The sequence below is a fragment of the Panulirus ornatus genome, chromosome 52 (genome assembly GCF_036320965.1).
Source record: "Panulirus ornatus isolate Po-2019 chromosome 52, ASM3632096v1, whole genome shotgun sequence".
NCBI lineage: Eukaryota > Metazoa > Arthropoda > Malacostraca > Decapoda > Palinuridae > Panulirus > Panulirus ornatus.
In genome coordinates, this window is record NC_092275.1 from 14,589,466 (window position 1) to 14,650,413 (window position 60,948).

Below are 60,948 nucleotides of genomic sequence, written 5' to 3' on the forward strand. Positions count from 1 at the left end.
CAACATTCTTCACATGTAATTTCTCACTCCACTCTAAGTGACGTCTCACCTGCCTAGTCATCCACCATGGCAGAAGCAGATATAACAAATCTGCAAACCTCATCAAGCAGAGCACTCGGAACAATCACTGGCTCCACGGCAACCACGAACACTCATCCTCTGCACAATGAGACAAACATCCTTCCAATACAATCCCTCCTCAGTATACTCGATGCTCAGTTCTATACATCACCAGACCCCCATAACCAACCACTAACCCTCTTGAGCATGAGGGATCATGTCACATGTTGAATGTTTACTTCGTTGACAAGATGGATGGAGTCAGGACGAGAAAGCGTGACTTGCCTGGGAAGTGCACCTCCCGATAGACGTATGGTTGGCTGTTAGAGTGGAGCTCAGGTTGGGCTTGGGTGATTGATATTCGTTCTTAGATCCAGATCCATATCACCATACCTAAACGTCGTAACAAAGTCTTCAAGGTCTATTTCGTTGTATTCAATGGTCTTAACGTCGTGTACAAGGGTCGTATTGTCGTGCTCAAGGGTCGCACCGTCGTACTCAGTAGGGTAAGATGATCTTACAAATATGTCATATGTTAACGTAACGCAGGAGGGACGTCTTGGAGAGGCATATCGTCTGGATCTGCCTCGTGATGTTGTGGATGCAACAGGAAGATGGCAGTGCATGACGTGGGTACACTACTGATGGCTCTGGGAACCTGACCAGGTAAGATAAAATTCAACAGTGGTCAGGTCAGCCGCCATAACTCAAATCTGATTCATGAATAGGAGAAATGTAAATAAATGAATGAAATATAGTCTGTACCCCAGATATATGAGCACGTGAGACACAACATATTGGCTGCTCCTCCGCCCTCCAGACTGTGAACTGGAACAACTCTTCAATGGTTTCTTATGGGCGAAAATTATATACTTTCTCGACCCTACCAGAGCTCACTCCCTCCCTCCCAGACACCTGCTCCTCTGTGAGTCGATGCCTAATATATATATATATATATATATATATATATATATATATATATATATATATATATATATATATATATAATGGTACTTTGCTGGTTGTTTGGAGGTTGCAGGTCAAGTCTTTAAAGCTGTTTTACTTACGAATCATTAGAAACGTTGCAAATTATGATTGCTGGAGAGTTCGCCTCGTGTGGAGGTGTGGAGGTAGCACTGGTGTGGCCTGTGTGGCTAGGTCACTCGTCCCCTCAAATGATGAGCAGTTGGGCAGGCGACGCCCAGCTGGGGTTACTCATGCCACACTACACAACACTCGCATATATTTTCTTTTTTCCTTATTCGCGTTGTTTTATATTCTCATCAAGTGATATCCATGATAGCAACAGACAGCAGAATACCTGGATACATACAAGTGTTTATGACTGAATAACTTAGTTAAGTTATTCAGACTGTACTAGAATAAAACTTGAATGTTTTTTCGACTAACTGGTAACCTTGCAATGTAAACAAACCCGGGAAGGCAGGATCTGCTGCAAGTGTTAGATTTTAGTGGGAATGATAGTGTTGTGGTGCGACCCTGGCGTTGTATCCATCCTTCTGTCCAAGATGGCTGGCCACCACTTGACTCCCATCTGGACATCAACGTTTTTCTTTTCTTTCTTTTATCACCCGTTGTTCTATAAACTGATTCTCTTGTTCGACCACGAAGTTATGGTTGATGGAATACATCGAAAAATTTCAAATATCTATTACCGGGAACTTTGGGTGGAACTTTCTTATAATGAACACATCGTTTATAAATGTAATTAATATTTTCAACTTTCAAACTCTCTCGTCTCGTCATTTATATTTCCATATAGTTTCAAGAACAAACCATATTAGTGTATAAAAGTTAAAGTATTCGGTTCAGTAAAATGTTATACAACAGAATTCAAACAACAGCAGACCACTGGGTCGTTTTGAGGTTGTATGTGGTGCTGGAGGACATGAGAAACTCACACATTTGTGTAGTCAAGTTAGATGGTATGTAGATTATTCAAAAAATGTAACCTGCAAAATTATCACTGTGACTTAGAGAGGAGTTCATGATGTTTCTTATTCGGAACAAATAACAGAAAAAAGAACAGAAGGAACAGTTAGAGTAAGGTGATGAGTGTGAGGTTATCCATTGCATCAGATGTAAGGTGTCTTGACCGAGTCTTGTCATCGGTATAATGAAGTTAAGTTACAGTGAGAAATACGTATGAATGATGATGGTGTCGGTAGTAGACAGGAGCCGCCCAGGGAAGCACTATCCTCCTGACCCAGGAATGTTCCTCACGTGATGACTGGGTGGAAGTGTCTGACGCTCGCCATAACATGATTGCTGGTTTTATCATCTCTCTCACCAACACTACCTCACCAGGCGAGACTTAATGCATCTCCCTAACGTATATGATCCTCCCATCCTCATTACGTATATGATACTCCTCATTACATATATGATTTTCTTATCCTCATTCGTTTACCTCGAGTACTTTCACTTGTTTTTTCATCTTCACTTTCCAGTTTTCTCTGCCTCCCTGGAGTCCACACGTCCCTTCCCTTCTTTCATTCAAGGTCTGCCTTCAGGAATGACTGACCTCTGCCTCTGATTGTAACCTTGGACGGGGAACAAGGAGAATGCCAGACTGTTTCTTTCAAAATTGTGTTAACGATATGATTACAATTTCCCGTAGCACTTTAATTGTCCGAGATCTACACAGCGGTAAAGAGAAAGCTTGAGCCACATGGAGACATAAAGATAACTCTCTCTCTCTCTCTCTCTCTCTCTCTCTCTCTCTCTCTCTCTCTCTCTCTCTCTCTCTCTCTCTCTCTCTCCATTTTTATATCATCTTTATCACCGAGGCGAAGACCTGGCCTGGGGCAGGAGGGAGTTGCTGTATAAACAAGACCTGTTGCCCCGACGCTGAGGTAAGGCTCGGTGTTGGTCAATATATCACAGCGGATGACAGTACAAAGGTTTTATGGGGTAGAACCCCGACCTGCATCTTGTTGGGTGAGTTCCAAGAGACCAGGGGGAGAGTGCAGAGACCCGTCAGGGTTTCTGAGGGCCACAATGGAAACCAAATTGCATCTAGAGACCGTAAAGATTTCGAAGGACTCAGAGGAGACCATAGTGAGGGTTGGGATGGTACAGAGGGAACGAGGGTAACATGAAGACGACTCTCGTGATCAGGGAGGACATCTGGCAGGAATGTGAGGAGACCAGAGCCAGGGTTGGGTGACACTAGTGATGACCTTAGGAAACATCTGGATGTTTCCACCAGAGCAAAATTACCTTCGAATCAAAGTGACGTGAAAACAAAATATATATCAAGAAGAAAGTGGATTCAGAGTTCAAAGTGGACATAAACATAAGGGCTATACCTGGAGCATGAATTTGACCTTAAAACACAACAAAGTCTGGGGTCAAAGCAGGAAAATCAGAGTGAACAAAATTAGCAAAGATGTCGGAATATCAAAGTAAACATACAGACCAAAGTGGAGTTAATGACTGACGTGATGAGATTATTGTGGATACAGGAACCAAAGTGGACACAGAAACGTGCGTGGAGACATTGTGGACAAAGACACCAGAGTAAACCTATAAACCAGACAGACCAGGTCACCCTAAACCAGATTCCTTTACAAGAACAAAACTTTCAAGAGACATAATAAAGTATTTTGTGTTTGTATTTTTTATTACAAACCTCTCGTCTTTAGTCTTGCTAAGTCCGTAAGTGAATTATGAATAGATTCCCTTTTTATACATATTTTTCCTGTGTATCTAATCGTGTTTCATTCATTTATTGTTGACGGAGTTCCCGGCGGATTGATTGTAAAATGCATAAAGGGTTTTCTTAGAATCTATGATAACTCATCTACAGTAGATTAAAATGGTAAGATTTTTTTTAGAGAATTTTCTTCCGATAATCTGTTGATTACCATCGTACGAGATGTTCCATCAAGGCCAGTAACTGACCAGCATTCAGAAAGCTATTTTGTCATATGTAGTAATAAAGGAGGTCATTCCACAGTGCAGGAGCCCCACTATGTAAGAGGCAGGCAGGTGCCTGTGTCAGAACAAGTCTCTCTGAACATAACATTCAAGTGTTCAGTAATGTTGTTCTTCAGTCATTCTTACTTCGAGGTTTGGAAACGTAATGACTGAGTTCCCTGCAATTATCTTTACACTCTTAATCCTGGGATATCTAACATGTTAATCCTGGGATATCTAACATGTTAATCCTGGGATATCTAACATGTTAATCCTGGGATATCTAACATGTTAATCCTGGGATATCTAACATGTTAATCCTGGGATATCTAACATGTTAATCCTGGGATATCTAACATGTTAATCCTGGGATATCTAACATGTTAATCCTGGGATATCTAACATGTTAATCCTGGGATATCTAACATGTTAATCCTGGGATATCTAACATGTTAATCCTGGAATATCTAACATGTTAATCCTGGGATATCTAACATGTTAATCCTGGGATATCTAACATGTTAATCCTGGGATATTCAACATGTTAATCCTGGTATATTCAACATGTTAATCCTGGTATATTCAACATGTTAATCCTGCTATATTCAACATGTTAATCCTGGGATATTCAACATGTTAATCCTGGGATATTCAACATGTTAATCCTGGGATATTCAACATGTTAATCCTGGGATATTCAACATGTTAATCCTGGGATATTCAACATGTTAATCCTTGGTTTATGTGTTGTAAACAGTCGTAAAGTAATTCGAAATTTGTTGATAAAGTGAAATCTATTTTTAAGAAATGCGTCAACAGACTCAGTTCTCCAAAATGTTAGTCTTATCCTTGTTTATCTTGCTTTCTTACTTATTTGTGTCAATGTATTTTTTCACTTTTAATCATACATCATACATTAGATGTTTCCTGAAGGGGATGTTTGTATCATGTGTTCCGTCATTCATCATCTCATCATACGTTATCCTTGAAGTCATCACATGACATTTTATTGTTATTGTCTCAAATGACCTTGACATTAACAGTAAAATCTCGTGACATTATCATTAAAAACACGCCTAAATGACAAGAGCTAACTCACTGCAGAAATAGACAACCTGGTAACCATCCACCACCGTGACTCGACAACATATAAATAAGAGCAAAACTGGCCACAACCAGAGCCACTTGAGGCACACGTGTGGGTGGAGGAACCACGCTGGCTGCCTCCCTCTCTGTGCTTACGAACACACGGTTAATGATAAGAGGCAAGTGTTTACGTGTACAGCACTATATATATATATATATATATATATATATATATATATATATATATATATATATATATATATATATATAGTGTGTGTGTGTGTGTGTGTGGGTGGATGGGTGGATGTGCGTGCGTATGTACGTTTATATGTATCTATTATGTACCCTTGCATTACATTCTTCATGCTTCACTGTTGCCTCAAGACCTGCAGGAGAGACCGTTGAGGCTTGGGGTAGCCCCCACACAAGGCTGGTCGCGTGAACGCCTCCCAGTAACCAGTTTGCAGATGAGGTTGCTGAACCCGTGTTGGATGTGAACCTAAACATTTAAGTATCGTGCAGGATTGCCCGAGAGCCTTATAGAAAAGTTCAGTTTCCTCTTCGCTTTATTATGTATTCATTATATTTCTTTATCGACTTTTCCACACAATATATAGATATTGTTGGCCAGATTTTGGTTCTTCGTTGTAAGATACATTACCGCTGTCAGGAATGGTTTGTTCTCTTATTGATAAAGTTAACAATTATTGTTGAAATTGAGTTATAGAGAAACCTGCTCAATCTTTTTGTATCCCAGACAAGAAATCAAACTGAACGAAAAGTTGACCAGTGATCATATGATTAATGCAGACCTCCGACATGTGATCACAGTCAAATAATCATTGTGAGCAAAATGACATGATTATTATGATGATAATGATGATGTCACAACTGTGGTCACTTTATGTTAAGATAACACAACAGCGCAGGACACTCGCTCTTAAAAACACACTCACAACAAGATTTTTAGATGTTTAGATCAATTTCGGTTTTGAGGTTTTGAGTTTTGTATGTAGATCAATCATGGTTGTACGGTTAGGTATTCTCCAATGAGGGAAACGCTTCACGAGTTCTTACTGTGGATGTGGTCCTGCAGTACACATGTTACTGGTAATAACTCGTTGCAATCTGCGTCCTACAATCATCATGAGTCGTACGATAGTTTTCTTTTTCTTGTAAACAAGTTTCTCTGGGACATGACGATGCTTGCCACGATCTGTTGACAATTTATTTCTCTGTCTATCTAGCTTTTTCAATTTGTTTACCTCTGTATTGGTCCGCTTATGTACCTCAGTCTGTTATTGGAGAACTGTTGCTGAGACAAGTTGAGGAGGATCATCGCTGACTAACTTTCCCAGCATCGAGTACGACACTTTCCACGAGACCATTGGCAGAAGGAGCTTACCAGAGATGGCCAGTAGCTGCCCTGCCAGCCATACGATATAGTGAATATTTTTATCGTTTTCTTTACGGGAAAAAGTGTGGTGATTTGGGTATAGTTATCACTGCCAGAACCATCATATCACTGGTCAGTTATCACTGCTAGAACCACCACTCTCACTGGTCAGTTATCACTATCATATACTCTCTCTCTCTCTCTCTCTCTCTCTCTCTCTCTCTCTCTCTCTCTCTCTCTCTCTCTCTCTCTCTAACGACCCATATATCTAACTCTCCCACAACCATTCTAACTGCTATTTCCATCCTCAGTATAGGTTTCTGTCGTCTCATCTTATAAAACTTTTTTCTACCAACGTAACCAGGGTAAAGCTGTATATCCACAATCATCATTATGACCCAAGTATTACTAATTACTTTAATCACATAATGATTAATCTTACTTTTTACAAGTTTTGTGTGTGTGTGTGTGTGTGTGTGTGTGTGTGTGTGTGTAGTATTCATCTTCTGGTTTATTGACCCCATATTCTACGCTTCACAAGTCTCCTTTTTGATACAACATACTGGCTTCGAGCGTTGACATATGCAAATGACTTGCATTCCTCCCAAAACTGTTTTGCATTAAATCTCAAACGATTTTATTGCCCTGACCGCCCAAAGCTAAGCCGGCCGAGCGAACCGTTACCAACAATATGATAGCTTTGAAAATGAAGCTAAATAGAAAGATCTGTATATCGCAAGTGAGGGAGGTGTGTGTGTGTGTGTGGTGTATTAGTGTGTGTGTGTGTGTGTGTGTGTGTGTGTGTGTGTAGGTATGACAACATTTTGTATAATGGTCTCGACTTTTAAATCTTTATGGCTTTCTTGACCTTATGATTATATCTTCTTTTTCTTAAGTTTACAAAAAGTTTTATTTTGATGTTTCTTAACCCCATCAAACCAGCACGACGGGGCGACTCCTGCACGACATGGCTCAACCTCTGACCCTTAAGTGTCATACCCGAGGGTCGTACCGTCGTACTCAGCGGTCGTACCGTCGTGCTCAGCGGTCGTACCGTCGTGCTCAAGGATCGTACCGTCGTACTCAAGGATCTCGTCCCAGATGTAGTTCTCATGAGCCAGTCATACATCAGTCAGGCCATGCACAGTGGACACATGAGTCAGGAAGTTCCACTAATTTACCCACACGAGAGTCTTGTCAGTAACCCTCACCCTCTCATCTCACACATTACGAAAGAGAAATGAAGAATTTCGTTTATCTAGAGTTTTGTTTTTTGTTCAAGATGTCAGTGCACTAGTTTAATCACAGATGGAGGAGGTTGGTTCTCCTGGCGCATTTCATGAAGTTTTTACCATTTTCATATTTACTTCATTGTTATGGACGCTCGTGTTCACCTGTGTTGCAGTGGATGTCTAGTGCATTCTCTATTCCCCATCTCATTCTCCCCTTTTAAACGTCTTATTCCGTGTGTTCGTCGTCCCCATGTACTCTCTCTCTCTCTCTCTCTCTCTCTCTCTCTCTCTCTCTCTCTCTCTCTCTCTCTCTCTCTCTCTCTCTCTCTCTCTCTCTCATGCCTTTACGGTCATCCGTCACACACTTGTGTGCATGTGTGCATGCGTCTCTGTCACGCGTTCGTAATGTTGTTAATTTACCACATCTGTGCCTCATGTCTGTACACCCATCCATCACTCAATGCTCACTGTGTCTGTGTCACACTCAGTTCTCGTGTATTGCGTCTGTGTACAATTACCTTCTTGTGCTCTACAGGGTAGGAGGAGTTGTACTCTTGAGGCGCTCCATCTCTTGAACTTTCTCTGTTGGCAAACAAGTTTTTACACTTCTCTGTCAACATTCACAGTTTCATTCCACAGTTCATCTTATTCATTCACAACTCTCATACTGTCTCGCAAAACTGTTGTGATCGTCAACACGATCACAACAGTTCTAACACCTGAACGTTATGCACAAATCACCGTTATTCTTCTTTCTTCCATAGTGGGTACCGTCTTTATTGCCCCAGCTTTTTTCGTGCAGTTTTCGAGCCAACCTTGAGCTGGTATTCTTATCCTTGATCATGATGGTACGACCTTTGATCATGATGGTACGACCCTTGATCATGATGGTACGACCCTTGATCATGATGGTACGACCCTTGATCATGATGGTACGACCCTTGATCATGATGGTACGACCTTTGATCATGATGGTACGACCCTTGATCATGATGGTACGACCCTTGATCATGATGGTACGACCCTTGATCATGATGGTACGACCTTTGATCAAGATAGTACGACCCTAGAACACGACGGTTCGACCCTTGAGCACGACGGTACGACCCTTGAGCACGGCGGTTCGACCCTTGAGCACGACGGTACGACCCTTGAGTACGACGGTACGACCCTTGATCATGATGGTACGACCCTTGAGCACGACGGTACGACGTATTTCCCTTGAGCACTACAATACGACCTTTAGGCCTAACCTTTCACCTTATCCTTAATGGTCGTGCTCAAGGGTCGTATCGTCATGTTCAAGAGTTTAAAAGCCAAGAAAGATCATCATACATAGGTGACCCAGCAGGTCATGAGTCATTACGAACCGTAGAAGTTATAACCCTAATGTAATGTCTGCATCTTTCACCCCAAGTAGAATCTTGGTTCCCTGTCTGTCTTCACCGAGCGCTTCCAGTGTGTCCGCTGACCCACCTTCACTACCTCCCTCCTCGCCAGTCTGTCATGTCCAGCAGTCGCTGATTGGTTGTTTGAGCTTTTGACCTATCAATTGCCGTCAAGTTACAGCCACCAATTGTGTCACACTTTAATCAGGTGCTAAAGATAATTCTAAGACTATATGCAACCTTGTTGTGTATGTGGCCTATGGTGTGAGGTCAACTTGCTGTGGTCAAGGGTCGTTACGCTGTCCCAAGGACGTTCAGCATAAGTGCACTACGATGACTGATATCCACAAGAACTTCAGTAAGTTGGCTACACCGCAATATTACATCTGGATCAGATACCTTTACCCTCATCAGTATAACCCGCTCCTGCCGGTGTTCACAGCAAGGACTGCTTGCCTCAAGCACCAGAGGACGGGCGGGAGTCAGCAAGCACGTCAGTATGCACCTTCCTGTTGGTCATTTGTTTCACATCCCAACACAAACATGAGCCTCTGACGACATCCTGGCCTCGTCTCTGGACTATCTCGGAGCCAGTCTTCACATATGTCGGTTTCAAGTAACGTTTTCATCCCGACACAACACATAATGTGGGCTTAATAGCAGTAATCAGATGCATAAATAAAGTGTAATTACCTGGAGTACCTGGGCAGACCTGGTTGTCGCAAAGTCAGCAGTGACGTCATGTGTAAACAGTGCCTGGGGCGGGTAGACACCTTTTAAGGTACTCCAGTATCGCACCAGAAAACCCTCCGTGTCTTGGCCTCGACTTCTGCTTCGTTTATACACTCTTTTGTTACCATCAAAGTCTGGTAATCAAGTGTCAGTGATACAGGTTAACTCTTCTGTATTCAGTTTCTTTATCTCGATAGAGAATAATATGAAAATTATGTAGATATCTTACGTGTATGCAAATTAGCCTTGATCCGTTATAGCCAGGAGAGAGTGTGGGCAGGTGCCGGGACGCGGTTGGGGGACCGCCGTACACACAGTCGTAACAGGTGGAAATAAGTTGGTTCATTTCGGAAACTTGAATTGCTCTGATGGTCGGACACCTTTGCCAGGCCTGACGTCCTCAACGAAAAGCTGCTGTTGAGGGTTGAGTGGTGGGAGAGAGTGACCACAGTAGATAGAAAACGTCTTGTGCATTGCGAGTCTTACGTTGCTCCGGGATTTGTCACCCAACTCTGCTACCGTTGCCAAAATGTTTCACGTCGCGTTTCGTTTTTCTTTACGGGTATTTATTGTTCTCCGACACTACCTCTGCCACTGGAGGAGAGCTCAGCCATCTTCCCTGCCTGGCACCTACACTTACAAGACTCTTAACCTATATTTTCCCTGCGAGGAAGGTGACTTTAATCCCCGTGTGGCAGCGGCCGGGTTGCATATCGCCACCCGATCAGTCAAGACCTTTTAAAGTACGAGGCTGCGCAGGGGTCCCGTCCCTGCACACCACCACCTCCTCCCTGGATGTTTATCACCAGGTCGCTATCGCAGTTCAATTTCATCCTGGGTCTCGCTGAGCCGGTATCTTCATTAGTTAATTAGTGTTTTGAAGGTATAACTCAGGGAGCACGGCGGGGGGAACCTATTAAGATCGGTTAAGAAATCATCCCGGGATTGTGAGCTGCTCCGTGCAGGACGTCCCTGCTCTCGTCTCTCTCCTACAGTGTCATAATATTTACACATAACATACAAACCATCTGGCAATGTTGCAGAAAGTCCTGGGAAGATAAGCTGACGGTGTTTACACACTTGTTTCGTAACGTTGAAGAGAATGACGGTACTGCTGTAGACTGTAGCATCCAGACGCAGGTTCGTCTCGTCCTCAAGGTTCCTGTCTTTATAAAGAACATAAACACAGCCTCAACCAAGACTCTACCAGTGGCCAGACCTCGACAAGGATAAGCATTGCGACGCTCACTGGATGAAGTCCTATTGTGTAATGCGACCAACCGCGACATGCGAATGTTCCAATAAACTGTTGCTGTCCACAGTTTCCATGTGAAGACCAGTCACACGAGGATTAACCGTTAAGGTTACCTCCTTATATCGAACATGGAAGATGTGGAATTATTTTCCTCCTGTTATGTACCTCTCGTCCTACAGCCTTCCGACCATTAAAAACCAAGTTTACAAACACCTCAAGACCTCTGCTTAGTTTCTTCCTTTTTGTCTAATCTTATGTTCCGTTCACCCGAGGTGGCCGTGACTCGGGTATGTTTTGCTTGTGCTACGTCGGTCGACCATCAGAAGTAGATCGTCTTATCTGCACCACAGATTAACCTTCCCTGTCGTTGCCTGCAGCAGACGAAGACAAGCATCTTGGCTCAACCAGCCAGCCAACACGACGGGGCGGGCGGGCGGGTACCACCAGCACTACCGACAATGATCCTGTTGTTTCCTAACACGGCAAAAATTCATTCGTCTTCCTCACTGTTGCAGGAAAGATATCAGTGTGAGGTGGAGCAGCAGCACCGACACCTTCCTCTGTATATCTGGCAAGATGATGAGAGTGACGTATGTCACGACCCTCATGTGTCACGACCCTCATCTCCTTCAGTCTGGATAGTTGTCGGTGTAAAGTTATAATAACACAGACGCCGAGTGTCCAGGTGTGAGGGTCGCTCCCATCATCCAGCCAAGATCATCCAGGGTACCCTAAATGATCCCTGCCAGCCCTCATTGACCACCACTCCTGTATAATCTTAACATCGTTAGCTGGTCTTCTCGGGTGCAGTCCACCTGCATAATACATGATTCGCGATCTCCTTACCGGGTCAGGCAGAGGGAAGAATGTCCATATTTGCAGGTGGTTGTGTGTTCATACAGACGCTACTGTCAGGAAGCCATTGTCCAACTTGTGGACCCAAGGCAGAGAGACCTTGACCAACCTGGCCCTCAGCTGAGCCTCATCCGCGGCACAACAGTAGTGTCCATAGTGAATGACAGGAGACCGAGGGAGAGGCATTGCTGTGGCGACAGAGCGAGAGGTTGGCGAGAGGTTGGCGGGTTATGAGCGAGAGGTTGGCGTGGCTGTACCTCTGTGGGTTACTAGAGATATCAGAGAGCTTAAAGATACAGCAAAAGAAAGACACACTAAGGCCACAGTCAGCGACTGACAGTGACACATAGCAACAACAACAACAACAACAACAACAACAACAAGTTTCTTTTCCTATGTTGAAGGTCTTAGTTACGGAGAAGAGTTCTCATATCGACCAGGCAGGCAGGGGTGAGGCATGGACACACCTCAGAGGTTTTGAAGAGAGTTGGAAAACCTGCCTTGTGAAACCAGACAAGTCCTACCTGTATAGAACAACATGACAATGATTATAAGATAAGATAAGATAACAATAAGTGTGAAGGCTAAGAAAAGAATGAAGATAGGTGTATGTCCGACACCAGACACTGAGGGTGTAGCAAGATGGTTCGAGGCATCACCTCGACACCCTAACGTCAGGAGGGAGTGCTTCCCCAAGCGGCTTCTGTTCACTATATGGAAGAAAAAATAGCTGATGATGAGAACAGAATGTTATCCATTAATGACACAAGTTCAAAAGAACAAACGTAGAAATAAAGTAGTAAGATTTCTGAACTCTTGAGCACGACGGTACGACCTTTGAGCATGACGGTACGACCTTTGAGCATGACGCTACGACCCTTGAGTACGACAGTGCGATGCGACCTTTCAGTACGACAGTACGAGCTATTGGGGTATGTTGGTCTGACCTTTAAGCTACACCTTATGGACCAGGTCAAAGCCCAGTATCGCATTCAAGTGTCGTATCATCTTTTATTAATGACTCCAGTCAAAACAGAGTTAACAAGACTCCTCACAATTAACAACATAGGTGCACATACCACATCCACCAACCAACACTGGTGTGAACTTCTCGGTCTACCACTGTATATATCCACTGGTATCACGTACCATCCACTGGTGTCACGTACCATCCACTGGTATCACGTACCATCCACTGGTATCACGTACCATCCACTGGTATCACGTACCATCCACTGGTATCACGTACCATCCACTGGTATCGCGTACCATCAACCTCCATCGACCGTTGTTTATTCCTTCCTTCCATCCTCAGTATCTTGTACACAGGCAGCCCCTGCCCTGCATCATATTACCCCCCGTCGCCCCTTATATCTCCTGGTGACCATATGCTGGGCCAACCATTGTGTCGTCTTGTCTGGTATTCACATCTCGTCCCTCAAGCAAGAGGTGGCCGCCTGTTAACTGATAGCCTAAAAGCTGCAAGCATAATGCAGCAGCGGCTGCTTGAGAAGTGGGTGGCTCTAGTCTCCAACACTGGTGGATGTGGAGGACACGAGTCTCCAACACTGGTGGGTGTGGAGGACACGAGTCTCCAACACTGGTGGGTGTGGAGGGCACGAGTCTCCAACACTGGTGGGTGTGGAGGGCACGAGTCTCCAACACTGGTGGGTGTGGAGGACACGAGTCTCCAACACTGGTGCGTGGAGGACACGAGTCTCCAACACTGGTGCGTGGAGGACACGAGTCTCAAACACTGTACATACAAGTTCCCCTCCCTGCTTGGAGACAACACTGAATCATATGTAAATGAAGCACGTATAGGTAATTAACATTCAGATTAACATATACATGTGAGCATATAAGTGTATATACTAAATGATTTTTCTTGAGAATATATATATGTGTGTGTGTGTGTGTGTGTATGTGTGCAGATGCGTACATATGCATCTATAGAACTCATGTGACCACACACACACACACACACACTCACACATCATTCAGGATGGAGTATTAACAAAAAGATACCAATTTCACCCCAGACCTCAGCACACATCTACCTGTATGTACACTGAAGACTTATTAAACAAATGAATTCAATATACATCAGGGGAGGGACGGGGCGGGGGCGGCCCACTGTTTCTTAAAGTGTGGTCAGGTTTGTGGAGTAAATAACTGGGATGTTTATAATGCTATTGTTACGCTTGTCCAAGTGTGTGTGTGTGTGTGTGTGTGTGTGTTCACGCACGTTTCAGCCTAGCAACCACCTTTGGAGGTCATATGTTTGCTACAAGAGATAAACCTCTTTACGAAATCATACTTTCTGAACTGCTCAGAGACGAGAGATTTGAACCCTGATGAACAGTATGTCGTTATATACAGTATGTCGTTATATACAGTATGTCGTTACAGTATGTCGTTATATCTCTCAAGTACTTTAGATCACTCTCATGCTCTGTTGCTTGAGGCGAGTCTAATGCATTAGACGCCAAGGCTAGCGAGTGAGCCCTCCCCCCCCTCCTCGGCCCAACATGGCAGCCATGCTTGCCTGTTTAGCCTAGCCAAGCACTGCTCTCTGGCTAGACATGATAACTTGACGACGTAGATTAATCCTACTTTTTCTCCTGCTCATGTGATCACGTCCTTGTACAGAACCCAGTGATAAATACGCCGGAGAGATGCTGATGCGTCAAGACATTTCAGGTGTGGCGCCGAGACTGGCGCATTTCGGCGAGAAATTGAAGGTAAGGTTGGGAGGGGGACAAGAACAGGGAGGGAGGGGGAGGGGGGAAGGCGCGGTGGATGGAACAGCCTGGGAGGGAGGGAGGGAGGGGGGGGGGAGTCAACAAGGTACCTATATAAAGCGTATCGTATGAATTTTCAACCCTTGTGACCAACAACAAGCGAGGGACGCTCGCCGCACCATCATGTCCTTGGCAACGGGGTCACTTGGAGTATCCATTCTTATTAACTCAACCATTTAGACCGATAAACGGGCTGACAGCGTAGTCTGTGGCCCGTTGCTGGGAACAGACCGCTCTATCATTATAGCTAGGGAACTCATCTTGCATGAATGTTGACCTTAAGACAAGGGAAACCCCCTGGAAGAGGTACTCTTGTGTCTACAACTGGAAGTAATTCTGGAAACTTACATAAAAGACAGATTCGGTGTTTCCAGAGGCAAGTTTGGATGAGACGAATACCAAGGTCCAAATATGAATGTGAATTGATCACTGTAGCTTGAATAATCTTGTGCACTGAAGTGTATAATCCCACTTTATATTACCTTCTGTTAATCTTTTCGGCACGACGGTACGACCTTTGAGCACAAAGATACGACTCTTGAGCACGACGGTACGACCCTTGAGCACAACGGTACGATTCCTGGAACAGGAAGAAACTAGCTTTGGGTATGAAGGTCAGGTCAAAAGCCATTACAACCAAGATGTCGTACTGTCGTGCTCAGGGGTCAAGCCGTCGTACTCAGGGATCGTGCCGTCGTGCTCCGGGACGTAAGACCGTGCGCACCAAACAACCAGTTGACCGAGACTGTAGCAGACGACACATCAGGCCGAGACTGTAGCAGACGACACATCAGGCCGAGACTGTAGCAGACGACACATCAGGCCGAGACTGTAGCAGACGACACATCAGGCCGAGACTGTAGCAGACGACACATCAGGTCGAGACTGTAGCAGACGACACATCAGGCCGAGACTGTAGCAGACGACACATGAGGTCACAAGTCGTCTGGAGGGCTGGTCAGCACTGCAGGAGATGTGTCGCGGGTTCCTGCTCCTCCCATTGTGGAGCAACAGGAGATAATCGATATATTCATGATAATGAAAAGATAAGTTATCTGGCCTGCACAGACGTTATCTTTGTTGTCAGTTCTTGCTTGTGCTCCTAAATTCGCCTTTGGCTGATATTTCAAGACATCACAGCCTCACACCAGACGATCGAGAGCTGGAGCACCGCGGGTTGCTGAAGACTTGGGCCAAGGAATATAGACTCTCATGTCCGGCCCAACATCTGCCAGGGAACGGCAACACACACGGAACATTACCAACAAAACCTGGAACTGTGGATGAGTTTTGATGGTCAGTCAAATAGCAGCCAATATTTCATAGTGCAAGACACTGCAGGGATGATTTTGTTTTCTTTTCAACGTTGGTCAGTCTGGTGAAGGAATGATTTCACCATCTCATGAAGAGCTCTGAAGATGACATGTGAGCCAGGCGCCGTCCGCCAGCACAGTACTGTGTGAGGGGAGTGTAAGGCTACAGGTGGTCGCCACACGTCCATCCATCACTGCCTCTGCGATCTGTTTAACAAAGACCGTACTGAACTGCTCACTATACAGCCTGGTGCTCCCTCACAGTTATGCTCCTGCTGATGATGTGTCCAGAGAGAGTAGTGGATCGGTCAAATCTTCCTGCTTTACTATCCTGCCTCCAACCATATGTGCCAGTAATTCAGTATAGTATTACACTCCTCCAGTAGATAACCTTATCATAGACCATCAAGGTCTCCTTTTATCTGCCAGCTCTCCAGAGTATCACACGTCCAGAGATAGTGTACGTATCTCTCAACACCAGTCAAGTGCCCCGTGGCCCAGGTTTTGGTGTGCTATAAATGGTTCCTCTCGCCCTCCAGAGCCAACCCTGGGAAGACCTCCCGCTGGTCTCCTCGAAGTGTGTGTGTATATGTGTGTGTGTGTGTGTGTGTGTGTGTGTGTGTGTGTGTGTGTGTGTGTGAGGGCACTTGCTCAGCGTAAGGTATAAAACCAGTTCAACTTGCGGAGGTTATGCAGACAAGTTCCTCAGGGGATCTTATCAGAATCTAAATCTGTAGCAGGAGTTGACATCTTAAGTGATCTTCACACTGGTGTTGTCGACCATAAAAGTTAAAGTTCTAGTTCCACGATACAGGATAGAAGTGTTTACACTCATGCATTAAACCCTGGGTCTCGGGGGCGAAGGATTAGGTTATTAGGTAAAGTGAGATTAGCATCGCCAGTCCAGGCCAGGACTCTCTCCTAATAAGTTTAATGTTATCTTTCCCCAGTGGGCGGAGAGATAGCAGCTCAGTATGTTATCATGCACCAGATATGACTAAATACCACTTGGTGAATATCATGATAGCAGGAAGACAGACGATGGCTCCTTGATCCTTTCACGTAGACCTGCGTTTCTTCGATGACTTCATGCTGGTCGTGGTAAACTGATCCTCTCTGTGTACACATGTACCACTCTCTCCCAGACTTACTGTACGAGGCTTTCCCCCAGCAAGAGCCCTAACCTCCCCCACCAAGAGCCCTAACCTCCCCAGGAAGGGCCCTAGCCTCCCCAGGAAGGGCCCTAACCTCCCCGAGAAGGGCCCTAACCGGCTCAAGGATGTTCCGTTAACCACACCCCTTGGCTAAGCACGCTATTTGGCAATTCAAGAATACATGAAGGAAACAGCCATACCAGACCTGCTGCTTTCCTCGCACAGCAGTTCTGTGGAATTCTCTTCCATCTTGCGTCTCTCGTACCTTCAAGCGTCGGGTGTACACACACAGGCGAGCTCACATCATCTCAATGTTTCATATTCTCGTATTCTCATATATGGTCACGAATATGATGACATAGCCTTGTGGTGTTGTTTCTCGTGCATTGAAAACGTCATTTACAATGATGACGGTAATTACACCATTTACCTTATTTACAGTGGTAGTTCTATCATTTACAAAGGTACCTCCAGTGGTGGTCTTTACCCACTGGATGCATCAGGTCCCGAAGTGCCACTCACACTGCCAGGAGTGGACATGAGGACTGACGGCTTTACATATGGAAGAACTGGACCGACACGTATAGGTACGTGGCCTCCAGGGTTGGCTCAGCCACGGTGCTCTCACAGGATGTAAACAACATCTTGGTGATGAACAGATGCGTCACCTTCCTTTCTTCCTAAGGGCTGGTCAAGGCATTATGTATGTATACGTAATACATGAATGAGAAGATACCCTGGACAAGAACCTTAAGAATATACACAGAAAGCTTCGCTAAGCCACCAGACCGGCATATGCCACAACTATATATATATATATATATATATATATATATATATATATATATATATGTGTGTGTGTGTGTGTGTGTGTGTGTGTGTGTGTGTGTGTGTGTGTATATAATAATTTTGTTTCCTTTATTCTTTCTGTAGTAATATATGACGTAATGTTATAAAAACTACATGAATTAGTGGTAAAAATCATTTCATGAATGATGTATAAACGGAAGTGCTTAAATGTAAACAAACAATAATAGATATGATGGTCCTATAGCAGGATCATCACTTGTTGTCAGTAAGGATGATACTCCCATAGAGGGATCATTCTTTTTTGACTTTTATGGTCAAAGAAAAATTGCTTATTGTATGAAAGGCATTTTGTGGTAGTTTACGTTGCAACTGCTTGGTTGTTAGAATGATGACAACGATGGTTGATATGTTGTGGCCAGACACGACCACGTGGTACCTCACACATGGTTTCTGCAACACTTCAACGTCTATAAAGTCTTACAGTTTGTGTTGCTGGAACACTTTGTTCTTGTGTGTTGGCGAGGGTCACGGTGGTCCACGTCGTGGTGGTGAGGCCCAACATGGCGAGGGGCGGAGGAGGCCAGGTTGGAGACGTGAACTCACCATGACACCTCCACTTCTGCCTGACTACTTCACCAACACCACGCTCACCCCCACCATTAACCCCCCACCAACTTATCCCACCCCACTACCACCACTGCCTCTCCCTCCATCACCAACACCATTACAACGCCGCCACTACCCCACCACCACCACCACCACCACTGCCTACCCCTCCATCACCACCACTACAACGCCGCCACTACCTGTACCACCGCCACCACCACTACTAAACCACTGCCATCACCACTACCACACCACTGTCACTATACCATTATTATCAATCGTTATTACCATGAATACAAAGATAGATAGACAGATTTATAGATGGATAGATATATAGATAGATAGATGGAGAGATAGATAGATAGATAGATGATAGATAGATAAACAGATAAATAGATAGATAGATAGAGTATCAACATTCAATTAACCTGGAAATCCAGGACAGCGGGTGGTGCTGGTCGGGTGCAGATGGGCGGGATGGATCACTTGCTGTGGTCGCGTTCAAATATTTCGACTAAGAATTTCCTTCTTTTATTTACCTTATGAATAAGTTTCCCTGGCGTTTCCTGCACTTGAGCTGACCCAGTTGTATCTATCGTAGATTCTTATCTCTTGTTTATAACAGTGAAAAGTTTTTGCAGTGATGTGACTGGCAGTGATACGAAAGCTTTCCTTTACTGTAGCATTGTATCTATAATGTTATATCTGATAACTCAGATTATCTTGATGCAGTGAAATTTCTATGATGACTTATTTTCTGATTCCGTTGGTGTAATGATAAGCTACAGATCAACCCAGGAGATACTTGTGGTGACCTTATGAGAAGGCTTTCATTTTTGTCCTGTTTTATCCACATTCTTTTCAGATATTCTTTGTTCCTCATGGCTCAGTTTTAGCTTTCAAATGCTGACTGGTTGTGGAGTCTCCGGCAATACCATAGACCCTGGTCTGGGACATTAGTGAGGTTATAACTAACTAGGGTTGTGGGTATTCTTTCTTTAAGTTGTACACAAGCAGGTAAAGGAAGCCATGTTCCCGGTGCATCATAATCATCACCACCAAACCCTTCATAACCCTGACCTTCATAACCCTGACCTTCATAACCCTGACCTTCATAACCCTGACCTACATCATGGACGTGGATAAGATGTGGTGATGATCATGTTGTACCTGACTCTTGTGTCTTCATTCATGTAATGATGCAAGAAATGTACGTGTCCCTCTCAGTCTCTGTCTCCATGAGAACCAAGATTCTCCCAGGTTATCTCTTTATAACTGAAATCCTCTATTATCAGAACCTTATATAACCCGCTCACTCTAAAGGAGTCTACAGTCCCCTGTTACTTCAAGCAGCGCAGTCTTGAACTGCAAGAGCCTTTAAAAAAAAACTTCTGGGCAACACCAGAACACTCTCAAAGAAGTTGGTTCTGGGGTTATTATAAGTAGAAATAAGAGAGAGAGAGAGAGAGAGAGAGAGAGAGAGAGAGAGAGAGAGAGAGAGAGAGAGAGAGAGAGAGAGAGAGAATGATGGACAGATAGTTCTAGATATCAAGTATTATAATAATTTCTTGACACATATGGGTTAGGAGTTAGAAATATGTAGGTTAAGGGTATATATATATATATATATATATATATATATATATATATATATATATATATATATATATATATATATATATATATAATTGGTTGATCCTTATCTTACTGTTTGTACGAAATGCTTCCTTAATTTTGGAAATAATGGTACAATTCTTTTCTTTCTCTTATTCAGTTTTTATGTCGAGAAATGTTTCTTTATGTTCCCCAGGGTTGGCCAGTACCTTGTTGTGTCTATGTCTTCTGTACAATATCCTGACGTGTCTTGTGTTATCATACGGTCTGTCTGTGTTCACTCAAGAGGTTGTAACATCACAACCAGATGTAAGTTTGTTATTGGTAAGTCTTAGTGTTTGCAATATAAATTCTCGTATATTTGTAGTTTTACCATATTCAGTTTTGTGTCATAAAGTATCGTAAAATTGTGAAGGGGTTAAAGGAAAAACATTGTATTTCAGCATAAAATTATATTAGTATTTTACACGTATATTATACACACTTTATAACATTTAAAATTTTTGGTAAATAAATAACATTTTCAATCAACAATATTCCACAAATTTAATAGTCAGACAACCTTTATATTCACGAAGGAACATTTATGACGTCACTCGTTCATTGACCAATAGTCAGACAACCTTTATATTCACGAAGGAACATTTATGACGTCACTCGTTCATTGACCAATAGGAGACCGCCATCTAATGACGTCACAGAGTACAAGACATGACAACTTGAATTCCACAGTGAACACACAATGGCAATGGTTGTATTTTCTAGGATCACATTAGCATTTTATCACCTTTTTATTTTTTTCATCCACAGACAAAATGACAGATTTCTACATAATTGAACATTGAACATTGATTGTCCAATTAACACTATTGCAAATTGTAAGTGAAGATTTAGAAAGAATGAACATGTGTATGGTGATGGAAGATTCATATGTTGTAGCTGCGAACAAATGCGTGAAATGTGGCAATGATTTATATATATATATATCTATATATAAATATATATATATATATATATATATATATATATATATATATATATATATATATATATATATATATAGATGCTCAATATTACAATCCTTCTTGGGATGAGAAGGGATGGAGGTCCATGTCTCCAAGATGTACAGATATAAAACCTAATTAATACATAGTCGTTTGAAACGTTGAAAAGTTAAATATACATATTGGAAACCCTTCCTCTCCAACATACACAACAACAACAACAATAATAAACAAGTTGACCAATTGCCAGATATCCCAATATAAAGTCCCACACTTCATATAACCTGGACACTATATATATATATATAGATTTTTCTCTCCGTTTTCTATACACTGACAGAAATTTGTACACAGAATCAAGAACTCACAGGCATATAGAGTCATAAGGCGATTTTGTACCGTTAAGTCCAAAGTCTGGCAACGAGCGGAGGATTTTTAGGCCTTTAAGGCAGTCACCATATAGCTTACACACACCGGGTTAATGCTTTACCTATTACATTGGTAAGTTAATTTACGATGATACAAAATTTTGCAAACTTCTGTCTTTCCGTCACAAAACTTTGGATTCTCTTTTTCCTGTCCCAGAAACTTTAGGATCGTATGAAACTACAGAATCCCAAAGAGGAACAGTACAAAAAATTATTATTAATCACATACATCCTATAGAAAATGGTTTGTGCGAAATCTGTAACTGATTGTGGGGGCAAAAGGAGGCTTTAAGAAATATGCTAAAGAGGCTATCTTTAAAAATAAAAATCTTATAACTCCTTTTCAAAATCTTGAAAGTTACAAAATCGGGAGTTACAGCGCTGCTTGAGATAGATAGAGAGAGAGAGAGAGAACGAGAGAGATACAGAAAGAGAGAGATAGATAGATAGAGAGGAGAAAGCCAGCAGCCGTCTAACTTCCCTGACGTATCTTAATGTATCAGTAATTAACAGATTGTGCCACGCCAGCCATGGTTCTCGACCAGCAACACGTCTCGCCCCCACCAGCTACCACGGCTCAGTCTGACATGCTCACACTGAACCAAAACTTCCGAATATCTTCAGCTGGAATCCGGTTAAGCTACGGATAACTTCGGCTGGAATCCGGTTAAGCTACGGATATGGATCCCGGCTGATGTGAGCCTGTCTCCCGGGAGATCAAATCAATTCGGTTCGTCGCCAAATTTGAGTTGGATTCCAGTTATGTGCGTTACTGGTTGACGCGTTACTTTCCTCTGGTTTCTGGCAACGTGTTGCTGGTCTCTGGCTAAGTGCAGCTAGACTCCGGCTCGTCGCCAACTTTGCGCCACCCTTGACCAGAGTGGTGTGGGGAGCAGCTACCCTTTGGGAGGGGAGGGGAGGGCTGGGGAGGGACTGGGGGGGCCTCATCCCTGGGGGCCAGACTGTGTACACCATGGGAGAATGTGTCTCTCCCCTGGGGTAGGTATGGTGGGGAGGGAGGGGGTGGAACGGGGGGGGGGGGGGGAGACGGGAGACGTTTTCGATTCGTGGGAAAGAAACCGTCTTCACTGTGGGTTTCAACACCCTGAGCGAGAGAGAGGCTCTCTGGGAGAGGGTAGGGGAGAGAGAGAGAGAGAGAGAGAGAGAGAGAGAGAGAGAGAGAGAGAGAGAGAGAGAGATGATGGACCTTAGACAGGTCGAGACAGTCTGCCCGGACAGAGAGAGATAGAGAGAGATAATCTATCTAGAGAGGAAGACAGAGTCTACCTAGGGGTGAGAGAGAGACGGTCGTCCCTACAAGGGAGAGACAGTGAGAGATAGAGAAAGAGACAGTCATTCAAGGACTCTTTGTTTTCAATAATTCACTTGCTTCCGGACGTAAAATTCACGTAGAAAAATATAAATAAAAGTTGACAGCTACAGATCACAATAATGACGAACACAAAGGACACTCTGACATCACATGGCATTCCAAATATTAGAAAACAACGAGTGAGGAGCACAGCCTGGTCAGTGACGTCACACACGGCTTGACCAATAACATTACAGACAGGTCAGTGACATCATAGGTCGTACCAGTGATATTACAGCCTTGTCAATGACGTCACACGTCCTGACCAGTGACATGGCGGCTTGATCAACGACGTCATACGTCCTGACTATTTTACACGAGAAACTAATTCAATGACATCACAAGGCATGACCCATGACCTCAGAGCCTGACCTATGACGTCACAGTGTGGCCCGTGACGTGGGCGTGTGTGGGGTGAGGTGGGTGGGTGGGGAGACCCGGCAGGCACAGGTCTATCGCTCCTGGACCATAGGAATGATGACACATGACATGACATGACACAGTTCAGGTTATGGCACGGCGAGACTGACACACGAGGCGCCCAGGGCCAGGCTGGGCCAAGACCACAGGAGGCCAGGCCGGGCCAAGGCTGCTAAGGCCAAGGCCGCGCCACTCAGTCAGTCGGGGAAGGCGGGACCTTCCCGTAACAACACACACGAGAGTTGACTTAGTAGCAGAGAGGTACTGCCGCAGGCGGCCGAGCACTGCCGCAGGCGGCCAAGCACTGCCGCAAGTGGCCAAGCACTGCCGCAGGTGGCCGGGCACTGCCGCAGGTGGCCGAGCTCCGCCGCACTTCAATATACAAAAATAGTGGGTTGGGGCGTGAGGACGCTAGGCCTCCCCGGTAGAGGGAGGTGCCCGGGCGGCCTGCAGGTTACCGGGTTACTGGTTAATGAGAGAGTTAATATGGGCGTGGTGATGAGGGGAGCCGCCCACGCCTGCCACGCCCACCGCCCGGCCCCGCCCATAAAGCTTAGTTAAAGCTTGTAAAAAAATGTCTTAATGGAGAGTTGAGGTGAGGTGAAGCCCTTACACAGTCGTGACCACGATCCCTCCCGCGCCAACCACCCCCGCAGTCACCAGCTGCTGTTGGTGCTGCGCTGACTGTTGCTGCTGCTGCTGCTGCTGCTGCTGGGACTGTGGCACGGGCTGCTGGTGCTGTGCCTGGGTCTGTTGGAGGTGTGGTGGTTGTTGCTGTGTGCTGGGTCCACCAGCTGTGAGAGGTCCACCAGCTGTGAGAGGTCCGCCTGCTGTGAGAGGTCCAGCGGCCGTAAGAGGGACGCTGCTGGTGCTGCTACTGCTGGTGGGGGGCGGCGGCGCACTCGGCGAACTTCCACTTACCTTCTTGACCTTCTGCTTCAAGTGGACTTTCGCGTGTCTTTTCTTTTCGTCTGATCGCGCGAACTTTCTGGAGCAGACATCGCAACAGAAAGGCTTCTCGCCCGTGTGAGTACGAATGTGAGTGGTGAGGTGGTCGGAGCGAGAGAAAGACCGCATGCAGATCCGACATTGGAAGGGTTTCTGTCCTGTGTGGATCCGGATGTGTCGCGTCAACTCATCGGATCGCGAAAACCTCCTGTCGCAGTTCTCGACGGGGCAAGCGTAGGGCCGCTCGTGCACTGGGGTCTTGCTCGGCCGGTTGGGATACTTGCGGGGTTTAACGGGCAGGAGTTTGAGGGGCAGCGGACTCTGCTGGTACACCTGCGACAGGATCTCGTGACCCTTGCTGGTAGACTGGTTGTACTCTGCCAGGGAGGCGCTGTCTTGGTACAGGGGCTCCTGCTTGGGCACAACGACTCCTGAGGGCCCTGGCACGGGTTCGGCCAGCCCACCACCCACACTGTACGACACTTGGGCAGTGAAGCTTCCCACTGGGTACTGGAACTTGCTGCCCACGCCACCAACCATACCTCGGCTGAAGTCTACCTGTGGCGCTCCAGCCTGACCCACGCCCGCCATCTGCTGTTGCTGCTGCTGTTGCTGCTGTGGTTGTGGTTGCTGTTGTGGTTGAGTCTGTGGCTGTGGTTGTTGTGGCTGCTGTGGCTGCTGCTGTTGTTGTTGCTGTGCTCCGGTCATGGGCAGCTGTGGGGGTTGCTGCAGCTGTGTGCTGGTTAGGGACGAAGTGGTAACAACGGAGGCAGACGAGCAAGACGAGTAGGTGGGAGGCTGCTTGAGAGCTCCGGGCTGCGTGTCGAAGGGCAGGAGGAGATCTGTGGTGGAGAGGGTGAGGGCCGGCAGCCGGTCATCGTAACCGGTACCAGGATAACCTCCGGACACGGAGACGGAAGGATCCGGCAGGACCTGCTGGCTACTGCCGGCAGGCTGCTGCAGGAAGCCAAGCAAGGGTGTAAACACCGACGACTTGTCGTGTGTACAGGTGGGCGGGAAGAGCCAGGCGTTGAGCGTGGTAGGCGAGGGCGTGGTGACCTGAGGACCGGTGAAGGCTGCGGCGGGCGTGGCCGTAGTGAAGGAACCACGGTACTGAACCTTCTGTCCCTCCGTCGTCTGCGTGCTGCTGCCCGCCGCTGCCGCTGCCGTCGCCGCCGCCGCCGCCGCCGCCTGGTGAGGGAACATGGTGGTGTCAGCTGCAACAGTCGCCCCCGGGGAGCCACAGGGGCTGACCAGCGCCCCGGGAGACGCCCCACGGGGGCTTCCTGTGGCCTCTTGCACCTCCTGCTTGACGGCCTCGTGCTGGACTGGAGTGGAGGCCGGGGTTGGCTGGAGGTGCTGCTGGGGTGGAAGGTCCTGCTGGTGGAGGGAGGCTGGCGACGTGGGGTCCGCCACGCTGGCCGGGCTGCGCTGCTCCTCCCCGCTCCCCACCGACGCTGTCAACAGAAACATCCATCGTTAGTCAACCTCACTACTGCCACAACAACAACAAAACAACAAAAACAACATAAAGACAGTAATCATAACTCTGGTGACATGTAAACATGACTACTATAACATTATCAACTTAGTGTACTTTGTTATAAAGTGGTAACGTACCACCTGCCTGTACCCTGGTATCAACAGTGGTAACGTACCACCTGCCTGTACCCTGGTATCAACAGTGGTTACGCACCACCTGCCTGTACCCTGGTATCAACAGTGGTTACACACCACCTGCCTGTACCCTGGTATCAACAGTGGTAACGTACCACCTGCCTGTACCCTGGTATCAACAGTGGTTACGCACCACCTGCCTGTACCCTGGTATCAACAGTGGTTACACACCACCTGCCTGTACCCTGGTATCAACAGTGGTTACGCACCACCTGCCTGTACCCTGGTATCAACAGTGGTAACGCACCACCTGCCTGTACCCTGGTATCAACAGTTCAGGTTAGTGAGGTGAGGTTTTGCCAGACTGAGGGTGACCTGTGGATGGTAATACATGGGGCTGTCTGGGGAGGAATACGTGATGACTGGAGACACAGTCAAGGTGAGGGGAGGGAAGGGAGAGGAAGGGAGCGTTGTGAGAGGAAGAGGACAGAGGACCATGAATGAGATGACTATGCCTGCCTGCTTGCCTGCTTGTCATGCCTGCCTGACTACCAACAGCTTGAGCCAAGGAGCAGCCCGCCCCCTGTCGCTTCTGATGAGCACTAACCACACACACGTTCGCCTCATTTCCTAAGGAAGTCCATGTACAGTGTTTACACTCCGACTCGCCCTGAAATTCGTTAATTCATACGATCAGCTGAGGCGTCCGCTGTTGGCGACGATGATCGTGGTGTGTGGTGGAGACGTGTGATTATCCTGTTGCGCACAACCATATTTTATTACCAGTTTCAATTGGATTAACTGGTCCACGTGTTGGGAGTCTAGCGCTCTCCGGCTCCAGCCTCATCCCCGACCTTACGCTTCGCATCCCACAGCCTCACTCACGTTTCCCAAAGACTTTCGTCCGATGTGGATGAATGTAATCTGAGCCCTGAGGTATGGGTTAATAAGGATGGATACGGCGTGCCTCACGAGCGAGCCAGTCGAACGAAGACAAGGCGATAACTAGAGGTAAAGACTATGAGAGTGTCATGTACACCATCGTCAGGCTCATCCTTCTTATTTTCAACATCATTAAACTTCGTATTCATGTCTAACGTCTGTCTAGTTTTGGGCTTAGGACAGAGTTAGGGAAGTTGGCAATGTAGAGTCGGGAGGGAGGGGGGGGGGTAGGAATGTAGAGTCAAGGACAACTGCTGATGAATTAGGCAGAAAATGACTGGTCTGGAAGTGTTCATGAGCGCCACAGCTGAAACACATACCACACAATATCCAGATCTTCCAAGACAAATAAGAATAACAGTAAGTAACGAGTGACGGGAGGTTTAGCCAGGGACTTGACCCACGTCATGACCCAAGTCATAGAACTAACCACCACACATGTTTTACACATTTCATGGTAAACATATGCAGAAACACCCATGAATCACGGCTTGATATATCCTCGTGTTATAGGGAGTTACACTTTGGTATGTTTCCCGAAATGTTGCCATAGCCATACACTCCATCCCATTTTTCTTGTACAGCATCGAATGCAAAGCTCCATCTGCGACAGGTAACGTACCAAAAGGGACCTCCTGGTCCAGGCTCTTTCGTCTACGGACGGATCTGAATGATGATTATCAGGTGAGGAAGACACAGGTACGTCCACAAGGCTGGTCTCTCAGAGGTCTGCTCCCAACGGACACACACAACTAGAAGCCAACAAACACACTCCCAGAAGGACCACTCATGACCTACACCTCCATCAAGGCCGTAAATCAGGACCCTTAAGGCCGCTGTCTTGGGCCTCCGAGGTCTTCAATGGACGCCACTCCAGAACAGTTTTACAATGAAACTAGTCATTCAGCTCCATTTTACACCAGCAGTTGTGGTGGGGCGGGAGTGCGGGCTCTGAGATCATGGTTGGGGAAGGTTGAAGGTGTGTGTGTGTGTGTTGCCTCCCTGGCTGACCTCCAGAAGTGCGGGGGTAACGGTGGTACACCGCCGCTGCTTGTGTTGATGTGATCCGCTTGGAATGTTGAGGGAGTCTGTTGACATTTATGGTGAACCCTCACTGAAACGGCGAATGAGAATTTCATGAGGATGATGGAGTGAGGAGAGTGAAGAAGTTTTGAGGTATTTGTGTAGAAAGAGTTTGTATAGATACGTGTGTGTGTGTGTGTGTGTGTGTGTGTGGATTCAAGACCCTCGTAGTGTGCGTTCACATGTGCACACCGGTTCTAACAACAGCATATCCAACACCACCAAAACAGTCAAGTGTGGGTCTGATTTACATACGTCCCTGTGAAGCCATTGTTGTGGGCTGACCAAACTACTGTCGCATCCCGCCAGTTATAGCGAGAAGAAAACGCGAACATATGTGCCTGTCAAAGATGCCAGACCTCTTGTTAAGCCGTGTCATAAGGTTAGGCTGGCTGGCCCAACCCTCCGACGGTCCTGCCCCATTTACCATGAACTTAACATTTGGGATAAAGGGTGAAGCAATTTAGCATGCACTTTTCTCGTCTGTTAATTCTCATGTTTCCGCCAAGGAGAAGGCCCGGTGTGCGACGAGTTCTCTGCTGCAAATATTCCGACATTCTCAACCATTTAGCTCATCACTATTTGTTAAGTTTGGCTCTAAGTGGGCAAGCACGTGGTGCTGCTTGCTTGCATGTCGTTCAGTAGTAACAATATGGCGTATGCAGTGAGACTCGTGAGTTCAGCGACGCTCTTGCAGGGGGCGTGTCGCACCTCCAGGACACGTCTGCAACGTGCTGGGTTACGACGTGTTCACCACGGTCGTGTACGTCCCTGCTCCACTCATCAAGCTCACGACGGTCGTGTACTGGCACGGACACGTCCCTGCTCCACTCATCAAGCTCAAGACGGTCGTGTACTGGCACGGACACGTCCCTGCTCCACTCATCAAGCTCAAGACGGTCGTGTACTGGCACGGACACGTCCCTGCTCCACTCATCAAGCTCACGACGGTCGTGTACTGGCACGGACACGTCCCTGCTCCACTCATCAAGCTCACGACGGTCGTGTACTGGCACGGACACGTCCCTGCTCCACTCATCAAGCTCAAGACGGTCGTGTACTGTCACGGACACGTCCCTGCTCCACTCATCAAGCTCAAGACGGTCGTGTACTGGCACGGACACGTCCCTGCTCCACTCATCAAGCTCACGGGTGAAAGCGACGGAGGAAGGTAAAGCTCCCTCAGCTTCCTTATTATTCCCACAACCTCCCTCCCTCTCCATGAAGCCCTCAGAGCTGTTCTCCCTTTCTCCATGCCTCTAGGGATTCCCCTCTCTGCTCTCCCTCCACAACTTATCTCTGAACAGTTCAAGTGAGACTTATGTGGGGCGTGCCCCAGGGTAACAGCCCTCCCAGTACCTCCTCGTATGTTTCTCGAGTCATTATGTGTGACGCTTACATAACGTCCTAATAATCATCACATGCTCAGGCTTAATATGCTGGTTACCAGCCTGTTATGGGTGTGACAGCCAACACGAACCGTCACAATGACGGAATATTTATGGATATTCATAATGTTTACGCAAGTATAGAGAGGATAAGGGAAGTAACAAGAAGACAAGAAGAGTAACGAGTGGCCAAGAGAAGTAACGGGTGGCAAAGGAAAGTCATCAGAGGTCATGACCTTAGTATCATCCACAAACGTATTCAAGTATGAGTCCTGTCCGTCTGGTAAGTCATTAACGAAGATAAATAACAACATCGGCGCCAGTACTGAGCCCTGCGGCACGCCGCCGCTTGGAACCCTGCGAGAGACGACCACTGGCGTGGTTTGTGTGTCCCCCACCCGTACCCCTCCCTCCCACCAAGACAACTTACGATCCAGTCAACCCGAGAGGAGGTGGTCAGGAGGAGGTGGTCAGGAGGGGGTGGTCGGGAAGGGTTGGTCAGGAGGGGGTGGTCGGGAGGGGGTGGTCAGGAGGGTGTGGTCGAGGGGAGACTTGAGCCTTGTGTATCTGGTATTGTTGGTAGTAACCATCTTGTTTATCCTCTCCCTCGTCTCCAGTGTCCTCTGCCCCGACGTCACTCCCGTCATGGTGTGATGGCTTCCTCCTCCACTCCAGAAACCTTGCTCCCCCTCGCTGACCCTCCACCAACTTCTGACAACTCTGTGTGACCTTAAGACGACCCTAGACGACTTTCTGCAACCACCGGTCCCTGTAACTCTCCCTTCTGACCCCTGTAACTCTCCCGGCACTCTCTCTCTCTCCTGACCCCTGTAACTCTCCCGGCACTCTCTCTCTCCTGACCCCTGTAACTCTCCCTCTCTAATTCCTACCACTCGACCCATTGACCTTCAGGAGTCCCCCTGCCCCCAGCTCCTCCCCCGGCGTCTGGCCGCGTCGTCTGTCCCTGGACGCGTTCTGCCTGCAGGAATTCGCGGAGAAATTAAGTGAAACGAGACCTCTTTAACCTTCGTTATCTAAAGGTTCTCTAGATCTGAGTGGGAGAAACACTTCCAGCAAATGAAAACTTACTTGAAACCTGCAACAATAACAGTTATGTCATACCTTGTTTTGGTAACCAAGGAAATTGATTTTCTCCAGGTTAGCTTATGTTATGAAGACGAAAACTACCAATGTTGTTGTTATGAAGATGACAACGACCAATATCATGGTGTAGTGAGGCTCTGTTTCCACCAGGTGGCACCACCTCACGCGTCACAGGTCAGACAATTTCGATCAAACGACGTCGAGCGATCGAGCTAAAAGGGGTCGAGTCAGGGATCCGTGTGAGGAATCATAGCAGCTTTAAGACTAAAAATAGACCAGAAGGAGACTCAGGAGGAGGCTGGGAGGGGATCAGGACGACTGGAGCAGCTGGGTCACCTTGAGTAGTGGGTCTTGGGTCGTGGAAGGTCGCCTTGGGTCGTGGAAGGTCGTGCTGAATCGTGGAAGGTCGTGTTTGGTAATGGATGGTCTAGCTAGGTTCATTTGGGTCATCTAAGGTCGTGATAAGTCATGTAAGATCATTTTAGCATGTATGTCATACATATTAGGATACCATTCCAATCTTCCACAAGTAACATTACTGAAAACCTTCACCATCGTGAGTGTATAAAATGTATGACAATGTTTGGTAGTTGGATACGATCTTGTAACTCAGTGAACGACAAGAGGTCAGGAGCATATTTCAATCCCACTTCAAGACTGCATGAAAGTATTCATGTCTATGATCGCTCCTCTTATGGAGTCTATATAAGATGTAGAGAGTCATATGATTTCCTAATGGTTGCAGTTGGTGGGTCATCTGGCCTTATTGCCAGGGTCAATAAGGCCGTCAACGTTAACTACATAAACTAAAGTTATATAGAGAATCAGTCAGTATATGACCGTAATGATGTACTGGACCACAACATAACACTAGTGTCTACTGTCCTCCTGGTGGTGGAGACAACACTGGAAGTTACGCGGAGAATATAAGCTTATCGTACATCATGGTCAACTGGTTGACGTAGTCCCCAGCTTCGTACACCGATCATACAAGTGAGAATTTTGAATTATTGTAGAAATGTTTCAACTAGACAGTTTACCTGGACGGTTCCATTGCCTTCGAAGCTATCCAGTACTTTGTTTTCCCAGTTAATTCTTGTTCACGTCTGGAGTGGTCGTGTGTCACAAGTATTGTACTGAGCCTCCCTGCACCAGAGCCAGCAGGGGTACCACCTAACAGGATCCATGTGTTAAGTGGCTGAACCATAATACCGTCCGTCCTTAAAGATCGCTCAGCTCTTGAATTTCAAGAGCAAGTTGAAGTAACCTTTGGATGTGAGCCGTGCATAACGGAGGGCTGTCTACCGCCCTTACTCAAGGAGGCCATTCAGATAATTAGCATGTGACATTTGAAATTCGTCCTGGGATAAACAAATGCCAAGATGACCCGGATGTGCGTGAGTTCATCCGAATATGCGTCCAACTCCCATCCCTCACCGACCTCCGTGACTCACACCTCCTCATGCAAGACTTCCGTATGGATTCAAGTCCTCTAATTCGAAGAACGAAGTGATTTCAAAGAATAGTGACGAGAGTTGAGAACACAGAGCCTCATTCTTCCTCATTCATATCCGCCGAGGCCAAGGTCGAAGGCACGGTGTCAGAGCGGGTTACTGGCTGTGGCGTCGGGTGACAGAATGACTAGGAGAGCAGAGGTCGTGACGTCATGCGCCCAGCTGACTAACTCATCACTGGCCGCCAGGGGGCTGAGAAAAACACTTGCCCGCTAGCTTCCTTGCGTCGGTAATGACGTTGTTAAATTGATCAACATCGTTCTCTTGAGTCTCCTCTGCCTCGTGACGTAACAAGCAGTATGCCATCTCATAAAATGGAGTTGAGTTCCAAACAGAATAGAGAGAAAAATTGCAACTTTCTAGTCTTTAGCAAGGCGGATTCTAACAGCTAGAGAACGACTCTGAATGCTACATGATCAGACAAAATAAATACGTACAAAAATTCAGAAATCGACACTATATCTTAAAGATAAGTCGATATGAATATCTAACAACATACTCCAGCAGATCATACACTTCATCATAATCCAGCTGGAGCTGAATAGCATTAAAAATCGCTTAATCTAAAAGAATGCAACACTGAGGGATCCATTCGACGTATGACAGATGAAATGTTGATAAAAATTAGAATGATTTACAACCAAAAGAGAAAACGTTGATATGAAAAAAAACTAAATGACAGTAGAGATGAAAAAAAAAACTAAAGGAACGCCAGACGCGTAGACGAGCTGTATATACTAAGGAGGAGGAGGGTGAGGGGCTGGGGGAGGGAGAGCTATGTGTCTCCAGATGGTTCCCTACTAGCAGCAGCAGCAGCAGCAGCAGCTGGTGTCCCCTACGTCAGAGGTCCGGAGCCTGGCGGACGATCCGGTTACTGAAGTGAATCATTTGAGAGTCCGAGGGACGTGTCGGAGGCCAGATACAATGTGTACACATACGCACATATTGCCACACATACGCACATATTGCCACACATACGCACATATTGCCACACATACGCACATATTGCCACACATACGCACATATTGCCACACATACGCACATATTGCCACACAGACGCACATATTGCCACACAGACGCACATATTGCCACACAGACGCACATATTGCCACACATACGCACATATTGCCACACATACGCACATATTGCCACACATACGCAGTCATAAACATAGTGACAAATGTTGGTATACAATGTGATGAAGATTTGGCGTTTGTAGGAGACACTAAACTAACTAACATTAGACCGGACACACTGGAGGATGTATGATACGCCAAGCAGGAGTCACACACACACACACGAACACAGAAAGGAAATCTCACACATACTGTGCTTGTCAACAGACACATGAACGCACACAGTCATATGCTTATATTAGAAGGAATTCCATTATGTATTCATATATGCAAAGACATAATGTACAAGGTTACATATCTCAACATCCTCGCATGAAACACATAAATGTTCTTAAGTATAATGATAGCTTGTGTGTGTGTGTGTGTGTGTGTGTGTGTGTGTGTGTGTGTGGGTACGAATGCATGGGTGTGTGCGTGCATGTGTGTGTATATGGGTACGAACGCATGCGTGTGAGTGTGTGCATGTGGGTACGAATGCATGGGTGTGTGTGTGGATGTGTGTGTGTGTGTGTGTGTGTGTGTGTGTGTGTGTGTGTGTGTGTGTGTGTGACACTAAACCATAACATGAAGCCGACCAAACACCCCCCCTCCCCCCCTCCATAGTTCTCACCACATTACCACAGGAACCCCCTCCCCCCCTCCCCCCTCTGCCTCATCTCCTCCCCACCGATCCCAATATCGCTCATTTTCGTATCGAATGACGTCACAAGCGTTCCGAATATACATACCGTATTGATTCTCATGTTCGACAGACGTCACAAGGTGGGTACAACACATTTCCCCCCCACCCATAAAAATAAGTTAATTTGTTTAAACAAGAACCGTGACGTCATAGAGTTCCAAATAGTACATATATATATATATATATATATATATATATATATATATATATATATATATATATATATATATATATATATATATATATATATATATAACACAGCAATTCAACCATGATATAGGATATACATGTTGGACACAAGTATAGCCTCCTCGTCTGTCCTGGAAATCCCACATATTCACTTCCTATACGGTAAGTGTGTCGTGTGGAGCCGGGCTCTGCCATGGTTACAGAGGTCTTGTTCTTACCAGTATGGAGCACTGCTGCTCGCAGAGGTGTGAGAGAGTACATGTCTACCTTATCTAAGTTACCAAGATACTTTGTCGTGAGATAGATAGATAGATAAATAGGTAGAGAAAGAGAGAGAGAGAGAGAGAGAGAGGGGGGGGGTGGGAGAGAGAGAGAGAGAGGACATACCTGCGAGTATCTAAAACGATAATATGGTATGAGAGAGAGAGAGAGAGAGAGAGAGAGAGAGAGAGAGAGAGAGAGAGAGAGAGAGAGAGAGAGGAGCTTAAAGCTGCAATGTAGCGGAGGTATGAATGGAGCCAGGGTGAGGGTGGATGACGCAGGCGCGGTAGAGCCAGGGTAAGGGTGGCAGGCGGTGTGTCTGGTCGATACTGCTGCTGCTGCTGCTGCTGCTGGTCCATTCAGACACCCCATCTCCATCCCCCCCATCCTCACCCCCACCCTATGACTTCCCCCTGAACCATCACTCTATCCGTTCATACATCATCCTTCTGTCCCCTCACCTTGTCCTCTATCCACAAAGCGTTCCGTCTCTCCCACTAAAGTTCTCGTCTCTCCTAGTCTAGCCCCCACCCCAAGCTTGACGGCTGACAAACACAGCTGTTCCTACTGTCATTCCCTCTTGTTTGCGGCAGATGGTTTGTCTGCATGTTTTGTGTGTGTGTGTGTGTGTGTGTGTGTGTGTGTGTGTGTGTGTGTGTTATCATCACCAACTTACAGATGTGTTCATGACACGAGAGGATCAGGGCAGGTGGTGGGCAGGGTGGGGCATAGCAGGGCAGGTGGTGGGCAGGGTGGGGCATAGTAGGGCAGGTGGTGGGCAGGGTGGAGCATAGCATAGCAGGGCAGGGCAGGTGGTGGGCATGGTGGGGCAGGGCAGAGTAGTGCAGGACAGGGCAGGGCAGGGCAGGGCAGGGCAGGTGGTGGGGGTGGGGCAGGGCAGGGCAGGTGGTGGGGTGGGGCAGGGCAGGGCAGGTGGTGGGCAGGGTGGGGCAGGGCAGGGCAGGTGGTGGGGTGGGGCAGGGCAGGGCAGGTGGTGGGGTGGGGCAGGGCAGGGCAGGTGGTGGGGAAGGAGGAAGAGATATAATGGCCCCCAGGGCCACGGACCCGGGGTGGGGTGGGTCGGCATCAGGGTGCCACAACACCCCAGGTCTTCCCTTCTTCTCTACAACCCACTTCTCCACTAACAACCCACTTCTTCTCTACAACCCACTTCTTCTCCACTAACAACCCACTTCTTCTCTACAACCCACTTCTTCTCCACTAACAACCCACTTCTTCTCTACGACCCACTTCTTCTCCACTAACAACCCACTTCTTCTCTACAACCCACTTCGTCTCCACTAACAACCTACCTCTTCTTCACTAACAATCTAACAAGGAAATCATATTTTCATGATAATCTTAACTTGTTCACCAGCTGAGCAGAGCGGTACGAGCCCTGGGTATGATGACCTTACCAATGACTGCCCAGTAGGGTCAGGTCGAAAACCTCCCATGGCTTCTGCCACTCTCCCATACCCAGTGCCACTCTCCCATACCCAGTGCCACTCTCCCATACCCAGTGCCACTCTCCCATACCCAGTGCCACTCTCCCATACCACCTTGGTGGTAGTCTCAAGTGGACCCGTTCCTAAACCCTCTCCCTGCCAGTGCCCTGTGCACCCATGTTCCTTGCAGGCCCACTCAACTTGTACCCTGTACTGATAAGCCAAGTGTCTCCCATACGTCAAGGTGTCAGGCTTCTGTCTAGGTGGCCAACCCGTCCCTGTCTATCGTCTGACGGTGGTAGACGGGCCTACCACACAGTAAACAAAACAACTGCTTGGTGCAGTTACCGGCTAGGAGAAAAGGGAGCAGCTCTGGGGTATGGCTAGGAGAGATGGATGGCAGGGTGAGGCTAGGCATGAGAGGAGGGTGAAGGAGTTGACAGTAGACTAAAGACAAGTAGCAGGAGAGATGGGCGGCTCTGATAGATGGCACTTACACAGGCAGTTGTCTGTGGTCCAGGTGTTAGGATGAGCACACCTGCATCCTGGCACTGACAAGTGTCTGGCGGGGGGAGGATGGGGAGGGTCTCGTGGGGCGGGGAGGAGGGGAGGGGAGACAGGACACACCAGCGGAAAGGGAAGTCAACACTGGGGTAAATCAAGAGGAATGATTTCATTGTCTGGGACGAGTTCCATCCGTGCTTCTACCCCTTCCCCCGCCCACCCTTCATAACGGGGGATCCTGGCCCCCAGTACTGAGCTGGGGACCTGCCCTGGTCCTGGGGATCCTGGCCCCCAGTACTGAGCTGGGGACCTGCCCTGCCTGGTCCTGGGGATCCTGGCCCCCAGTACTGAGCTGGGAGGCTCAGTCTAGACGAGGGTCATAGCCTGGTCGTGCGAGCCTCTGCCACCATAACACACACACACACACACACACCTCCCGCACGAGCTTCGGTGTGACCTGCTGGGCGGCCACCTGACTCGTAAGGGCACGTGTGTGCCCAGGGTCGTGCCCTCCTGCCTGAGGCGTCGAAGGATAACCATTCTTCACCCACCATAACCTTCCCCCGTTGTACTACACAGTGCAACACCACTGTATATTAATCACCCTCTCCCCAGCATGTAACCCCCCCCCCTCGGCCTCTCCCCCCCTCCTTAAAAAGCCACCTGTGACGTCACCTCCAATTCGGTAGTAAAGACATAGTTCCTCAGGTAGGTGTGCCTCCAGCAGGTGTAACGACCTGATGGTCTGGACATGTGTTTGTGGTGCATCTGTGGTGCTGGTGGTGGTGGAGGCAGCACACCTGCATGGTGAGTATCAAAACACCAATGATGTCAGTGTGGCGTCACCCAACACATTCATAACACGGGGAACTTATATAAAAATTTCTCTCGCGCAACTTTAATTAAACCTCCATATACCGCGAGGTGGCTACGTGGCTGTAACGAGCTGGAGGTGGCCGGCTGTCCTAACCCGTCACTGGTTTATTGATGTTTACCCGCCTGTTGAAGACTTGCTAGCCACAGTGAACCGTCCTCCCAGACGCCACCACTGCCACAAGCATCCTACAAGGGTCATCCAGCGGCGGCCACCCCCTGCCTCCTGCAGGAACACCTCCCTAGTGACCATCTGTCTGAGGGCGGCCTAGTGACCATCTGTCTGAGCGCGGCCATGTTTTGAAGCAGAAGGTGTCCACAGTTCCATAATGTCATATGTAGGTCAAGCCTTTTACCACACATCTCATCTGTTGTCATTCACTGGCGGAATATATATCTATTGGTCAAGAGGAAGTACAGATATAGATCATCTTTATACTGTATTCTAAGATGAGGTTTTGAGAATGAGCGTCGACTATGGACGAAACTCAAAGAGGTAACAAATGAGAGCCGTGGTGCGCATTCGTTCTCGGGTTCCACCGTATCGACAACAGACCAAGTGGTGTTAATAATTCTACTGGACCTGAATTCTTATCGCATCCTCCATAACGTCACTGGTCATTACATTTAATTACTAATTCATGCGTCTCCAGGTCGCCACTGAGTCCAATTCCCGACTATTTGCATCAGTATTGGTGTCAATAATGAATGATACCGTGACGTCATGACTACGTCACGGAGTGGCGCCTTCTGATTGGTGGAAGCTCGCACGCTAGCCTTTGCCATGCCACACGCACACACACACACACACACACCCTACCTCTCTCATCTCCCTCTCCCTCTCTCTCTCCCTCTCCCTATCTCCATATCTCCCTCTTGCTCCTATGATAAACAGTGTGAAGGCAAAATATAAATTAAGATGCTAAAGGAATTAATTTTACCTAAATTACAGAGAATTCACATGGCAATTCGTTCTCAACTTTAAAGTTCACCTTTCATGTACCTAACAAATATAAAATTTTTCCTTTATATATATATATATATATATATATATATATATATATATATATATATATATATATATATATATATATATATATATATATATATCACCCATGAGCACGATGGTACGACCCTTGAATGTGATGACCTTACTGTTGACCTGATCCTAAGGCCTAGGTCAAAGGTCAAGATCTTGTGAGAGGCAAGGGTCATGCTGTCATGCTGGAGGGTCATCACACACTCGGTGTTAAGAGGTCGTAAAGCCCAGCTGAAGGGGTTCAGGTTGACGCAAGTAACCACCCGATCGATAAAGGTGAACTTTAAAGCTGTTACTAGGTGAATATGAACCAAAGTTGCACAGTCCATTGGACTAATGATTAGTCGGTAACATATTACTACACTGTGCAGGAGGTATAACATGATATACTGTACAGGGAGGTATAACATGATATACTGTGGAGGGGGGCATATGATATACTATACAGGGAGGTATAACATGCTATACTGTGCAGGGGGTATAACATGATAGAAAGACATCTCTAATAATAATAATAATAGCTTGCACAAGCGCGTAAACGCCTCTCTCTCTCTCTCTCTCTCTCTCTCTCTCTCTCTCTCTCTCTCTCTCTCTCTCTCTCTCTCTCTCTCCGCACCGTACTCGCTCCCCCTCACCAAGTAACTGCATCCTGTACCTCATCCCAAGGATGTTACATGCTAAGAATATTAATCGTCAGAGGATATAGGTAGCGGAGACAGGAGTGGGGGTAAGGTCATGGTGGTGTGTGGGGATAAAATGGGGGGGTAGCATTCCTTCACGGGCCCCCAGGAATGTACCCCCTGCATGTGACAGCTATTTCACAGCTGGAAACTACGATAACTTGCTACTGGCATCACAGAATTGAAAACGGAAAGGAGGATTTAATGAATTACGTGTAGGGTACGTTATATCGGGGTCTTTTTCACAGCTGGGCACTTTAAAGGGATAAGTAAACAAAGCAGAGAGGAAGTGGGTATACCGTGACGTCATGGACGTCTGGCAGGCCAGTTGGGCACGAGCCAAGTCCGCACGAACGCACACACACTCGCTAGTTGCCAGGTGTCTCCACCTACTCCCACCAATAGGTCACTGTACCCCTCTTGTTGTGTGTTGTGGAGCCATCTGGAGGTCTTTGAGTACGGTTATTTACGAAATGGTATCACTGGTGATAAGGAGTGAGCGATTATCGGACGCAAAACGGTGAAAATTGTGAACAAAGACATTTTGCGTATGGGAAAGTAGCGGGCAACCCTCTAAACACTACGTCACCTTATGTCATGTTACGTCATGGCCGAAAATGGAGATGTACGTCACTTTATGTTGCGTTCCACTACCTGGCCAGACAGTGAGACGCATACTAATGACTTGTGACGTGGTGGTCGCGTAGGCGAACAGGTTCCTACACCAGCAGCACCAGCAGGTCTCCCACGACCGTCCAGCACGCATGTTGTTGATCATCTCCTCCCCCCCCCAGCCCCAGCACACCCCCCCCTACCCTCTCCGCTGGATCCCTCGGCCAACAGACACATGTGTATGCACCAGGGACCATGATTGGCCCATCATGGATTGTAATATTATGATAACGTGGGATTATGGGTCAGTTGGGGGATCCATCGAGCTCTTGTTACTCACATCAACAAATGAAGAAACACATTCAGACAGTTACAAGTACTGGATTATACATATATATATATATATATATATATATATATATATATATATATATATATATATATATTGCTCTTCACTGCATTCGTGAACTAGAACTAGCATTTGATGGATTTTCAGCTTGGGGATGCAGGTTGGACTATCGCCATCATTACAACCATAGATATAAGGGTAACTTATACATGACAGCACTTTCATTATGCCTCACATCATCGTATAACAAGGAAATTATAACTAAAAATGGAGGAATCTCATTATGGCAACGGACGGGAAACATGCCAGATGTCGCCAGTAAGGGAAGGTTAGAGGAAAATGACATCATCGGACTACGTCACCTTACGTCATGGTTGTCTAGCCTACCAGCCGGCTAGCTCCATCCCTCACGTCCCATCATCCCTAACTCAACACTATATATATATATATATATATATATATATATATATATATATATATATATATATATATATATATAACTAGGCAGGATAGGATTTTTGATCACCTTTCGCTATACCACCGAGCCATATTAAAGGTGATGTTGCCACCCATTGCCGTGTTATTTTCTCCTCTGAAGCATTATCACTCGTTATCATGACAGTTGATGATTGTTCTGTAATAAACACAACCAGAATACCTCATTAACCTCCACAATAACGAGATGATGGAGTTCATAATGACGGTCACAAGTGATGGGTGTGAGGAGAGACAGACACAGCCACCCCTACCACAGCAGTATAACAATACAGTCAGCCACTACTGCTCAAAACATGGCACGGAACACTTCCTTGCCAGACCAGAAACAAGCCAAGAGGCACCATGTTGGGAGAGCCACAGGTGGCACCCGCCCAACATCCTTACTACACCAGCACTCTACAAGCAAGTCCCCCGCAAGCCAAGAATGACATAAAATCACTATATTTAGTTCATCATCAGCCAAAATTAGGCATGGCATCGGATTCCTTGGCACCTCTCACGGGAGGAAGGGGCGAGGAAGGCATTCCCTTGGCAGCCAGAGGGCCTGTCCCTGCCAGACTTACCCCCCCACACGAATCATGAGCCTGAAATAGCAACATACAACTATATGCTAAAGTCGGGTTGAGGTGGAGGGTTGTTGGGGTGAGGAGGGGTTAATGTTGTCTGTTGCCACCACCTTCACTCGAGGAGAGTCGTGTGTCAGTATAGGACCAGCAGGAACCACCAGTTCACACTGGAAACAACATAATAACATCAGGGTCAGGTAGAGTCGCTAAGCTCCTCCCTCCAACAGCTGGTCGGGTGGTGTAGCTGGGGTGGTGGTGTCACTGTTGGCACTGGTGGTGGCCTTGTGCCACCACCAGTGTTGCTGGGTGAGCTGGTGGCACTACCAACACAAAGCTTACATATCAAAACCACGTCATGTTGTGAGGGTCGTGTGTGTGTCTGTGTGTCGCTATCATGAATGTCTCTGGTCACCCGTCACACACAGACACTGGTGTGTGGCAGACCTGCCACAATCTCTTTCCTTCCTCGGCCATATCCAACACACAGCGATAAAGACGCGACAACTTCCGGTGAACGATAGCCTTATCTGCGGCGGAACCGGGAGATAAACTGATAACAGGTGGTGAGGGTACACTGCTAATGGCCTTGGGGGGCTGGCACGAGTCCACTGAACACACCTGTGTCACACCAGACACCCAGCAGCTGTAGCACCTGCCAGACCCCAGTCACCTGTACCAGGACCAGAGGCGGGACCTGTAGCGCCCTGGTCAGTCTTATCAGGTCACGAGTATCACACTGATGCCAGAGGTCAACCATGTACGTAGGGGAAGACAAATCCTCATCACATCACTACTGACCATTCCACTATGAGGGGTGTGTGAGGGGAGGTACCATGCATGAGGCTCAGGGGCTCCTCACCAGCTCCTCATGTCCAGCAGGGGGTGGGTGTGCACCACCACCACAACACCAGGTGGCCCACAGCATGGTTGCCTCACACCAACACCATCACCTCACTCGTCACTCGCTGGCGGCTGCCCTCACTGTGAGGCAGGTCTCACCCTGGGGGTAGGTGTCACTAACTGTGGGTGTCACGAGGGGGGTCAGGAGGGGAGGCGTGCCCACGTGTGGCTGGGGCGAGAGGTCAGCGGGCACTGGGGCAGGCCACAGCTGTGGTAGGACCCATACCACGCGGTGAAAGCTTAAGGAGTGTGAGGGGGGCGGGGCGGGGCTGAGGTAAGACGTACCTGTGATGGGGGGCGGGTCCGAGTCTCTGAAGGGCTCCTCCGACCCGAAGAAGGTGGGCATCTCGGAGGTGGTGACGGGCGTGTTCAAACACTCATCGCTAGGACGGTCAAACGACGGCAGACACTCGGCCGTCTTGTCGAATGTGTCAAAGCTGACCAGGCTGAAGGACACTGTGGACTCAGCCATGGTAGCGGTAGATAGCGGGTCTATGCCGTCCATAATCATTGTGGAAAAGTTTAGTTCGTCTTCACTTGAAGTATGTGAGTCTTCAGGCTGTGGGTGCGACGCTCCCGAGCCTGATATGGTTGAAGGTGGCAAGCGCAAGAGGCAACGCAGAGCCCCAAGCGACCACGAGTCTTCCAGTGGAGCCAAGGTGACGAGCAACTAGCACCTCCGTGCCCAACACTGCCACGATACTCACTGAACGCCTCGCGCGTTTGTACCGCCAGTTTTATCAATGGGACAAGACCAGCCACCGCCAGCCAATCAGCGAGCAGCTTCTCTCCCTCTGTGACGTCACGAGACGTCACGCTCGGTGTTCTCCGTACTCAGGAAAAGTCGATAAGTTGCAAGTTATTCAGATCCTCTGTGCGCGACCGTGCAGTGTCCCTCTGTCATACATTATTTTATCCCTACTGACACAATAAATGTAATAGCAACCGAAAACAGACGGTATTTAGGCTCTGTCGATGTGTTTGTTCTCCACGTGCGGCTGAGCAGAGAAGCGGCGTGTGGCTGCCGCTACGTCACGGCGGCGCGCGCCCTCATAACCATATTTGGTAAGCCGAGCGAGAGCCGAGCGCGGCCGACCGTGTGACATCACTACCCCGCGCTACTTTGACTTTACTTGACCCAACACAAACTTACTACAGGCCAGTGGCGTGCTTAAAACAATTTTTTCCTGCGGCTTCTCACCTCCGGCAGTGTCAAATAGAGCCTACTTACTGCCAGGCCTGTATCGTGAGCAGTGCCATCACGCTGGGCACGGAGAGAGTGGCAGCTGCCCACACCAACACTGGCGCGGGCCGCCCTGCAACCACCCCTTATACCTGACCAGCGTCACGTGACCCGAGGTGGGCGTGTTCTCAGGCCCATGTGGGTGCCTACCTCCCGCCTACTCTTCCCCAGCTCCGCCACCACACACAACAAACGTTCCTCTGACGCAACTTATCTTCCCTGAACGGTAAACAATAACACTTGACTTTGTACGCCTTCCAGGACGTATACGCCTTCCAGGACGTATACGCCTTCCAGGACGTATACGCCTTCCAGGACGTATACGCCTTCCAGCTGGGCTAGATAAACAACCAAGAGTCTTTCCAGAAACCTGTATAGCGTTCCTTCTGAGACATGACAGTCTGCCGTGTGCTGTGTGCTGTCATTTCTGACATGATCAATTATCAATAAGCGAACCTGGACAGATTGTGGCTCTGTGGTCAGACACATGTGTTTAAAGAGCAGTGTGTCCTGACGGAGCGACCTCGCCCCAGGATGGCAGGCACAAGCCACGCCTCCACGTGCCCCCCCCCCCCCCCAAGCGCTGACGTAATCCTACATCCTAAAGTAAACACAACATGATGATGGTTGTGGTTGGTGTGTCCTGACCTCACCGCAAGGGGGGAGGGAGGGGGAGTTGTAAGAACGCTGGGGAGGTGAGGAATGATTCATGACATCAGTGAAACAGAGCCAGGGGGGGGGGGGGTCATGACATCAACGGGAAGATGTGAAAGGCAACAACATTAACTACAGATGTGACATCATCTGAAGACTGAGCATCAGCAGAAAACGTGACATCAATAGGATAGGTGACATCAACTGAGGTGACATGAACGAAGGATATGAAATCAATAGCCGAAGGAGACATCAACGAGGGACATGAAATTAATGGGATGCATATCAACGAGGGACATCATATCAACGAGGGACATCATATCAACGAGGGACATCATATCAACAAGGGATATCATATCAACGAGGAACATCATATCAACGGGAAACAGGATGTCAGCGGAGGTCCTGACATCACTGAAGGTCATGAGAACAATAGGAGACATGAAACACCTGGAGACAAGACATCAACGGGGATATGACATCAATTGATGCCTAACCTCAGCGATGACATGAAGTACACCAGACAAGTGACATCAACGATTATCTTTATCAATTATCATATCATTATCACCATTAGTATTAGTATTGATAGTAGTAGTAGTAGTAGCAGTAGAAGTAGTAGTAGTAGTAGTAGTAGTAGTAGAATCATCATTATCATCATCAGTTGTAGAGATAGTAACAGCAGAAGTTGTGTGTTAAGGGAGTGATCACTGCGATCATGAACCCGACGCGAGGGTTGAACTGCTTGTTCTAGGTCGTTAAGGAAGGAAAACGAGCGGGGTCTTGTTTGACTCCACTGTGGTCATCCCCAGGTGAGCTGGTATGTAGGTGGCAGGAGAGGTGGTATGTAGGTGGCAGGAGAGGTGGTATGTAGGTGGCAGGAGAGCTGGTATGTAGGTGGCAGGAGAGCTGGTATGTAGGTGGCAGGAGAGGTGGTATGTAGGTGGCAGGAGAGGTGGTATGTAGGTGGCAGGTCTTGCAGTGTGGGGATGAACATGTTGGACCATCGGAGGAGACGCACACGTGACACTTGAACATAAGTAGTTCGTACTGTTTACTAACGACTGTTGGCCATCGAACCAGATAATTGAAATGGGAGAGGAAAATACCTCGACGCTCCAATAACATGAAGTCTCAGACGTCAGCGCCCAGTGAGGAGTTCCTGCAGCTGTGTTACATGCAGACACTGTAGGTGCACGTGCGTCACCCTGCCACGTGCGCAGGACACGGGTATAGCCAGTGTTAACCTTTGGTGCACGACAGCACAACCCTTGAGGACGACGGAAGGATCATTTTGTATGATATCTTGGCCTTTGACCTCAGCCTTATGAGGAAGGTCAAATACAAGGCTATCATACGTAAGGGTCGTACCGTCGTGTTCAAGGGTCGTACCGTCGTGCTCAAGGGTCGTAGCGTCGTGTTCAAGGCTTCATCCACTGTAATCACTGATAAAGCTCTTATCAGATTATATAATGGTATAGCAGATTGTTGCTGTGGTAATATGATTAACATATCTAACAACATCATACCACACAATCACACTTGTCATCTTCAAGTTATGAGATGAATGTTTAAGTAGGTATCACAACCAAGAGTCAGAGGGTTGTGATCTTGAGGTTATGATATTGAAGACATTAAATTATTTACAGGACACTGAGTTATCATTATTGTGAGCAGATGAATGAGTAATTGTATTCAAATGGTTAATTATCAACCTCAAGATCGATCGTTAGGTTAAGGAAATTTGCATATAGAAATTTGTTTACGTTACACGTATTGTATACATATAAAAGAATTATAACTTATAAACATGATACATATTCTCTCTTAACAGAATAGAGAGAGTAAACAAAGAGTATATGATATTCATATTGATCAGTACGATACTTGTCATGTAAATCACTTCGCTGCCTCAATGTATAGCTTGCTGTATTGTACAGACGACAGTGAACATCCTCGTAGAACAGAGGAACATTGACCGATGTAATCTGATGTCTTCTAACAGAGAGATTTAAGAAATGATCCAACACTTTCTTGAAAAGACGAACGAGGGACAAAAATTCATCTTTTAACAAGAGAGTAAAAGATAGGGTGATATCACGTGACGTTTTGAGTTGACTGAGAGAACTGGTGAATTATCTGAGTTCTCCCTGACCCAAGGCAAGATGAACGATGATGGTGAAGCTTTGTCACGTGACACAGACTCGCAAGGTGATGTAATCTGTGTAAAGTTGATTATCAACTAAAATATAACACAATATGATTATCATAATGAGAGTCTTGTTGAGTTACTGAAGAGGCAAGAACAACAACCCCATCTTCTTGAAGTTAGAAGAATGATAAATTATGATAGAATCAAATAATAGAAAGATTTTGTTAAATGTCTGAGAATAGAGAAACGTAAACAAAGAACAGCTGATTCATTCATTCAACAGCTGGACTCGCGTGGGTGATGCTGCAGGGTTCTCAACGCTCGGTGATGCGAGCAAAAAGGACGATTTGTAACGCTGTAAATGTCAACTATAACAAGGTTGCGATCTTGATAACATCGTGGACGTCAGTGTTGTGATCTTCATAACATCATAACACTGTGTGCGTCGAGGTTGTCAGTTTGTGAACATTGAAGCAGTGTGCGCCAAGGTTGTGATCTCGATAACACTGCAACACTGTGTACGTCAGTGTTCTGATCATGATAACAACACAGTAGTACTGTCAGTCTTAACTATGGAAGACGTTACTACTGATAACTATTATCATAACAGCACCTACTGTGCTTTCTTATCTTGCTGATTTTCTTCCTCGCTTTCCACAGGGGTACCTCCATGGTCTTGGTAAGCAGTGGTACCACAGTGGTGAAGGGCCGAGTGGTGGTATACTTTCCTAGTCTAAGGTTAGCAGTGGTGTTGATACTTGTTTATCTTAAGACAGGGAAGTAGTGGTAACTCTCTGTCCTAAGGTCTGGGATGGGGCCGTAACCCCTTAGATGGGGTTTGACCCACCGGGGGTGTCAGGAGGTTGAAGGTCGTCCAGGGTGGGGTTGGGTGGTGGGGGTCATCCAGGGTGGGGTTGGGTGGTGGTGGTCGTCCAGGGTGGGGTTGGGTGGTGGGGGTCGTCCTGGGTGGGGTTGGGTGGTGGGGGTCGTCCTGGGTGGGGTTGGGTGGTGGGGGTCGTCTAGGGTGTAGTTGTATGGTGGGGGCGTCTTGGGTGGGGTCGGGTGGTAGGGGTCGCCCAGGGTAGGATTGGGTGGTGGGGTCGTCCTGGGTGGAGCTGGGTGGTGGGGGTCGTCCTGGGTGGAGCTGGGTGGTGGGGGTCGTCCTGGGTGGAGCTGGGTGGTGGGGGTCGTCCTGGGTAACAGTGGAGGCAGAGGGTGAATGTTGACGTCATGTATTTTCCTTTGCGAATGTTGTTGTAAACATGTTATCAGGCGGCTGGGTCGTCACTGGGGCAACAGTGAGAGGTCACGGGGGAGGAGGCAGGCTGGCAGTGAGGGAGGGGCAGTGATTCACTGAATTCTTTCTCACACACTCCACACAGGGCCCACACAACGTACTTATAGTATGTACTCGTCAACTCTTTTCTCTTCCTTTTCAAAACTTACTTCGCCCTGTCCAACCCCTTCTCTTATGCCTCTAACCCCATGAAAAGCGGATGGGGAGGAGTAACCATGGGGAGGAAGGGTGAGGGGGGAGGAGTAGACAAGACGGGGGTGGTGGGTGAGGGGAGTTGAGAGAGGTGTGAGGGTGTGTGAGGAGGAGGAGAGTGAAGTGTGCCTAGTGAGAGGAGGAGAGGATTACACCTCGGGAGGGTGGGAGTGGAGTACACAGAGCTTCACGAGGACGATGTATAGACTCGACTGATGACGTGAGGGATTCGATCCTCGGTCCTTGTGAACGGAGGCGACACTAGAGCAGAGTCTGCCGAGTCATAGGTGAGCTGACGAAGATGACAAGCCATAAACAACACAGACGAGTGATTCCTCTGTGGCAACGCTGGTGAGACATGCGGGGAGGGGATAAAGAGATGAGAAGGAGACAGACGTACCTGTCCACTCAGTCACCTGGGTGTGTGTGTGTGTGTGTGTGTGTGTGTGTGTGTGTGTGTGTTTATAAAGACAGGAGTGAAGATATGGAACATACATATACACTAGGTGAAGAAACTGGGCAACACGAGTGTAAAACTCTCCCCGTAACACATGGATAGTGATCACACAATGATACACATGGATAGTGATCACATAATGATACACATGGATAGTGATCACATAATGATACACATGGATAGTGATCACATAATGATACACATGGATAGTGATCACATAATGATACACATAGGATCTTAGAATCAAAAGGAAGGCATTAACTGAAGAAGCAAGTAGAACCCCGTTTCAAATAGAACCTCATCCCTCACACACACAGAAATAAAAAATCCGAAAAATGTACTGGAGGAGGATGTTCTCCTAACTTATATTTTCGTCTTCTTTAGACATTATTTTTCTTTCTTCCTCCTCGAGTCTTGTGTCTCGTGCTATGAGACGAGAGACGTCGAGATAAGATCTCGCTCCTGTGTCGTTAGAAACACAAGGCTTCCTGGCCGTCTCTCAAGATCACACGGATGCTACACACTTTCCTCCATCCACCTCCTGCGTTTGAGGTCTCCAGCCCACCAGCCGGGAACAGTAGTCTTTGAGTGTGAGGACTGTACCCGTTGAGCGTGAGGACTGTACCCGTTGAGTGTGAGGACTGTGCCCGTTGAGTGTGAGGACTGTACCCGTTGAGTGTGAGGACTGTACCCGTTGAGTGTGAGGACTGTAACCGTTGAGTGTGAGGACTGTACCCGTTGAGTGTGGGGACTGTAACCCTTGAGTGTGAGAACAGTAACCCATGAGTGCGGGTACAGGAGCCATTACTTTATAGTAAGCGTAGATATGTTTAACTAAGAAATCAAAAAACGAAAAGATTACGAAACTGGATCCTTCATTGTGGGAGATAAATAAAAAAAGACCCAGAGAGAATTTGTTTCATGCTGATAGATCAATATATATCTTTATGCAGAAGAAAGAAACACAAATTATAGATAGCGAGTCACTTCATCTAGGGAAAGATATTGCGATCATGCACGACAGAACATCAACAGTGGAGCTAAAACTACAGTGAACACAAAGGCAAGAGTGAACTGCAGACATCGTGTTAAAGAGACAGACAGACAGACAGACAGACAAAGAGATAGGCAGACAGAAAGACAGGTAGACAGACGTGCAGACAGACAGACAGAGCAAACCAGTGATACAAGTGGTGAGATACAGCAACATGTGAGGAGTATGAATGATAGTACGACACGAGTCCCTCCGCCACACATGGCACAGACATGTAGGTCTGACGTCACACGTTACACACGCGTGTGGCAGTACGCTGACGGACCAGCAGGGAAGGTAGCACATAAACGCAGACCGATATAACGACATAGCAAGTCATAAACGAAAAGATGGAGTGAGGTGAACACACTGGTAAGAAAACGTTATCTGCTCAGATTATGAGGAAAGTTATAGTGAACACTATCATCATCCGAGAGAGGACATGGGTAGTGAAGATGTTAACCATAGTCATGAAAAAACTATCTTGAATACTGCTGCGTCGAAGTCATCATGATGGCAAGAAAAACCAACACCTTTTGAAACAATTCAGAAACACTTCACAAGCGAAGTCCAGGATGGAGCATTCCAGCTGGCATGAGAGGCTAGAAGGTTTCCAAGTGTACACTGTAGTAGGAAGACACATACATGATGACGTACACAAGGCGCACGGTACAGTACCAACTCCCAAACTCTGACTGTCAAACATCTGCACAAGGAAGAGGACAAAGTAACCAAGTTTACTGTTCTACTTCACAACTTAACAAGGAAATGTCTGACAAATACGTGAGTGGGGCCTCAGTGAGTGAAAGAGAGAGAGAGAGAGAGAGAGAGAGAGAGAGAGAGAGAGAGAGAGAGAGAGAGAGAGAGAGAGAGAGAAGGCAAGATTATCCACTGTAGTCTTGGGAGAGGCAATATACCCACACGGGGATGCACACAGAACCATTCACACCTAACCTTGATGCCTGGCTACGTGTTCGTCATGCACCGTGCGGAGCGCTGCGGCAGACCCACTTGTACTGATGAAGCAGGTCTGACAGTGAGCCACACGCGCACACCCCACCTCGTGCATATGTCTTACTGTAAGTTGTAGGTAGGGAGGTAAGTGGGTAGGTAAGTATCCAGGTAAGTAGGCAGGTAGAGAGGTACGTACGTACGTAAGTAGGTAGACAGGTAGGTAGGTCGGTAGGTAGGTAGGTAAGTAAGTAGGTAGGTAGGTAGGTAGGTAAGTAAGTAGGTAGGTAGGTAGGTAAGTAAGTAGGTAGGTAGGTAGGTAAGTAAGTAGGTAGGTAGGCAGGTAAGTAAGTAGGTAGGTAGGTAGGTAGGTAGGTATGGCCCTCTCACAACCACTCCCATTCCCTAGTCTCCCCCCACCACACTCACATTTGCTCCCCACCTCTGCTTCCTCCGTCATCTTAATCCCCACCCCCCATCCCCCACCCTCCACTCCTCCAGAAGAAGATATCAACAGGACCATGTAATCCACAACAACATCAACAACAACAACAACTGCTACTACTACAAGAAAATGAATGATAATAATCAGAAGACGTCACCCTCTCGTATTATCCTACCTATTTCCCTTCACATCCCCCATCACGTACCTCACATTCCTCATCACGTACCTCACATTCCTCATCACGTACCTCACATTCCTCATCACGTTCCTCACATGACTCCACTAACTGCTTTACTCATTAACTAACAGTGCAACTGCTGGTCTGAGATCCTTATTTTCTTAATGTTTTCCTAAGACACGTACATGCACCCTGCACTCGCCTCTGCTTATTATGACCAAACCATAATTTATCTTAATGTCGTAACGTTATCTATATATCTGTATTCTGCCAATATATTCCTCATGATGCGCGTATTCCGTAATCTTCATGACGTATCTTTGTCGTCACCATCAAGACGTGTTTATGGCGTCATGTCCGGTAGCTGTAAGCCGTGACGGACATGCGACGTCATCGTTTGTTTTGGTCATCAGCTGTTGCCTTCAGGGAAATCCTAGCTGGCTACCGCAGATGATGTCATCATGTGAGTGTCTGTGGTGGGTACTGTGTGCTGCCCCTGCTGCATGAATCTCTCTCTCTCTCTCTCTCTCTCTCTCTCTCTCTCTCTCTCTCTCTCTCTCTCTCTCTCTCTCTCTCTCTCTCAGGTCACTCTTATGAGTCACTGTCTTCGAATTATCATTATCAGTACTGTTACTATTATCATTATCATTACTATTATCATCATTGTTATTCTCGTAGGTGGTGTGCTTCTGCTGCTCAGCTGGGATCAGTTCGACAACTCCAGATGGTGTCCACCCTTTCCTGCGAATATTTATGGAATTTGAACCTTTCTCATAACTCATCATGGGATCTGAACCGTTTCCGGAACTCGGTAACGCATCTACAGTGTTTGTTCTTCATCTATAAAGTCACTCTGACAGTGCGTCGTTTACTTTGGTTTTCTCAAGAGGCATCGAACTACTTTCTAGTTACATATACACGACCCAAACCTCTATCCCAGCAGATACACACTCCTGAAAACCTTCCGGTAATTTTCTGTCAGCTGAACATGTTTCTTACCATTGTCTTTCAGACCAGAGCTGGAGACCAATCCTAAAACCGTGATGGCTTTAGCACAAAGCTCCATTGTGTTTTTTGTAGTCAGTTATATTTTCTATATAGATTATCAAATAGATCAATTTTTTTTTGAGGTAAAGCGATTCTACAGGAGGGTTCCTCGACGTATTGTACTTTCTGGGAGAAGTATATTGGTAATTAACAGATGTGAACCACGTCTGTCCTTTTGCAGGCCTAGAAATTGTTTCCTCCCTTATATACTTCACTGTTCATTCTAATTATATAAAAAAAAACTGTTGGAACCTGTGTTTCTCTTTTCCATAAAACAAAACAAAACAATATTGCATGAATTTGTATAGGAAGAACAGTTAATGTTACGATGTTATCCTCACTACGAAGGATCAGATGCCACTTAGTTCTATCGATTCCTAATTTCTTCTTATCCAATGTTTGAGTAATGACTGTACACAGTAAAGTTATCACAACTCTCACAAGTAGGACATGCAAACCAAGAGAGATGATAAGAAACTTCTGTTAAAGGATCATCATCATTATTATTATCATCATTATTATTATCATTAATATTAAATATTCATTATTATTATTATCATTAGGTTCATCATCATCCTCATTATATGTAATTTCCAGGTCAAAAAAATCTAACATGAAACCATTTTTCCTTTTTCGTGGACAGAAGGTAATCATGTTATTTTCTTCACTGTTATTATCAGTCGTTCGCCTTATGTTCTCGTCAGTTTTCCTCACCAGTCATGTGCACCAAGACTGCTCACTGGGAAACCCTCACTATAGGAAAGGTGTCCACAAATGGATGCCAGATTTCGCTTAAACCAGATGTCGTTCGTGCGAGGATCCGGCTGGGGTTGTGATTGGCAGCGCGGGGCGCTTCCCCCACAACCCCAGCTGGACGACACTTGTAGTAATGTTCCACTTGTGTATTCAAGCGTTACCTCGCCCTCAAGACACGTCCAAGGGCTGCGCGCACGCTCGAGCGTTGACTGGAATCTTCAATAACCTTAGGTTCCTCCTGACGGGGACCTCCTGCAACCCCGAGGATGCTCTCCAGCCAGGAGCAGGGGAACATTTTCTCTACGAGTCTACTCTGCAGATGCTCAAGGTAACCGCTCTACGAAATATATCTATATATATATATATATATATATATATATGTATATATATATATATATATATATATATATATATATATATATATATATATATATATATATATATATACAGAGAGAGAGATAAAGACTCTGGGACAGGAGAGTGTATATCAAGTGTCGTAGATAAGAGTTACGTGACGAAACTGAGTGACGTGGTTATGTGTTGAGTCATGACACGTTACAGGCTGTTGTGTGAGGCAGCTACGTGAAGAGCCACCAACACCTGCAGGAGGTCGTCTGGTGGTGCTTCAGCAACACCTGCAGGAGGTCGTCTGGTGGTGCTTCAGCAACACCTGCAGGAGGTCGTCTGGTGGTGCTTCAGCAACACCTGCAGGAGGTCGTCTGGTGCTTCTCAACGCTTACTTCAGGAAATATTTACGTCATCACAGTCTTGTCGTAATTGTGTTGCTGAAGATGTTACATCAAATGTTTCTTCAGTTAGTGGAAAGGTTTTGGGTAAATGTTTCTCACGTAAATTGTCAAACTACTGACGACTAGTAGCGGGTAACGTTGGCTCCTTGTTCAACTGTTGTCAACAGTTGAAAGTAAAAACAAACAACGGTGGTTCTCCCCACCCCCCCCCTATACCGTTGTTACCCGTTTATAGATAAAACAAGATATAATTAAGAAAGCTTTCCACCCTTACCACCCCACCTCCCTCCCCATGAACTGTTGTGACCTCATTATTACCCACCGAACTGGTGAAGATGGTCATGAGGCACGTCGCCTACCCCAGAGGGAGGAGTCATCATGCATCATCACAGTACTGGTCACATCCCCTGACGTGAGGTCTGATGCCGTGGAAGCAGCGGCCGCTTCCCCTGACATTTAAGGGCCGATGAACTAAACACCTTTTTATAACCGTTGTTTGTCTCAAGACGACACGGCGAGAGCACGTCAGGGATGGGCTTGGTTTGTCGGGGTGAATTATTTGGTCATGTTCGGCGTCTGGCGTGTCCCCAGGGGTCCTTGCACCACAAGCTGCCACTCCCGCCACCACTGCTACTACTACCACCATCATATCATCACTACCACCATCATCACTACCACCACTGCCACCACAAGTACCACCACTAGCCTGTCACACCTCTACCAGCCTATCTCCCAGGGTCTACCACACAAATCTGCCAGCCAGTCTCCCAGGGTCTACCACACACCTCTACCAGCCAGTCTCCCAGGGTCTACCAAACACCTCTACAAGCCTATCTCCCAGGGTCTACCACACAACTCTGCTTGCCAGTCTCCCAGGGTCTTCCACACAACTCTGCCAGCCAGTCTCCCAGGGTCTACCAGTTTGTCTTCCTCCAAATCTCTACAGTTTGTAGAAAATTAGGTTCTCATTCTTTTTGTTTTTTGTTTTTTATGAATTTTTTCTACCTTTATTTTTCCCTTCCGAGGTTTATTTTTGTCTGCACTCTCCTCTGCCTCTACGTGATAAGACATTCGCACTAAACTTAGCAAAGGAGAATCTTAATTTAGGTACTTGCAGGTAAGGTGTATTCTCTCTCTCTCTCTCTCTCTCTCTCTCTCTCTCTCTCTCTCTCTCTCTCTCTCTCTCTCTCTCTCTCTCTCTCTCTCTCTCTCACTTACCGAAGACTGGTGTCCAGCCCCACAGCATCTCTATATCCATCGAGGCTGTGGGAGGGGAGGCAGAGACACAGGAACCACAAGCCTACTGCGGCATCAGACTCGCCACCTGCACCTAGTAGGCCTTCGTTTCAAGGGCTCGCCATCGTCGCAAGGGTCCCGCCTTAGAGAGTTCGCAGCAGCCCTTGTGTTCTGTATGCAACACTGACACTTTCCTGCACATTTCAGAGCACACTTCGTCTCCGTCTGTTTCAGCACTCGACTCCCATCCCTTCGTCAGGTTGCCCTGCTGGGTTCTTTGTACTTGTGTAGATGGATCTCAGAGAACGTCTGCCCTCCCTTCTAGACCCCCCAGTGCCATATTTGGTAACACTCTACAAGGAGAAAGTTATGGCGTAACCCGAAGTAGTACGTGTTGGCATAAATCTGGGAAATATATTGGTTTACAGCACAGCTTCTTGATGTGTCTCTTCTATTTTCATAGTTTCTCTTTCTTGTTTCTTGTGAACCCAGTTCGATTGTATGATATGAAGTGAGACCTTCTGACCGGTGGAGGGAACGGATGCTCTCACTCTTACGTTTCTTATGAGCCACATTCGAGGAATTGGTTGGCGGAGGGAGTGGTGCAGGAGTGGCGGGTCCTCAGAGACCCCTGGATCAGAGTGTTCTCCATTACAAAATAGGTCAGCGGCATCACAGGCACGGGGAGTACTGGACACAGCGGTAGCACACACTCAAGGAGAACAACACACACACAGCAGACCCTCACAGCGTCCCAACGGATACTGGATGTTGGCTGTTGGTTCTGCCTCCGCTGCTGCTGCTGCTGCTGCTCTAGGCGTACTTTTGCGGAAGTGTGGAGAGCGGTGCCTCCTCTACCCACGCCAACAGCAGCGTCCCGATATAAGTCAAGGCGCCCGTGCAAAAACCTTTCGACGGCAGCCCCGCACCACCAGAGAGGGAGGCGCCTCCACAGGTGCAAGAGCTCCGACGGGTCGGGCCACACACCGCCACCTCGGTGTGAGCTACGGGCAGGAGGGAGAGCTGGGGTGGCTGTGTCCACACTCACGACACCAACAACATTATGGCACTGTTGACCAAGACGACAAGACACCGGTGCCACGGGTGGTCGACGTGTAGGGACGGTCATTATTCTTAGGTTTTAGTGATCGTACGAGATGTGTCAGTATGATCAAGAGAGACAGAAAGTTAGCAGAGTCAAGGAGAGATCACAGGTTTACCTGCTTACGTGAAGGATCGTTCGTATGCTTGTGTGTGTGTAATTGTTGTTGTGCTACGGGAAGCGAGTTTTGCACTTGTGTTGCCCCGTCGCTTAACCCTATATACATGTAGTATCTTAACCTTATGTATACACATACACATATCCGCACCCCAGCTGTATGTGTGAGCTAATATCTCGCTGCCCAAATGGCCGATGTATTCAATTCTGTCTTTAAAGATTTACTTTATAACAAACGTGTGATCTTCAGTTAGTATGTTATGATTATTCGTTGATTCAATGAATTTACCATACCTTTACCCCAGCTGGTGTATAGGGTCAGGCTGGGCAGCACATGTCTCTTTTCATTGTTTACTGATGACGTTACTACTCAAAAAAAGAAAGAAAATTTAGTAATGATTGATATAAACTGAAGTCACTGGAGATAGCCAGCGACAAGAGAACCTCTCGCTCCTCCTAGTTTTCCTTTGCTCCCTAACCTTCTCTCTCTCATCACACTCAACAACCTCACAACAAAAACTTCCAAAGTCTCCACCTCCCTCAACCCTTCCCTCCATCAAACACTTCCACAAAATTCCTCAGACAAACCCCTCAAAAACCCTTCACCTCCAAACCTCCACCCATCACCCAGCACTCCCAAGACCCTTCCATCAAAAAACCTCTCCCTAATTTTTCATCTCATGGAACCCTTCCCTCCAGGTCACTAACGGTTGTTTACAGAGCAGCTTGACCTGTCTTGCTTGACCCCTTGAGCACGACACGACCCTGCGACACAAGGCGACGACCACCACCCTTGCGGATGATGGCCTGACTTGACCCAGAACGTACAGCTCAAACTCTGGGTCATCATACCCGAGGATCGTCCTGTCGTGCGTTCAACGATCGTACCTTCGTGAGTTGAGTGATCGTACCGTCGTGTTCAACGATCGTACCTTCGTGAGTTCAATGTTCGTACCGTCGTGCTCAAAAGGTAAAGGAACAATTTTCATGTCCCATTTCTCACCATCGCTGAACATGGTTATATTTCCACGTCAGTTTATCATTTACGCATCTTATACATTTGCATATCTTATATGAATCTGTATATTTTCATATACAGTATATCTAAACATGTCTTCACCTTATACAGTTAATGGTAAACATCGAAAGTAAACCTGCTGGCTCCTGCACCCTCTACCATGACCAATATGAGTGTATCCCTCACGTTCTGACGACCCAGGTATTTACGTACAATACATCAGTCCTGACCACAAGATAATCGTGGCTCAGGCCGTCTGTGATCCGTCCCCAACAAACCAAGACGCGTCACAACACAACACATGGGTTGACCTACTCCCCTTTGTCTGTCACATATTGTTCACTTGTCTTCAACGTAATTATTAACCTTAAAACCTTGTAAGTGCGTCATGTGTGATGCAGTTTTCACGCTTTCTGGTGTCCAGCCGGTAATGGTGATGGTTATCATGATAGAGTGAATGTGTGTGTGTGTGTGTGTGTGTGTGTGTGTGTGTGTGTGTGTGTGTCAGGCCTCAACCCTTCCACCATTTCCCTTGGTGACCGATGTAAATGACCCGCCAGAACGCCTGGACTCCTAGCTGAATATGTTTGTTGATGGTGTCAAGGTCATGAAGGAAGTAAGTAGTGAGGAGGATTTGATACATGACTGGTGAGGTTCAGCCAGAGGAAATGTAAAGTATAAACCATCGTGAAAGATCTTATCATTAAGCAGGAATCAAGCCACAGGGATCTTTGTGTGTGAGGGACTTGGGAGTTCACATTATACCTCAATTATCGCCAAGGTTCGACATTGGAACAATGAAGGAGACAAACTTTCTGACAGCAAATAGAATTGAAGTAAATAGTGAAGGAAATACTGAGCCACGTGAACACACCACTCATCAGACCAGAACTCGTGTGTGATTCTTGATTCTGACCAAAGCATTTACGGACGCACAGGCAAGTGATGTAGCAGGTGCAGAGGAGGACAACAAAGATGGTACCAGAATTAAGGGAGCTGCGTTACAGTGGGAGGTCAGGAGGCCAGAAATTCGTCCATCATGAAAGAGAGAAGAGTCATGGGCGAGTTATTTACAACCTTTAAGCTTCTGGACGAGTTTGGTAATGTCAACACCTAACAGTTGTTATAGAGATGCTAAGATAGAAAAATGAGACGTCATAACATGAAGCAAAACAAGAAAGTTGTTAAAGAAGATAGAGGCAGTACCCTCTCTCTCTCTCTCTCTCTCACACACACACACACACACACACACACACACACACACACCATATAATAATAACCATATTAGTCAAGGTTAAGGTTAAATATAAACGCCTCTCATTGAGGTGTTGGTGAGGGAGCAGTGGTGGCCCGTAGCCCCCGTGCCTGGCCACCGCTGCCAAGCATGACATCACTCACAAAGCCCTACAGTTACGTGAACACAATGTGACTCACGGAGGCCTGCTGGGCTCTTCCAGTCGTCCATGTGTGGCTCTCAGGTGTTCCCAGGGGGACAGACTCCGTCATCTTGCTCCTCTGGTCCTCCTTCAAGGCTTGGTGTATGACTGATGTTTACTTGTTACGTTGTTCCTCGTCCACTCTTGGCTTCCATCTTAACTTGTTGTGCTTGTTTGATTCACCTGTCAAGCAGTCCTTGCCTCACACTGTCTTCCCTTGTCTTGTATATCATTTACATGTTTCTTCTCATTCTCAGAGTTCTCTACAAGTTTTCCCAGAGTTGGACACACACCTAAGGCAATCCCAGTGTTTAGAAATCCTCTCCAGCTAAACCATTACTGTATAAGTCACTTTGGGCCAGGACTGCCTGGCCAGCCACCAGAGGAAATGTACGCTAAAGTCAAGGGTCGGCAGGAAACGGAGATGACACGTCATTACTTCGTCACGAATCTGTGACGTAGCGATGACTTCACCACCGTGAGACAGCTGGCGGTGACGGCGCATGCGTGCTGGACCTGATGAGGTAATTTATATGCAAGCTGAGAGATGGCCGACCCATGTTTGGTTTTCTAAGAACTCGGGAATATTCCACAGCGATTCATTTGTTTCTTGATAATTGTTCTGAGTTTATATAGAGTTCTCGGGAAGGATGGTGATGTGAGGTGTGCGTTGTGTGATGCGCTGCGTACAGTAGCGGTGTGTGAGCCTCCTGTCCTTCCTCCATGTGCGGGATGTGCACCAGGCCAGCCACAGATCCGGCTCTCCTGCCTCTGGCTCGACCCGTACTTAATTACTTTCGTGGTTAAGACACTTCAGAGATAAGAAAAAACGAACGTCTTTAAGTGACTGAAAGTAATAACTTGGTCAAGGACTACAGCACACACACACACACACACACACACACACACACACACACACCTTCCCTCAGGGCTTCATATTCTTTGTGTGTATTTGTTTATCAGTCTTGTTACTTGTCATCTTCTGTTGTTGAAGTTGTTGTTGTTGTGCTGTATATCCTGAGGGTAGACAGCCTCCACTGATCAGTGTAACACTAGCACTCATGAAGTATGGACTGGCACTACTGCCTCACTCGGTCAGGAGTGGTTGTGCCTGACGCTACTCTCCCAGACCAACGCAGAAACACTCCACCGTCAGTAGACACACTCCACCGTCAGTAGACACACTCCACCGTCAGTAGACACAGTCCACCGTCAGTAGACACAGTCCACCGTCAGTAGACACAGTCCGCCGTCAGTAGACACACTCCACCGTCAGGAGACACACTCCACCGTCAGGAGACACAGTCCACCGTCAGTAGGCACAGTCCACCGTCAGTAGACACAGTCCACCGTCAGTAGACACACTCCACCGTCAGTAGACACAGTCCGCCGTCAGTAGGCACAGTCCACCGTCAGTAGACACAGTCCACCGTCAGTAGACACACTCCACCGTCAGTAGACACAGTCCACCGTCAGTAGACACAGTCCACCGTCAGAAGACACACTCCACCGTCAGTAGGTCAGTGATTCATCAAGTACTGCACCATCAGTAGAAGTGTTACGGGATAGATTCCCCTCCATCATGTGCCCTGATCACTACTGCTGCGTGCGGCTTCCCTGAGGTAAACACATCCAGGTGGGAGGAGTTCATTTGCAAGGCATCTTCATGGAATGGCTGGCGAGGCAGTGGCGTCGTGAAGCACCACACACCACTGGGACATCCACGTTACTTCACTTCATATTATTCAGAAAAAGAGAACCAGACGACTTACGAACCATCACATCTCCAGCACGTATAGTGTCTTCTTCAAGGAAACGAATCATTGCTACTTTCTGATCATTTTCCACGTCACCACAATGTAATTTTCCCACTGATAACGAACAGACGTCTGGAGACGACGAATGAAAATCGCGATATGAAGTTGCTACACTTGTCGCACCGGGTCACACGCTTCACCAGGTACCTGGTTCAGCACTGCCTGGTTAGCACTGCTGTACTAGTGATACACTGGCCTCCCCCGCGCGCCATCTGCCTTATAAACCACGTTCTACAACACCAGATTCTTCTGCACCAGCTGACTGCTCTAGTCTAGGCAGGGGGGGGGGGCGGCGCCCCTGCTTCCCCTCCTTGCTAAGGTACTACACACAACGCTATATTTAACCCCGTATGAGGTGGCCAGGTGCGCCTGCAGCAGACTCCTGCCCTCTACACACGCTGCCAAGATCGGCTCTGTCACCACCTGGCACACTGGAGTGGGTGCCTCGTGAGGTCATGATGACTCTCTCTCTCTCTCTCTCTCTCTCTCTCTCTCTCTCTCTCTCTATCTATCTATCTATCTATCTATCTATCTATCTATCTATCTATCTCCTTCTCCACGCAGTAAACACACACCCAGAAGGATTCTCTGGCATGCCAAGTTACAGGCCAGTTTTAAAGGCCTTCATAATCAGCAGTCACATAGCAACTGTGTGTGTGTGTGTGTGTGTGTGTGTGTGTGTGTGTTGGTTCCTGCTGATCATCCTACACAGAGGGCGTTCCCCAGGCCGGGCCTCTGCACCAGGTGACCTCGTCCCCTCCCACACCCCCAGTACTGAACCCAACAAGAAAAACAACAACCGACTGTGGTAGTGTAGGTGGCGTAGGAACGACCCACCCTTCCTCATGGGTTACTGTTCCTCTTGTACTCTGCTGCTGCTGCTGCTCCTGCTGCTGCTGCTGCTGCTGCTGCTGCTGCTGCTGCTGCCTGCTGCTGCTGACTCTTGGCTCGGATGATATTGACTATGATGGTGACTCTAGTAATGCTCCAGTGAGAACTACTACTACCACTATTACTACCACTACTACAACTAGTACTATCACTACCACTACTACTACTACTACTACTACTACTACTACTGCTACTGATACTACTACTACTACTACTACTACTACTACTACTACTACTACTACTAGTAGTAGTAGTAGTAGTAGTAGCAGTTGTTGTAGTAGTATTCCTAAAAGTTTCCTTTACTTGATTCGATACAATGTGGACAGCTACAGTTCCGCCCAGTACTGCACTGTGTTCCTGGGTGTCATCAAGA

General features: G+C 47.1%; 1 protein-coding gene across 3 annotated transcripts; it reads right to left on the reverse strand.

Moving 5' to 3' along the window:
- Positions 1 to 20,679: 20,679 nt before the first annotated feature.
- LOC139765107 (uncharacterized) lies at positions 20,680 to 59,869 on the reverse strand. Of its 3 annotated transcripts, none has more exons than XM_071692285.1 (2): positions 57,866 to 59,869; positions 20,680 to 25,876 (listed from the first exon to the last, which is right to left on the reverse strand). In XM_071692285.1, exons 1-2 carry the CDS (start codon positions 57,894 to 57,896, stop codon positions 24,081 to 24,083), a joined length of 1,827 nt encoding a protein of 608 aa, XP_071548386.1. In that variant the 5' UTR covers positions 57,897 to 59,869; the 3' UTR covers positions 20,680 to 24,080. The 3 variants fall into 3 exon arrangements, with proteins under 3 accessions (XP_071548386.1, XP_071548385.1, XP_071548384.1); XM_071692284.1 differs by lacking the exon at positions 57,866 to 59,869 and adding an exon at positions 54,177 to 55,105; XM_071692283.1 differs by lacking the exon at positions 57,866 to 59,869 and adding an exon at positions 42,090 to 43,007.
- Between the last annotated feature and the right edge of the window lie 1,079 nt (positions 59,870 to 60,948).

What these genes read in the sequence shown, in the direction of transcription:
- LOC139765107 (XM_071692283.1), bottom strand. Translation starts at nt 42,315, where the DNA reads ATGATTATGGACGGCATAGACCCGCTATCTACCGCTACCATGGCTGAG. An exon ending in GGACCCGCCCCCCATCACAG is followed by an intron (nt 25,877 to 42,089) that starts GTACGTCTTACC and finishes TTCTGTTGACAG; the next exon opens with CGTCGGTGGGGAGCGGGGAG.